General features: G+C 34.6%; 3 protein-coding genes and 1 pseudogene across 3 annotated transcripts; 2 read left to right on the top strand and 2 right to left on the bottom strand.

The window, feature by feature from the left end:
• The first annotated feature begins 12,736 nt into the window (after positions 1-12,736).
• On the top strand, positions 12,737-14,416 carry LOC146882500 (uncharacterized). The gene has a single exon (XM_085667958.1). It carries the CDS (start codon positions 12,737-12,739, stop codon positions 14,327-14,329), a length of 1,593 nt encoding a protein of 530 aa, XP_085524084.1. The 3' UTR covers positions 14,330-14,416.
• A 17,133-nt stretch (positions 14,417-31,549) lies between these two features.
• Positions 31,550-32,956, top strand: LOC146882499 (uncharacterized). The gene has a single exon (XM_085667433.1). It carries the CDS (start codon positions 31,550-31,552, stop codon positions 32,954-32,956), a length of 1,407 nt encoding a protein of 468 aa, XP_085523559.1.
• A 1,863-nt stretch (positions 32,957-34,819) lies between these two features.
• On the bottom strand, positions 34,820-36,331 carry LOC146882498 (uncharacterized; annotated as a pseudogene).
• Positions 36,332-58,768: 22,437 nt separating this feature from the next.
• LOC114166663 (uncharacterized) lies at positions 58,769-62,867 on the bottom strand. Its single transcript, XM_085667432.1, has one exon. It carries the CDS (start codon positions 59,492-59,494, stop codon positions 58,769-58,771), a length of 726 nt encoding a protein of 241 aa, XP_085523558.1. The 5' UTR covers positions 59,495-62,867.
• Positions 62,868-72,089: the final 9,222 nt, after the last annotated feature.

Raw genomic sequence — 72,089 nt, 5'->3', positions numbered from 1 at the left:
TTTGGAAAACCCTAAAAATAATATAAAGTCTGCGAAAACCAAATTTAGGGTCCGGGAGTCGGTTACGCGTAGGAAAGGTATTAGCACCCTACAACGCCCGCCCAAAGGCGATACCTTTAATTAAATTTACAAAAGAGATGTGTTTATTTTAAATATTTATTTTTCCCATAAATAAGAAAATATGAACAAAATTATTTTTTGATTAAAAAGGACCCGACAAGGATTGACCTTGGTCCTACGTATTCTCATTAAGAAAATGAGAAATCAGGGTTATGTAGTTCTTTACAAAATTGTTTGATTAAATAATTTAATTTTTGAAAGTTATCTTTTGACATATTTGAAAAGGAATGTCGTGTGACGCGAGCGGCCGATTAGACACCAAAACAATTTTTTATAATTTTTTTATTTTAAAAAGAAGTGTCATGTGATTCGAACGGTCAATTAGACACTAAAAGAGAAAAGAAAGAAAAAAATTTTACATTTTTGTTTATTCTTATTTTTATCATTTTTGAAAATTATTTTAATTTTTTATTTCAATTTAAAATATCTTTATTATTTTTGAAAACAATATGATTGAAATGTGAGATTTAATTAAAAAAGATAAATGAGAAAAAAAAACAAAAAAACATACACGAGTAAAGTAAACACATCTTATCCTAAGAAGAAAATAAAGGAGTGGGGTGTGTGCTTAGTGAAAACGCAGGTACGTAAAGTAAACTAAAACTTAATGTAAGGGGTGTGGGGTTATTACATTGGGGAGTGCATGTAGTAAATAAATAAACAAAATACAATATTAAAAGCAGGGGTGCGCAAACTGAAATATGGTGGTGCGTGAAGAAAAAAACTTAAACCTGCTAACCTTAATAAAAACATAGGTGGTGCGTGAATGAATTGTGGTGGTGCATGAAGCAAAAACTTAAACCTGCTAACCTTAATAAAAGAAGAAGGGGTGGTGCGTGAATAAACTGTGGTGGTGCATGAAGCAAAAACTTAAACAAACCCTAAAGCCATATAAAAAACGCAACATCCCAACTTCAACTCTTAATTCGTCTCCTACCTTCCGCAAACGGCCACCACCCAAACACCATGGTTGCCCTTGCTCGAGACCCACAAGCGGACAACCACGACGGCGAATGGCCAACAACGGCGGCGAACGGCCAACAACGGCGGAAACCCATAATTTCGTCAATGACGTTACCAACACCAACACCTTCTCACATCGCATCATCCCAGAATCCAACACTGGTTCACCCGTAGCTCACCATCTCTCTTGCCGCGACCACCACAACAACGCCGATGACCACCGCAAACTAACACACCAGCATTATACATTACCAAAGCCGACATCAGCATTATACACTTCCCGGAATGACAATGTTCACTATCGAATTCTTATTTTCCAGTGGCAAATCCACTCCTTTCTGTTTCTTTTCTATTTCATTGTTGATTGGTTTGCATTATAAAAAAAACAAAGAAGTGTTTTTGTGATATGAAATTTGTTTCAATTGTTTTTACCGACATATAATCAACAACCAAGAGCCTCAACTCAGAACATCATACAACATTAAAAAGGTTTGAAGATAGAAAAATGCATACCTATTTTTCAACTCTGTTTTTGATTCCAAATATTGTTGGTTTACCAATTGGTTCTCCTTTGTTGCAATTCCGAATTCAATGATTTGAATAAAAATTTGTTGCATAGCCGTGGTGCCCAAAGATGTAGAGGGTGTTTGATGATGGATTAACGTGTGATTGGTAACCTCCTAGTGTTTGTGCTAACTTAATTAGTAGATGGGGTGGGCAGCAGTTGGAGGAAGTTGAGATAGAAGAGAAAACGGTTCCCTCCAATCCTGTAGACAATTTTAATTTTCAATTTTAATTTTTAATTTTTAATTTCTGAATTTATTAATTAATTAAAAACAAAAATATATATTTTTAATTATATATAAAAAACCAAAAAGATTATTTTACTTAACGCTTAAAAAACATAAATTAAAAACTTTTATTAATTAATTTTTATTATTATTTTTTAACAATTTATTTTTTTATCTTTTTTTATGTAACACTTATTTTTGAGTATATATATATATATATATATATATATATATATATATATATATATAAAATTTAATTTTACTTTATTATTTTATTTTATTTATTTTATTTTTATTATTATTTTATTTTTCATTTTTCATTTGTTATATTTGTTATATTTTTTATATTTTTAAAACAATGTTATTTGCCCGGACGAAATTAGGTGTCGACACTAATTGAGTTGAGATCACTCCTCCCTCAATTGCCTTTGAGAGTCACTCTTTCTAGAGATTTCCTCTCTCTACCTCTAGCCACCTTCCTTAGGCTAGCATTGGTTAGGAAATCCTATCACCTCCTTCGCCTACCATAGCTTGCAAGTGCCTTCAAAACTTGCTTCTACTCATTCATCCAATTTCCGCTGCACCATGGAGTTCTTCACGCACCTTTGGAGCTCCTCTGTAATGGTATCAGAGCCAGGTTACGATCCTGGGACCAGTGGGTTATGGGCCCACATGAAAAGAGAAATTCAAAAATATTGTGCTAGTTGTTTGACTTGTTTACATGCTAAGTCTAATGCAATGCCTACTGGGATGTATACTCCTTTGCCTGTGGCTTCCACCCCTTGGGAGGATATAAGTATGGACTTTATCCTAAGGCTTTCAAGGACTTCTAGGGCTGTTGATTCCATTTTGGTGGTTATGGACCGTTTTTCTAAAATGGCACATTTTATACCATGCCACAAAGTAGATGATGCAAGCCACATTGCAAATTTGTTCTTTAGAGAAGTGGTTTGTCTCCATGATTTAGCCAAAACAATTATGTCTGATAGGGATAATAAGTTCCTTAGCCATTTTTGGAGGACCTTGTGGTCTAGGCTGGGAACTCAACTTTCTTTTTCTACTTTCTGTCACCCTCAAACTAATGGGCAAACATAGGTAGTTAATAGATTCTTCTCCACATTGCTTAGGGTTCTGCTTAAAGGGAACCATAAATCTTGGGATGAGTATCTTCCCCACATTGAGTTCGCATATAATAGAGTGGTCCATAACACCACCAAATTCTCACCTTTTGAGGTTGTTTATGGCTTTAATCCTCTCACCCCACTAGACTTATTGCCTATTCCAACTTCTTTTGACTTTGTTCATAAAGAAGGGGTTTCTAAGTCTCAATTTATCAAAGATTTTCATGAGAAGGTTAAAAGTCAAATTCAAGCCCAAGTGGAAAAGATTGCAAACTCTAAAAACAAGGGTAGGAGAGTTCGTTCATTCAATAAAGGTGACTTAGTTTGGCTTCATCTAAGGAAGGAAAGATTTCCTCACTTAAGAAAATCCAAACTTAGTCTTCGTGGTGATGGTCCATTCCAAATCATAAAGAAGATCAACAATAATGCTTATCAATTGGATCTTCTAGCTGAATATGGTGTGCATCCTACTTTTAATATCATTGACTTAGTTCCTTTTACAAGTACTTTAGCTTATGAGAATGACAACCAAGATTTGAGGGCAAATCCTCTTCAAGGGGAGGAGATGATGTGACCCCAACAAGCCAAAATACACCTTCAAGCCTCATTTCAAGTGCAAGCCCACTTAAAAGCCCAATTACAAGATCAATGATGATGAAGATTCAAAAGGGCCTCCCATTAGATGATCACAAATTCAATGGGCTTCTCACATTATTTAGATGGGCCAAAGAGATCACAAAGACTTGAAGAAGTGCATGTAAATCTAGTAGTGTAGATTTAAATTGGGCCATTGTTTGGGCTTTGCTTTCAATAATGCATAAGACATAAAAACATGTTAATTGTGAGATACACATTAGGCTCGGCCCAATTTTGGCTATGCTTGGTCGAGAGCATCACATGGTGCAAGGAAGGAGAGCTCATGGATTCATCACACCTTCATCCCAAGGCTAGGAGACTTGGCTTTCTTTTCAAGCTAGGATGTCACGACCAAGATCATGCCTTCTTCTCCAAGCTAGCATCAAAGGCCAAGATGTTTTCTCCTTCTCATCCAAGGGCCGAGATTCCTCATATGTAATGGCTTGAGTATAAAAGCCATAATTTTTCAGCATTGTATTCACTCTTGCAATTTTATGCAATAGATGCTAATTGAGTTGAGATCACTCCTCCCTCTATTGCCTTTGAGAGTCACTCTTTCTAGAGATTTCCTCTCTCTACCTCTAGCCACCTTCCTTAGGCTAGCATTGGTTAGGAAATCCTATCACCTCCTTCACCTACCATAGCTTGCAATTGCCTTCAAAACTTGCTTCCACTCATTCATCCAATTTTCGCTGCACCATGGAGTTCTTCACGCACCTTTGAAGCTCCACCACTAATCCAACCCAAACGTAATTGACTTCTATTTTCCCTAATTTTGATTCACTCATCAATTTTAACACAAACTCTTCAGGATCATATTTCCAATTTAACTTCCCCGCATCATAATGATAACCACACGATGTCATCACACAATTACACAGGCTTAGCAACTTCACTAGAGAGTCACAGCATCACAATAATTCACGAAACACGACAAAACAAAAACAATCACCGTATGCCGCCTGGCGAGACCACCTTAGTCGCTAGGCGGTTCATGGTAGAACCCAGAAAAACTGGGCAGAAAAGATGCATTGCTTGGCAACACATTCATGATCGCCAGGCGACTTCTAGGCAGAAACCCATAAACTACGAAAAACAACGTCAAATGGGTGGGATTTCATGCAATTGTACATGGCAAGGAATAATCATTCAAACACGAAATAAAAACACAAGAGACAGTTCCCCTTACCTGGAATCCTTGCTCCAATTTGGTCTTCCAAGCTTTTCTTTCAAGAGGTCTAAGAACCTTGCTTTCCTACTCCAAAATTCTTAGCTTTCACCCTTCCAACAACACTTTTGATAGCTCATGAAACCTCTCCCTTCAGCACCAGGAAAATACAGTCCTAATTTCTCCTCTAATTCTCTTCTCTCTCAAAGTTAATACCCTAATTAAGTGTGATTAACCCCAAAACTGAAAATGCCATTAAGTTTCATGTTAATGGTTTATCAAGAACCACTATTTGGTTGTCTCCAGCCTATTAGGCTGCCTCTCTTGGCAACTAGGGTTACTCTGCCTTTTCATCTCCATGCCAAAAGAAATTTTGGCAAAAAGAATGTTAAACTCATTCTTAGCAAGGTTTGAACCCACAACCATTCAATCACAAAGCAAGTGCACAACCAATTCAACCAATCACGTTTCATGATAATTCCTATAATTTTAAGATTACATTATCACTACTCATGTTCAAACACAATGTTTAAAATAATACACATTAAAATAACATACAATTGGCATACATAAGACTCGAACCCAAGTCCTCTCACACAATCAAGTACTCTCAACCACTTGAGCTTGTACTTTTCCATGTCATGACAATCTGCATTAAATTCCACTAAGGCTCGTACTACCCACATTTATTAAATAATTATTTATTTAATTATTTAAATTTCTCAGGTCTTACATTCGTAGCTGGATGGATCACTTGTGTTGGACTATGAGCGAGGAGGTCCATAGAGTTGGACAACGGATGAGGAGGTTCGTAGAGGTTGGACCATGGGTAAGTCCGTGGAAGCATGATATATCCTGGGTTCGTGGTCAAGTAATTGTGTTGAGTTCTTGTGTGAGTAGTTTCATTTGTATAATGAGACGATAATGTAGGGGCAGGGCATGTATGCTTTGGATGTGCGTGGTCTACAAGGCTTTGGGTGATACCTTAAGGATGGACTTTGCTAAAGCATTCCTTGAGTTATGACTCATAATGCTATCCCTTAAGTGCTGGCTTGGGATAGAGGGTAAACACGTGACATGCCTTGAGTTGTGGCTCAGAATGGAATCCCTTGAGTTATGGCTCGGGATGGAGGAGGAACACTAGACATTCCTTGAGTTGTGGCTCAGATTGGTGCTTGTTACCAATGTGAGTGTGTAAGTTGTGGCTCGTACAGAGGGTCTCCAGTTGATTGAGCAATCACAGGATGTGGTTGGTGATGTGTTAATCTTGTGTTGAGAGTATGAATTGTGGTTCGTATTGGGAACTCCACCTAGCGTTACGGAGTGTGGTCCGTAGCATGATTTCCTTCACGTGTTCTACAAGTTGTGGCTTGTAGGTGGAGGCAACAACAAATATCTTAAGGTTATCCTTTCAAAGATGTAGAACATGGATAAATATGGTGGTGGTCATGGTTTATGGAATCAGAGGATAGTGTTCTCTGATAAGTGTGTGTGTGTGTACATTGATTTCTAATTATATATATATATATATGTGTGTGTGTGTGTGTGTGTGTGTTTATATGTTAGCTCACCCTATCTGCTTGTGTTTGGCGATGATCATGTAATTCATTACACGGGAGCAGATGATGTTGTAGGTGGTGGTGGTGAGGCATAAAGCCGGAGAGGGACTATATTGGTAAAGCTTTTATTTGAGGATTTTCTTTTATGTGTTTTTGTAAACAGTATTTCAATTGGTTTATGAACTTGTAATGATTAATGGAAATTATGAATTTTTAAAAATACGACTTTAATAAATGTTTAATTTTTTCCTACGTTTTGGGAAAGGCAATTGAAATTAATACGATCTTATTATTTATTATATATTATTTCATTAAAATTAGTAATATCCGATCAGGATGTTACACAAACTAGCACACCAAGACACCTCTTCCAGACCTGGAAAACCACCAGGCACAACCTAAAAGCTTGAGAAAAAAAAACTTTAGTGGTAGCACAATCTTGCCTATCACAACCACCTTCTCCAAGCTTCAAACACCAAGCAAAATGCTATAAGAATGATCCAAGATCAATCTTCACCAGCTACACACTGTATGATAACGAAAGAGAGGAAGTTCCACTGATTCCAAAAAGATTTCACACTCAAAAAGGTCTTCACTACTCTCTTTTGAAAAATACAACTTTTATAGTCAAACTGTTATGAAATTCTACAAAATAAATCAACTAATTGAATATGTACCAATTAAGACTACTGCAACAAACCTTTTAATCTGTTAAAAATCCATTCAACGGATTAAAAGACATCATTTAACCCGTTGAAAAATATTCCAACAAATTAAAAGACACAACAAAGACCTTCTACATCTTATTAATGCAAATAATTCTACAACATGAATTACAATCTTCAAGCTTGTTTTGCCCATGATAAATCCAGATAGAGAGCACGTATACAATGCTTGATCAACACCTGAAACATAAAATTTCCACATCTTCATCGATGTAAGCATGATTCCAACATGTTCCAAGGCAATGACTCCAAGTTCCTACATCAAATCTTCAAGCACCAAATCATCCAGGCTATTTGTTCCAACACCCATAACTCTCCTTAATTTCACTTAAGTCCTTATGCCTGTGCCAAGATACAATGCATCTGTCTCAACTTTTCACCTTTCTAGTTGCATCAAGAATTTACTAAAAACAATATCCACAACTTCTCCCTTTTTGCTCTAGCCAAGATTCGACTACGCAACTCCAAACCATATCAACCATCACATTTTTCTCGTCAAATCACACGCACAACATTTCAATGTATCCACACATTCAATGCATTCAAGAAAGCAACTAAAAAATTCTAAACATGACAAATAAAATGCCAACTTATTAGAGGACATAAGTTACGTTCAAGCACACACAGGCACTGCTAAACGACACAATTATAAAATAACATGAAAAATAGAACTATTCCAAATGCACACTCAAGGATCAAACCTATGACCACCAATCCTATGACAAGGCTCTAATCAATTGTGCTACTCTTCACCTTTGTTTATGACCTTACGTATTAATTCAATTAATATTCCTCACCACCAAATATCTCTTAGAAATATAATTATTTTCCTTGGTCTTACTATGGTAATGGCAAAGTTCAATTCCCACTCTTAAAACAACCTGTTTCTCTATTACAACATCTCAATTTAGTAGTAACTTTGCAGATAGCAAGAATTACCAAAAAAACATTTGAGCATATAATGATGTTTACATTTACTTCCCATGGGGCCAAGCTTGATAACTAATTTAACAATGGAAAATGACTCCAAAATATAAGAATACAAGGACAATCATGTCATATAATATGGAGCTTATTACCACCACCTAGACAAGTGCCTAAGTTTGCTCAACTATACACATATGACACGGAGAATGAAATACATAACAAAATTAAATTTGTAAGGTAAACTACTCTTTTTAATTCTCTATTTATACTTCTAATCATTCCTTAATTTGTATATTACATGCTTAACATACAATGATAAACAAAATAAAAACATTAACATGATAATATTTCAATGAATGTTAACTATTTACTTATTTATGAATTCATATGTGTATTGGCAAGAACCTAAACTAGGTTGATGTTGAAATTGTGAAAAAGTTATCAAATATGTTGGATGCTCATAATGTACATATGAAATCATTTCGGGTGCCCAAAGATAATAGTGGAAAATAGAAGTGGCAAGCTTCAAAGAGTAAATGAGTTGCACCTGAATTACTTAGGATATCAATATCCCTTATTGTTTCCCTATGGGGAAGATGGCTACAGAGAATATATTGCTTATCATGATAACACAAAAAACAAATTAATCACTATAAGAAAATTGATCTGTTTTGAATTCAAACTAGACAATTAGAGGCAAACACTATGTTAAGATCCAGAAGGTTATTCTAAAAATTTGTGATAGATGGATATATAATGCTAGAATATGATAGACTATCATTTGTCATAAACAATTAGTCTAAGTTGAGGATCGATAAATAAAGTAATCTTTCACAACCAATAAGGAATTCATATAATGAAGAAGCAGGCAATGAATAAAAAGGTATTCTTCCATCATCTTATGTTGGTAGTAGAAAATTTATGGACCAATTTTATTTGATGGAATGAAAATTTGTTGGCGTGTTGGTTTGGAAATCTATTGCTAGCTTTTACTTACAATCCAAATTGACCAAGAATGACAAGATTGTTGAAGGAATTAAGCTTGACACCATCAGATTGTCCAAATATAATATCTAGAGTTTTCGAAATTAAGTTTGATGAACTATTGGAAGATTCAAGTAAGAAACACACAATAGGTTTCAATCTTGTATATTATTCAAAGTAAGTATTATAATGCATAACATTTCTAACTTGACCACGTAATCGATTAAATTACTTAGATATTGGTTTTCACTTTAAAATCCAAAATTCTGATTTCAAAAATAAGACAATTCATTTTTACAAAATTTGAGCAAGATTGAGTAATGCTTCTTGGAGCATTCCTAAAGTGTTTTTTTGGAAAATATCAAGATTAATCACGATCATGTTTATTTTAGTGCATCTTGACTTGGCTTAGGTTGAAACTGTAACACCAACACATATCAGGTGTAGTTGTTCTAATTTGTCTTTGCATAACTTCTTTTTTGGTGTATTCTTGTGACTGAGCAAAATTACATACTCTTCATCAATTGATCAAATGTTTTCTGAAAATTGGTTTTGAAACTGAAAACAATGAAAATTTTGAAAACATCCAATTCACCCTACATCCCCTCTTGGTTGTGAAAGATTGGACTACATCTATTTTAGCAGTTGGAAACCTATAGAAAAAGGAAAGAGCATAGGAAGACTTATTTGGGTACCATAAAGTATTCGATAGCTTTTTTATTCACAAAGGGTGTTAACAATTGTAAATGGACCTTTGTTTTATGATGACATTAAAATTGTTGTTAACATAACATATCCCACCCTAAAAAAATTTTGCTTTGCATCAGGATTTTCAGCAAATGATACATAATATATTGAAGTTATCAAATAAGCAAATGAATAAGGATCAAAACATTATCTCAAAAGTTGTTTGTAATTATATTGTTGTCTAATTGTGTCAATAATCCACAATTTTTCTGACAAAAGACTTTGGAATGGCTTTCAAATGTCATTCAATATAATCAAAGAAAAATAGCTAGACTACTAGGTATAAAAACTATTATACTTAATTTGTAATATCCAACAAGGAAGTCAGGTTTTTGAATTATTACAACAAGTTGAGTTAATTATATGGTATGAGGCACCGATGACACATAAATTTTATTTCAAAGCACTAGACGGAACATTGAATGATGTAATGAGGAAAAAAATAAATATAAGTTTGTATTTGGTGAAAAAATAATAGCTTTTAGAGGTGATTTTAGGGAAAATCTACCTATTATTCCTAGAGGAAGCAAATCAAATATTGTTCATGCGAAAATTAATGGCTCCTATCTTTGGGACAATGTAAGATATTAACACCAACAAAGAACATTTGCTTTTCAAAAATTTGATACTACACAAATTCATGAATTCTCTGAATGGATAGTCAAACTTGGAGATGGTAAATTATTTGAACCTAATGATGGTATAACAGACATACAAATCTCGTTAGAGTTGGTAATCACAAACTTTTATGATCCTATTGAAGTTATTGAAAGTACATATCCATGATTAATTGAAAACTCAAAGATATGAATTTCTTATAGTGCAGTGCAATATTGGCCAGCGATATTGAAACTGTTGATCAGATCAATGACCATGTTTTATTGTTAATACTCGATACTTCTACATAATATATCCCAAAATCTAATTTTATTTAATGTTATACACATTTATAAAATATTATTCCATATTCATAACTTTTATTGATTGTTTTTGCATGACAATAAAAATAGGATCTCAATTTTGATTGATTGAAAATCGATGCTTTTCTCAAATTACTTTATGGTTTTTAAATTGATTAACCACATCAGGTATTTCAAACCATAAACTCAAGTTAAAAACTGGACACCAATAATGATCTTGAGAAACTTGGATCAAACTCAAGGTCTATGCAATGGGAAGTAGATTGATAGTAACAAGGCTACCAAATCATGTGATTGGTGCAAAAAATATCATAAGAAGAAAAAATGGTGATGAAATATATATTCCATGAATGTCTATTTCTCCATCACAATCATTGTGGCCTTTTAAACTTATTAGGAGACAATTTCCTATAATGGTATCATACATTATGACAATAAATAAACCTAATACCAATTTCTAGCTTCAATAGGACAAGATTTACCAACACCAATTTTTAGCCAAGAACAATTGTATGTTTTTATGTTTAAGACTAAATTAAATCTGGACTAAACATTCTAATTCATGACAACCGCAAAAAGATCTTTGGATTCTACAACTATAATGTGGTTTTCAAAGAAGTTTTCCAAACTTTATAGCAAGTATAGACCAATAACTAAACTAATCTTGTGTATTCTACCATTCATCCCTTTTCTAACACTCATATAACTTGATTGACAAATTGTTTTTTACACACGAAACAACTCCACTATTTTTATATAAAGGATTATAAACAATTTCAACATTTACTAACATGCAATAAACACTAAATGGTGCTCTTCTATTCAAACTAGGGTTACATATCACATCTATATGCATAATCTCATTTAAATTTTTTTTTGTAATTGACATTTTGAAAAATATATAAAAAGTGAAATAATTATCATGTGAATTGATTGATTTGGAAAGTATATAAAAAGTGAGCACGATACTTATGTTGGAAAAAAGAAGGAAGTCAAGTGATTTTGAATGATGATCAAGCACTAATGAAGACAAAGTGTTCAATTATGCAAATGTTATCTTGTAAAATAAAATAAGTGTATTGTAGAATAGTTTAATTAAACTTAGAATCAGCAGCATGACATTCGTCTTTCTAGAAGCTTTCTTATTTTTAGAAAAACTACAGTGATAATCGATGATAATCGATTATCTGTGCAGAACTTGTATTTTTCGAAAACCTACTGGAATAATCGATTATATCCTGAAATAATCGATTATCCTGTTCAAAATTTGCCTTTCAGGAAACCTACTGGAATAATCGATTATCTTTAGTGATAATCGATTATCCTTGGTAGTTGGAACATAAAGATTCAGTTTTTTAACTTAAATTTCGAAAACCTACTGGAATAATCGATTATCCTTAGTGATAATCGATTATCCTTGGCAGTTGGAACATAACGGCTCAATTCTTAACCTAATTTTCGAAAACTCTATTTAAGGAACTGCAGTTCAACTTCAAAGATACCTTTTTAAGATTCAGAGTTCTTTGGCTGTGACTGCAAAGTGTGGCTCTGTGAGATTCTTAAAGAAAGCTTGAAAAACCTAGTGTGAGTGAGCGATAACTTTTTCTAAGTGAGTTCTTAGAAGATTGAGTGCTGTGTTGTTGCTAGGAAAACTGGTCATTCTCTGTGAGATTCAGGGGGAGTTTTGTTCATCTCTTGTGGTTGTTCAAGAGAGATGTTTTCTAATCTTTTCTCTCATATAATCTGTTGTAATTTTGATTATTATAGTGATTGAGTTAATCTCCTTGTTTAAGAGATTAACAACTGGACGTAGGGTCTTTTGATCCGAACCAGTATAAATATCAGTGTGCATCTTCTTTCCTTAAACTCCTTATTTATCTGCACTTGCATTTAAAGTAACTATTACTTTAAGTTAATTAATTAAATTTTGAGAAAAATTTTAAAACCTGTTAAGAATTTTAAAAATCCAATTCACCCCCCCTCTTGATTTTTGACCTTTGTTTAGTCATTCTGCTGCGCGATACCAACAATTGGTATCAGAGCTTGCTTTGATAGTCATTCAAATTTTTTCGAAAATGGTAGGGTCAAATCAAACTTTTGCTGAAGGTGCGTCTATCAACAGACCTCCACTTTTCACGGGTGAAAACTATCCTTTTTGGAAAGTCAGAATGCAAATATTTTTAGAATCAGTTGATAGGGGTATTTGGGATGCTGTTTTGAATGGACCATTTTTTCCTGTTAACGTTGTTAATGAAGTGCAGGAACCAAAGCCTTTTGCTCAATGGACTGCTGATGAAAACAGGCAAGCTCAATATGACGTTAAAGCCAGAAACATTATATCATCTGCTCTAACTCTTGATGAGTTCTACAAAATTTCTGTTTGCACCAGTGCACGCGAGATGTGGGAAATCCTTCGAGTGACTCATGAAGGAACTAACGATGTTAAACGAGCTAGAAAGAACTCCTTGATACAAGAATATGAGATGTTTCGAATGCAGCAGGGAGAAACCATCTATGATGTGCAGAAGCGGTTCACACACATTGTCAACCATCTCAATGGGTTAGGTAAAACATTTGATACTGATGAACTTAACATAAAAATTCTTAAATCTTTGAATAGGGCTTGGCAGCCAAAGGTGACGGCTATCACAGAGTCACAGAATCTTGCAACAATGACCATGGCTGCTCTGTTTGGAAAACTGAGAGAGCACGAGCTTGAGCTGGGAAGACTGAATGATGAAGAAGATCAAGGAAGAAAGAAAAATATTGCATTCAAAACCGAGGTTGTCAAAGACAAAAAACAAAAAGAGGAAGAAGATTCTGATGATGATGAGAATCTCAGTCTTATGATAAAGAAGTTCACAAAGTTCATGAAGTCCAAAGGAAGAAATCAATTCAAGAGTAATAAGAAGGAGAATCAAGGAAGCTCCTCAAACTTTAAATGCTATGGATGTGGAGAAACTGGTCATGTAAAAGCAGACTGCCCAAATTCAAAAAGGAGTGATGAAAAGAAAAGCAAGAAATATTATAAGAAAAAGGCATACATAGCGTGGGAAGATAATGCCTCAAGTTCATCCAACTCTGAAGGATCCGATAAGGAAGAAGCAAACTTTTGCTTAATGGCCAATAGTGATCACTCTGACAGTGAGGTAAGCTCCTCTGACAATGAAAATGATTATGATTCTCTTTATGATGCTTTTCAAGAATTGCTTGCTAAATCCAATAAATTAGATATTGCTCACAAAAAATTAAAAAAGGATTTTAAAGAATTACAAGACAATCTTGAAAAATCTCTAGAAGAAGAAAATGTTTTGAAAAATAAAATCTTAAGTTTAGAAAATAGAGAAATTGAGGCTGTTGAATGTGAATCTTGCAAAAACTATATGTTTGAGTTAATGATTTTAGAAAAACAACTTAAAGATGCTTTAGAAAATAAATCTTTTGAAAAACATGCTTTTGAGAAGAAGAGTCCAAGAAGAAATAAATATGTTCCTAAAAATAAAAGGACTCGCAGAGTGTGGGTAGAAAAAGGAACTGCTCACTATAGAAATACTTGTTTAGCTACTTGTTTTTATTGCATGAAAAAGGGGCATACATCAAATAAATGCAATATTAAACACTATGATGTTCCAAATGGGAAGTATACTTGGATGCCTATTGCCAGATAATTCTTATATCTCTCTAACCTCAAGGACCCAATAAAGTTAATGGGGACCTAAAAGAAATTATTTTTTTTCTATTTTGTAGTTAACTTCCAAAGCTAGAAAATCATTATGGTACCTTGACAGTGGATGCTCAAGACACATGACGAGTGATAAAAGGAAGATCAAGAATCTCAAAAGAAAGGATCAAGGATTTGTTACATATGGAGATAACAACAAAGAGAAAATAATTGGAATTGGAGATGTTGGTGGAGGAGATACCTTGGAAATCAAGGATGTGCTACTTGTAGAAGGACTGAAGCACAATCTTCTCAGTATTAGTCAACTATGCGACAAAGGTCTCAAAGTTATCTTTGAAAGTGATTACTGCACTATCCACCAAAAGGATTCTAATGAAATTGCTTTGAAAGGTATGAGACACAATAATATCTATTTAATTGATCTTGATTGTGCATCATCTAGTAATATAACGTGTCTAGTTGCAAAAGAAGAAAATCCTTGGTTGTGGCATAAAAGGGCTGCTCATATTCACATGAAACAGTTGAATAAGTTGATGTCTAAAGAATTAGTGATCGGTTTACCAAAAATAAAATTTGAAAAAGATAAAATATGTGCTGCTTGTCAAAAAGGGAAACAAGTAAGATCATCTTTTCATTCAAAAAATATTTTATCTACTTCAAAGCCTTTAGAGCTGTTGCATATGAATTTATTTGGTCCCTCTAGGATTAAGAGTTATGGAGGAAATTATTATGCTCTTATTATTGTGGATGACTACTCTAGGTTTACTTGGACCTTCTTTCTTACCTTAAAAAGTGAAGCCTTTAAAGCATTTAAAAAAATTAGTTCAAAATGAAAAAGATTTGAAAATTAAGATTATAAGAAGTGATCATGGTGGAGAATTTCAAAATGAGTCATTTGAAAAATTTTGTGATAAAAATGGAATTTTGCATAATTTCTCTGCACCTAGGACACCTCAACAGAATGGAGTTGTAGAGAGGAAAAATAGATCCTTAGAGGAACTAGCTAGAACAATGCTAAATGAATATAATGTTCCTAAATATTTTTGGGCTGATGCTGTGAGTACTGCATGTTATGTTTTAAATAGAATGCTTATTAGGCCTATTTTAAAAGTTACTCCTTATGAATTATTTAAAGGTAGAAAGCCAAATATTGCTCATCTTAAAATTTTTGGATGCACGTGTTTTGTTTTAAATAATGGAAAAGAAAATTTAGGAAAATTTGATTCTAAAGCTGATGAAGCAATATTTCTAGGATATTCTCTTACTAGTAAAGCATATAGAGTCTTTAATCGAAGAACTTTGAATGTTGAAGAATCCATGCATGTTGTTTTTGATGAAGTTGTAGACCTTGAGGTAAACCCTCTTGAGTCAAATAAGCAAATTACAGGTGATGAAGAATATATTCAGGAGGCCCTTGATGAGATGTATTTAAATGAGAATCCACCTTATCAATCTGAAGATCTTGAAAAATGCTGGAAGTCACCAAGAGGACTATCTCTAGACAACATCATTGGTGATATTACAAAAGGGGTAATCACTAGAAATATGAACAATTTTTGTATGAATGTTGCTTTTGTCTCGTAGATTGAACCAAAGAATGTTCAAGAAGCTCTTCAAGATGATCAATGGTGCATTGCAATGCAAGAAGAGCTCAATCAATTTGAAAGAAATAAAGTATGGGAGTTGATTCCAAGAGATGAATCACTTCAAGTGATTGGAACAAGATGGGTTTTCAGAAATAAGATGGATGAAGATGGAAATATTACTAAGAACAAAGCTAGGCTTGTGGCAAAGGGATATCGACAAGAAGAAGGTATAGACTATGATGAAACATACGCCCCTATTGCAAGGTTAGAAGCTATACGCTTACTTCTTGCTTATGCCTCTATTATGAAATTTAAATTATATCAAATGGATGTCAAAAGTGCTTTCCTAAATGGTTTTATCAAAGAAGATGTGTACGTTGAACAACCACCTGGTTTTGAGGATTACAAATTTCCAAATCATATTTATAAATTGAAAAAGGCACTTTACAGTTTGAAACAAGCACCTAGATCTTGGTATGAACGCTTAAGCACATTTTTGCTCGAAAATGATTTTGAAAGAGGTAAAATAGACTCAACTTTGTTTATTAAAAGACTAGATAAACACATTTTACTGGTTCAAGTGTATGTTGACGATATAATTTTTGGATCAACTGATAAATCTCTATATGAAGGTTTTGCAAGCATAATGCAGGGTGAGTTTGAAATGTCAATGATGGGAGAATTAAACTTCTTCCTTGGTTTGCAAATTAAACAAATGGATGAAGGGACATTCATATCTCAATCTAAATATTGTAAGGAAATACTTAAAAAATTTGAAATGGATAGTGCTAAAGCAGCAAGTACTCCTATGGCAACTTCCTGCTATTTGGATAAAGATGAATCAGGTATTGAGGTAAATCAAACCATGTTTAGAGGTATGATAGGATCTCTTTTATATCTTACTGCAAGTAGACTTGATATTATGTAATCTGTATGCGTTTGTGCTAGATATCAAGCTAATCCTAAGGAATCACATCTTATAGCAGTGAAAAGAATCTTAAAATATCTTAAAGGAACTATATCTTTTGGACTTTGGTATCCTTTTGGGGCATCACTTAGTTTAATAGGATACTCTGATGCTGATTATGGTGGCTGTAAAATAGATAGAAAAAGTACCAGTGGTACTTGTCATCTCTTAGGAAGCTCATTAGTTTCTTGGCACTCCAAAAAACAAGCCTGTGTGGCTTTGTCAACTACAGAGGCTGAATACATTGCTGCTGGCAATTGTTGTGCTCAAATCCTATGGATGAAGCAACAATTAGAGGATTACAGTATCTATCTAAATCATATATCTCTAAAATGCGACAATACTAGTGCCATAAACTTAACTAAGAATCCCATAATGCATTCTAGGACAAAACACATAGAAATTAGACACCACTTCTTAAGGGATCACATAAGTAAAGGAAATTGTGTGATAAACTATGTAGACACCAAGCATCAATTGGCAGACATCTTCACAAAGCTTTTAGCCAAAGACAGATTTTATGAGCTTAGGAGAGATTTAGGAATATTAGAAGTCTCTTGAAAGAGCAATAATCTTCATTTTTCATATTTTCATAAATCAACGCTCAATAATCGATTATCACTCATGATAATCGATTATCTTCTCCCAAAATAAGTTCTAAATTCCTGGAATAATCGATTATCAAGCAGAATAATCGATTATCATGACCCTGATCAAAATACTTAAAATTGTTCTGGAATAATCGATTATTACTTACAATAATCGATTATCTGCTCATACCAATCATTTCTGGAATTCATATTATGAAACAATAATCGATTATCACTCAGGATAATCGATTATTGCACGACGTTATGTAAAAATTTTCGAAAAAATAGCCGTTGTAACGGCTAGATTTGCTTTGATTTTCGCATTTTAGCCGTTGGGAGCCTACTCTTTATAAATTCCGAGTCCAAATTTCAACTATTCACGCAGAAACGAACTCCTCTCATCATTTGCCCCCTTTTTCTTTTCAAACAAAACCCTAAACGTGGCATCCTTTGCTCTTGCAATCAGCACCATGGCAGAATCATCTCGCAGAAAGATCCCAACACGTAGACGAACTGCTCCACGTCCAACTCAACCTTCCATCAGATCAGCATCCATTGAAGGTTGGATCTCTGATGAAGATCGAAGAGATGAATTCGTTCAGATTTGGAAAAACAAAGCACTCATCTCTCCCAAGTACATTACTCTTCGAAAATTCACAGCTGCAGGTTTTGAGTTTCCTGCTCTCTTTAATTTTCAAGGCATCAGACCATTTGTGGAAATGCATGGAAACTACTATCCTGATCTTGTACGAGTGTTCTACTATAATCTCAAGATAAGAGATGAAGTTGCCTTATCAAAGGTGAAGGGAGTGGACATTATCATCGACAATGATATTTGGGAAAATGTGGCTAAATTTCCCATCAATGATGCTGCAAAATCAATTCTCCATGGGATTGATGGCTTTAATCGAATCCTGGCCTATCAATCTTTCTTACGCAACCCAGCACAGGATGTTGGGAGACAATTATTGGCTGGAGGACTAAAAATGGATGAAAGACTCATTCATTACTTAATTGTCTGGATTTTGTGTCCTAGAGGAACCAATCATGCTCAGTGCTCAGAGGCTGACCTTCTCATCATGTATGCGATTCTAAATCGTGTTCCGATAAAATGGTCTAGTTTAATCCTAGACACTATGCTCAAAGCAAAGAGGTACCCACAATATCCTCTCCCATATTCCCTCTTAATTTCAAGGATTTGCGAATACAAAGGAGTTGATACCACCGGGGAGCTTTGTCAAAGTACCTTACGTGCAAATGAAATTGCTGAAAGTTCTCTCAAACAGCTAAAACTTGTTCCTCTTGGTGATACTTATGTCCATCGAGATGATATGCCCAACTATGACGCTGAAGATGAAGAACTTCCTCCTACTGATCCCATACCTCCTGCTACACAAAATGTTGGCTCTTCAAGTGGTGTTGGCTCATCTTTCTCTATAGAAGACAACATAGCCAACATGAACAAACGACTAGAAGAATTATTTCTTCTGTCTAATTCTCGTCATGAAGAAGTTGTCGGACTCATTAGGGGGATTGATACTAAAATTTCCAACTTAGAACATAGGTTTGATGAGGAATTCACTCATGATGATGACATGAGTGCAGAATTTTAGGGGGAGAATTTCTAACATATGTTTTACCAGTGCTTGTAGTCTCTTTTCATTTCTGAATCAATAAATGATTAAGTATTTTATCTCCTGCTGTGTGCCCTCAAGCATTATTTCATTTAGGGGGAGCTCTACCCTTTTCTCATATGATCAAAAAAGGGGGAGAATAAGTTTAAATAATAAAGACACATTATTTTATTTTAACCATTCTCTTTGCAAGTCTCTAAATTGCAGGTAGCAACAAGTCCTTAAACATATTTTTGATCATCATCAAAAAGGGGGAGATTGTTGGCAAAAAGAAGGAAGTCAAGTGATTTTGAATGATGATCAAGCACTAATGAAGACAAAGTGTTCAATTATGCAAATGTTATCTTGTAAAATAAAATAAGTGTATTGTAGAATAGTTTAATTAAACTTAGAATCAGCAGCATGGCATTCGTCTTTCTAGAAGGTTTCTTATTTTTAGAAAAACTACAGTGATAATCGATGATAATCGATTATCTGTGCAGAACTTGTATTTTTCGAAAACCTACTGGAATAATCGATTATATCCTGTTCAAAATTTGCCTTTCAGGAAACCTACTGGAATAATCGATTATCTTTAGTGATAATCGATTATCCTTGGCAGTTGGAACATAAAGATTCAGTTTTTTAACTTAAATTTCGAAAACCTACTGGAATAATCGATTATCCTTAGTGATAATCGATTATCCTTGGCAGTTGGAACATAACGGCTCAATTCTTAACCTAATTTTCGAAAACTCTATTTAAGGAACTGCAGTTCAACTTCAAAGATACCTTTTTAAGATTCAGAGTTCTTTGGCTGTGACTGCAAAGTGTGGCTCTGTGAGATTCTTAAAGAAAGCTTGAAAAACCTAGTGTGAGTGAGCGATAACTTTTTCTAAGTGAGTTCTTAGAAGATTGAGTGTTGTGCTGTTGCTAGGAAAGCTGGTCATCCTCTGTGAGATTCATGGGGAGTTTTGTTCATCTCTTGTGGTTGTTCAAGAGAGGTGTTTTCTAATCTTTTCTCTCATATAATCTGTTGTACTTTTGATTATTATATTGATTGAGTTAATCTCCTTGTTTAAGAGATTAACAACTAGACATAGGGTCTTTTGATCCGAACCAGTATAAATATCAGTGTGCATCTTCTTCCCTTAAACTCCTTATTTATCTGCACTTGCATTTAAAGTAACTATTACTTTAAGTTAATTAATTAAATTTTGAGAAAAATTTTAAAACCTGTCAAGAATTTTAAAAATCCAATTCACCTCCCCTCTTGATTTTTGACCTTTGTTTAGTCATTCCGCTGCGCGATACCAACAACTTATATTTAACTAACTAACTAACTAATAAAATACTATCCATCCAATTGAATCAGATTTTGTTGAGGACTTTACCGAAAAAAATTGTAGTAGAAAATTACTACCAGTGTACGAGCCAAACACTTTTCTTATGAAATTTCAGTTTCCACTAAAATGGACTCATTCAGACTAACCACAAAATTCTCAATAACAATATGAATCCAAAAGTAGTAACAAATCTAACGAAATTGAAAGTATGCGATTTAGAAAATATGACGAAAATTTGAAAAATGAAAAATTGAAAAGAGCATGAGCCTGATGCAATAAGGGAATCGAAGTTGTAATTTGAAATTAATAGTCATTATCGGTACTTCGGTGAAGCCGTAGAGAGATAAGGTTGGTGATATTTTCAACCCCATACGAGAGGATAAACAAAGACAAAAATAACAAAGCACAACCTCTCTTTATTTTTATTTGCAATTATGACTATCTTCACCGTTATTTCACTTTATTACATTATTATACATTTTATACAACAATTATAATAATGTTGTAAGAATATTAAACATTAATTTATTCTCGCACAATTTATTTTTATTTTAATCTAAAATTATCTTTTTTTTATCAAATATTCTTAACAACATTCATTTCAATTATTTCAATCATTTCAATTATTTTTTATCATTTTTTATCAAATATTCTTAACAACAGTCTTAACAACGAAGTGTAGCATATAATTGTTTTGGAAATTTATTTATATTTATTATTTTTTAAATTACAAAAAGATCTTTATATGTATTTAGCATAAGTTTTTGAAATAGTTCTCAAAACTTTATACGAAATACTCCAAATCGAAATTTCTTTGAGATTCATACTAATTTGTTTCTAACATTGAAGAATAAATACTCTTATTCCTACCTAAGGTTGTGTTCTCTTGAGAAGATAGGTTTGGGGGAGTGTGTGAAGATGAATTTGTGTAGATTTGAGTAGTTGAATATGTGTGTTTCTTTGAGTGGATTTAGAGAATAAAGTGAGTGGATTTGGAAATGAAATTTATGAAAGTTAGTGAGTGATTTGAGTGATGAGATAGATTAAAAAAATTGTTTTAATAGATAGAATTTGAAGATTACCAAAATACCCTTGATAGTAAAAAAATGAAATGATTATTGGATAAATTAAAAATATTAAAATTTAATAATTTCAATTTAATAAATTGTAATAAAAATTTAAATTTAAATTAAAAATATTAAAATTTAAAAATTTCAATTTAAACACTGGTTACATAACTGGTGCACACACTATTTCACACATACACACAATACTAGTTATGTAATCGGTGCACACACTATTTCACACACACACAACACCGGTTATGTAACCGATGAACACACTATTTTACACACGCACAACACTGGTTACATAACTAGTGCATACACACACACACACACTATTTCACACACACGTACAAGGATAAAAGCGTAAAATTTCACCCCATACTCTCAAATCTTCGCATCCTACCCATGATTTGAGAATTCATGGATCCCGCTTTTCACGCTTTCATATCATCACAAATCAACCCATAAGAACACATTTCCTTTTCACCATCTGTCTTCGTAAACTCTTTTAAATAGTTAAATCGCATCAAGTGATCTAAATCAAACTGAAATCCTAACTTATAGGTAACTTAAATTGAAAATATGATTTAATACATTTTTCAAAGGCTCGATATATTAGATATTTCCAAAGTAAGAATTGAGAATGAAGAACAAAAAGGTACATGAAAAATTTCAATTAAAACTCATTCAATTATTAAATTTTTTTTTTTATGTCTTATATGTTCCTGAGATTACCCAAAATCTGTTAAGTGTTGCTCAAATGTTAGAGAAAAGTTATAAGATATCATTTGAAAACAAACTTTGTATGATGAAAGCGCTAACAACATAAAAGTATTCAAAGTTTATATGAAAGACAACAAATTTGTTTTGGATTTGATGGAGGAATTGGCTACAAACGAGGAAAATATAAAAGAAGTGATGGCAAACCCTTAGCCAAAGGACCAATGATAAGAAGCATGACCAAGCACATTCAAGAAGAGCTGGAGTCATATGTGAAAGGTGAAACCAAGCTCTTATTCTCTTGGGCCATTTTGAAGCATATCTAGTAGAGTAGGAATGATTTGGGCCTTGTAGTATAGAATTTTCTTTCTAGGCCTTGTATCATGGGCCGAGTAGTGTAGGGTTTTGGTCAACATGGGTCAACATAAGTCAACTCTCTAAGTCAACCCATAGGTGGCACCTTTTATGGTTGACTTTTAGTCAACATCCACTTAGACCATCTTGGGAAGCAAGAAAAGGGCATGATTGGCTCTCCCTTTTGAGATAGTAGTGGCCATGCATTCTCCTCCTAATGGAGAGGCTTCTGTCTTAGTATTTGTCATGTGTCCTTCTACTAGTAGAGAGGATTTTTCCATAGTTGTGGTCACATGTCCTCTTCCTAATGGAGAGCATTTTAGCCTTGTTACCCAAGTTAGAAAAGTTGAGGTTTTTAGGGTTTTGCATCTACTTTTGTGAGACACCTCACTACAACAAAAATTACTTTAGACAACAACATAAAATTGTGATCTAAATTATAAAAACCATAGTCTAAAGATTAAACCACGGTTTTTTAGGTGTGGTATAGGTTAGTGTAGCTATAGGTAATAGGCGACGGTTTTTAGTACAACAATACTTTTAAAATTGTTGCTTAAAATCCTCACAATAAACAACAGTTTTTCATATTGATTTTAGACCTCACCTATATTTTTAGACCACATTTTTACTGGTTTTGCCCACATATTTTAAAGCAACAGTTATATAATCATGGGCTTTTATGATATTTATACAACATTTATAAAAATGATGTTTATTATATGTTTAGGCCACATTTATTTAGCCGTTGTCTAATTTAGTGTGGTCTAAACTACAAAATGTTGTAGTGCCTCTAGGATTAGTTGGTTATAAATAGAGGTTCTCACCCCATGTAAAAATCACTTTGAGGTTAGTAATGAAATGTTGCCAAAAATTTGAGTCATTCTTCTAGTCTCCAAAGTCATGGCTAAAGCATCCTATGTGGTCTCCTCTAGCCCACCTTCCTCTAGAGTTGGTCTAACCTCTCATGAGAGCATTAAACATCAACTTTTCCACCACTTACACACCTAAACCAAGAGTTATCTCCACCCATTCTTCCATTGCTTTTGCGCACCACACCACCTTGAACTTATCTTCATGCTTTTGATCTTCCTAGCTTGGGGAGGAGACCACCAAGAAGGATAAAAAGAAAAAAAAAATATGAATATCTCTTGAAGAAGTATGATGTTCAAGTGAAGAAAGTTTGTGGAGACCCACATTCTAATATTCATCAAAGGTCAAATGTCACTATCATAAAATTCATAATCGACAAAATAAAAGATGGTGATAGAAGAAAAAATAAAATGAAGAATGTTAAATTGAATGAGGATATGGTCCATAGAAGAAAAGAGAAAAGAAAAAAAGAAGGGAAAATCAAGAACCAGATTTGAAATTGAAGTAAACAAATACTAAGCGAGAAAAAATGTTTAAAGAAATGTTTTGTAAATATTTCAGTTTTAAAAATATTTTTCAATTTAAAAATTAATTATTATTTAGATTTAAAAGATAAATATTTAGATTTTGTAAATATTTAATATTTGATATTATGTTAAATTTTAATATATATATATATATATATATATATATATATATATATATATATATATATATATAATATTACATAAATAAAATAATAAGTTTCTTTGTACAATATATGTCTTTTATATCTCTCGTATCCCTTGTATCTTAAAACCACTAAAAAATTTCCCAAAAGACCCAACCTTGCACCCTTGATTCAGTGATTTCTATATTTTCATTTTTAAAGGAATTTTACACACATTCCACGATGTTATTACCATGAAGAGATGAGAAAAAGTTGTTTTCTAATTACCTATCTATAATTTTATCACAATTTAGCTCAAATTAACCAATAATACGTAAATACGATCAAATAATTTAAAATAATCTATTTATAATACAATTGAAAGGATCACAAAAAGCAAATTTCTACACGTGGCATCTTCTCAATCAATCTTCCATTTGAAAATTCAAAAAAAAATTTACTTCTTTAAGTATTTCTTACACGTGTCTTTTCCTCAGCTTGCCACGTATGCATATTCACTTTCCATCTCTTTGTCACTTTCCACCTCTCTCACTTTTTTCTAAAAGTCTCTTCACTTTCCATCTCTCAAACCCTACCATCTCTTTCTCACTCTCCACCTCTCTGTCGCCTCAAACCTTACCATTTCTTTATCATTTCTTCTTCGAATCCTACTCTCTATTTTCATCTCTTCACTTTTCATCTCTCAAATACCCAACTCAAACCTTTTTCAATTTTAAACCCTAAATGTTTTTTTTTTCTATCATTTCAGTGATTGTTATCACAATATGTTTTCACCATTGGCTTATTCGACCACTACTTGGTAAGGTTATGGTAAGGTTATAGTTTTTTTTATGTAGTGATTATTTTTATGTAATTTCCAACTTCGTTTTTGTTTATTTTTCAGTTCTTCGACCACTACTTCGTAAGGTTTTGATTTTTTTGTGTAGATGATTACTTTTATGTATTTTCCAACTTCATTTTTGTTTATTTTTTGGTTATTCTAACACTACTTGGTCAGGTTTTGGTTTTTTTTGTTTCTGTATTTTTTTTGTAGATTGTTTTTTTTTTGGGCTTATGTCTTCACTAACAAAGAAGACCGGAGAAGTCTTTAAGTCCAAAGATCAGGTTTTGGTTATGCCTTCACCAATTATTGCTTTTATGTTTTTTTTGTTCTTGATTTACGTTGTTTGTTTTTGGTGCCTGGATACCTTCACCGAACATCACGCTATCAAACAGAGTGACGAAGATCTATCAAAGAGCTTTGAAGTCCAAAATCAAGACTGAAAAAGATAAATATCTTTAAAAGGTTTGATTTTTAAAAAGTTTGAGGTTTAAAACAGAAAGATGAAGATCATTTCTCTATTTTTTCAAAAGGTTTAATTTTTATTATTCTCTGTCTTCTCCTTCCTCTCTTTTCTCTTTCATTTTCTTTTCCTTTTTTATTGCATAATATGTCTTTGTTTTTTTTTTTTGAATATTTTCATTTTCATTTAATTCATTGTGATTTGTTCCGGATGTATGTGACTTTTTTTTCAGGACATCTTAGGATACATGTGATTTTTAATTTTAGAACATCTTAACTTTACTTTTGTTTTTGGGATTCGGAAAATTTTCAGGAAGGAGAAAATCAAAGAGCTCTTGCAGTCCAAAATCAACACTGAAAAAGATAAATATCTCTAAAAGGTTTGATTTTTAGAAAGTTTAACGCTTAAAACAGAAAGATGAAGATCACTTCTCTATTTTTTTAAAAGTTTTAATTTTTATTATTCTCGTGTTTTGTTTTTTTTTGTACGTGAGTGTTTCTTCTATCTTCTTATTATAATGAAATGAAAAAGATAAGAAGAAGAAAGTAGGCTGTGGGAAGAAAAGGCCTTCTCCACTTTAGATTTTTGTTTGGTTATTGATGAAAGGTTAATGGAATGAGGTAAAACCAAATTATTATTACAATAATTCTCCTCTTTTTTTCTCACTTCTTTTGTTAGTTTCACTTGAATTCAATGATTTTAATGTATTGTTGGCTTTGTGTAGTGCAGATAGAAAAAAACAAATCTGAATTGAATTGAGGTACAAGAAATCTTTGAAAAAAAGTAGGAGAAGTATGAAGAGGCCAAAGGTCTCTGTTAATCAGAAGCATTTTAAAAGGTTTGATATTTAACATTGATTACTTTCTTCTTAAAGCTTCTACCACTTTATTACCTTCAATAGTTTCAGAATGCATCCTACCATTCCAAATGTTCACGGTTACACCTTTTAAGCCAAGTCAACCTTTTATCAAAAATCTTTTTTTTAATCTCTTCATGCATTTGCAAAGTTTGCATTTAGTAGCATTTGTTGCAATTCTTTGTTGGCCTCATTTCTAACACTGGTATTTTGATTTCTTTTTTTCTCTTCCTTTTTTATTGTCTTCAATTGGTTTTGCTGAGAAAATATCTCGGTATCACCTTGATTTGTAACCTAAGGTCTTTATTTTCCCTTTTCAAGTTTTATTTTGGTTTTTCATTTCTGATTTCTAATCTTTAGAATCTCTATTTTCATATGGTTGTTTTTTGGTTTTTGGCATGCATTTGTTGTATAATTTGACTACATTGTTTTCTATTCTTTATGGTAGTGGTTGATTTTGTTATGCCTATGTTTGGCTTCACATTTATGTGATTTTGTTGTCTTTTCATTTTATCCGCACAACATTAATACCTATAGAATCTATGTTTTCATATGGTTGTTTTTTGGTTTTTGGCATACATTTGTTCTATAATTTGAGTACATTGTTTTCTATTCTTTATGGCAGAGGTTGATTTTGTTATGCCTATGTTTGGCTTCCCATTTTATGTGATTTTGTTGCCTTTTCATTTTATCCGCATAACATTCATACCTATGTTGCCAACTACACCAATGCCATTAAAATTACAAATATTTTGCCTATTATTCTTCCTTTAACATATTTAATGTGGTTTTAGTTTTAGTGTCATTAAGTTTTACAAATATGAATGATATTGATTGATGAAATACAATAATAAAAGGGAACATATTAGGTAACAACAATATTTTATTTTATGTTACTTATCATTTATTTGGTGGTGTTAGTTTATTTAATGTTTTTTGTGGTGAAAGTTGTTAAGTTCAATCGACTTCATATAAGTTTACTATTAGGAAAGAGGAGAAATCAACTTTCTAAAGAAAGCCTATGAGTTATTTATTCTTTGCGATGTTGAGGTTTAATAAGAAATAAATAAAATCTCTATTATTTTTTGTTGAAATATTAATATCAACTTTCCTACTTTGCATTGATGTATTAATCCAAAATATGTTGCAGCTTTGAGCAGGAGTGATGTACATTATTGATGTACTAATACAAATAAAACAACAGATGTAGTTGTTATTCTATTAACAACATACCCATTCTAAAATTGCAAAAATGTTAGGTACAAAAATTGTAATTAATCCATTCAATATCAAAATTAAAGCTTTTTCAATACAATAAATATATACAATAAGTTAAGTTATTATACACAGATTTCATTTGTCATAATGAATAAAAAAGACGTGTTGGAAGGACATGGTTTTTTCATTACTTTGCTTATAATTATGGTTGTGAACTCTGATGATAAAAGATTCTTGAAAGATGGAAAAGTTTCTTCATCTTTGAAGAGGTAATTGTTGGAAAAAGCATCAAAAAGTATCTTGCAGTAATTTTGGAAGACCTCTTATAGTAGTGTTAAGAAATTGAAAATTTGTTTTTTTTTTTCTTTCTTTTGACAACACCATTTGAATGCATAATATTAAACAAAAAAAAATATAAAACATCAAATTTCCGAAAATTTTATCTACAACCAATATAATTATGAATACTATTATAATTTTAGTCCACATTTATAATTGTCCAAACCTTTTTTCTCTAATTATTAATTTTATTAAATATTTAATATTTAATTAAGATTAATAAAATTATTAATTAGTATTATTAATACCATCCATTAATAATATTATTTATTGTTAATATCATTCTTTATTATTGATAATTAAAAGTAAATATTGCTACTATTAATAATATTATTATCTTTTTTAATATTATTATTTACATAAAAAATTATTTAATTATATTTTGTTAAAACTTTTACTACTACTTTTTAAATAGGCTAAGTTATGTACTTACATGCGAAATTGAATTTATTTCTCTCTCAAAGTTCATATAAATTTTCTCCAAAACCTACTGACTACACATCCATATATTTCCCATATATTTCTTGTTGTTTGTATTTGAATTCAACCGGCTATAACGAGGCAATGATGTTTTCTACAATTACATCATATATGAGTGAAGAGTTATGTCCTGGATAGTTGACTTCGTATTTGTGTGAATGAGCCATGTGTCAATAAAATTTTATTGCTCATAAGCTTTTTCATTTGTGGCCTAAAGTTATTCATCAGATATTGATCACATATAGTAAGATCTTAAATATATAATTCATATTCTTAAAGTTTAAACTTCTATCCAATTAATTTAATTAAAATGAGATACAAATTGAAAACTTTATTTGGATTTTAAAGAATTCAAAACTGTGTTCATTATGAGTAGTTTATTCAAAAGATTTATTTATGTTCATTTCGATTTACATTATTTTTATGCAAAGTATCTATTTGGTTTGGGAATTGACATTTTATTGTTCAATTTTTACTTTTGAATGAGATGTCGATGAAATTTTATAAAGTCAAATAATATCAAATAAATAAATAACAATGAAATACCAATTATTATGATTATTCTAATACAAATTGATAGAGTGTGGAAGGACTTTGTTTTTAAGAACATATTGGTCGAAGGTGACCAGTATTCTTTGAAGTAGACATGACAACAGAATCAACAATATGTTTACCTTATATGTGAAATGTTTACCAAATTGTGGTCATCCTACCTTAGACAACATTGTAATATTTTGGAAGACCAAATATGGGAAGATTATGTTTGACAATTGATATGAAACAATTATGATGATATTTACTTTATATAATTATGTATGTATTGTGTTAGGTTACATATTTTATATTGTTTTATCTATTCAAATATAACACGTTTGTTTGAAAATTTGATTTTGACATCTTATTGAATATTCAGTGATAAATAATTTTATGTTTATAATTCTTTATAAAAGTTATCCTATTGAATTGATTTTGACATCTATTGAATATATCATTTACTTTGATAACTCTTAAACTTTTTAAAACATTGACTTTTATTTAATTCTGAAATATAAAAGTGATCTTTAAAAATATATATTAAGGTATTTTTATTTAATTGAAATATAAAAATGACTTTTGAAAATATATATTAAGATATTTATATGATAAGATTAACCGAAATCAAGTTTAGTTAACTATCATTCAACATCAATTTTAATTTATACTAATTCATTTGAATTAAAGATACTATATTTAATTTTTTGTTATAACTAATGTATTAGTTAATGTTGTTTAAAATTTGTTCATTTATTGTGGTTGAAAAATAACTAAAATTCATATATGAAATGGAAAAAAGTTCCTTATATATAATGTGAGGTTGTTGTAGCCATATTTTGTAAATTTTTCATATACAATATATGGTCAATTTTTTCATCAAAAATATTGTCTGTCAAATAGTTTTAAAATAGTTCATTCTTTTCATGTGCTTTTTGAACGAAATTGTACAATGTATAATATATTGAACAGAAAAGTGGGAATTGTAGTCTTTTACATCAAAGAAACCACTCATTTACATGCAAAACAACAAATGGAAATATGACTTTCCATTTGGGTATATATTATGAAAAATGATGGTGTTCATTATTTATGATTCTACATTTTAGTGCAATAAGGTTCAAATTTAATAAAAAACAATTAAATATTCATATCATAAATATTTGAAAATAAGGATACATAATTGTTCTTTAAAAAAAATGAAAATGTCATACAAACAAATACTACTGGAAAATGTACACAAAAGTAAATTCTTCCAATTTTCTACTCAGAAAACATTATTTTATATCTTTGATATTGACATTCTATCAAGCGTCATTATGTTATGGATGAAAGTAATCGTGAAAAAGCAAAAATTACCAGAATGATGATTCCTACTAAAAAGTTAGACAATAAGAGTAACAATTATCTATCTCAATGTTATTTGTTGTATCTCATCATGTATACTTTTATAACATTGTGATATTTGTTCTTCAAAACAAAACAAAAAACACAAATATGAATAAAAACAATACAGAAACAAATATAGTTCTAAATCAACTTCCTCAAAAGCTTCAAACTAGAGGTATAATCATGTTTACTTTGTTGATTCATTCTGAATGTTCTCAAAATTAAAATGCATATGTCTTTGAATAGAATGGAAAAAATGAATCAAAAGATGGAGGAAGAAGAAGAAGCCGGTTGATTCTCCACAAATTTGTTCCCAAAGTATTAATACACCAGGTTCTTCAAATATTACAAATATGTTTAATAAATCATTGAAATCTTTATTTTTAACAAAGTTCTAAATTTTTTCACCAAGTCTAAATGTAAAAGAAGAGATTAAAACATAATCTGATATAGTTCCACTTAGTTGGACATTTGAAATATAATTTAATCTAACATGATCCTTGGTTTTTTAAATTATTTATACACTATTCATGTTCTTTGTGAATGATGAATGATCAATGTTTGATATTTATGCAAGAGTCTTTATTTTTTATGGAACTGATTTGATTATGTAATCTATATAACTAATTTTACCCATGGGATAAGGTTTTATTATTAGTGTTATCCTTTCCGGGTTTTGGTGTGCATAATCAACCCAAATGTTATGATTCTGTTAGAATATATGATGCATATATTCTATATTTATGTATATCTTCTCTTTTGTAACGTAGCCATTTATGATGCATATATGGTGCATATTTCTGTGCAGATTTTCTGCTAAGTGCAGATTCTGTATTAATTAGTTTCCTTCTTTATACTCTTGAATATTGTATATATTCTCACGTTTCTAATAAAACAGCACGGATTCAAATCCTTTCATGGTATCAGATTAGTTTTGATCCTAAATCCTTAACAACCACCTCTCCACCCCACTTTTCTTTTTCCGCTGCATTTTTTTCTAATGGCCAATCAACCCAAATTTCATCCTGCTTTGACTATCACCAGTGTTAAGTCCCTCATTCCCATAACATTGGATGCGGAGCATGGCATGTATCACTCTTGGGAGGCTTTATTCACGGTCCTTGTTAGGGTTCATGATTTACATCATCACATCATCTCTCCTACGGAAGCCAACGAGGTAGCCTCCTATGCCGCAAACCCTACTTTATGGAAGCGTCTCGATGCTGCGGTGCTTCGATGGATCTATGGGACTATCTCCATTGATCTCCTTCACGCTATATTGCTCAAAGACGACACGGCTCAAGGGGCATAGGCTCGTCTCGAATCTATGTTTCAGGACAACAAGGTTTCTTGGGCCACTCATCTTGAAGAGGAACTTGCGGACCTTAATTTCGAGAATTTTTCGTCGATTGATACCTACTGTAATCACATCAAGTCGTTGGCTGATCGACTTGCCGATGTTGATGCCCCTCTCACCAACAGCAGATTGGGTCTTAAACTCACGGTAGGGCTGCCTGAAGCCTATGCCCGGACAGTGGATATCATCCAAAATCAAGAACCATTACCTTCGTTTGCGAGTTGCCGATCTCGACTCAAGCTAGCGGAGCGGACCATTAAAAACTGCTTGGCAAAGGAAGGAAACTCCAACAACCGCTCTCAAGCCGCTCTCCTCACGAACACTGACAGCCACCACAATATAGACACCAACATTGTTGCCTTCTCTGCCTCATCTCATCAGATTTCCAAAGGAAATAAGCACAAAAAGTCCACCTCCAAGGTTTCTAGGAAAAGCCACAATAACAATGGGCAAGGGACCCTACCACAATCTGAACCCGGGCCATTTAATTGGCAGCAACAGCCATGGGCCGCCTGGGCTCCTTGGTTGGCTCAGTGGCCAAACCCGCCTCCATGCCCATATCCTGCTTCCTCCTGGGCACCGAAAAATATTGCTGCCACTACTACTGGGCCACGCCAATCTAGTCCAGGGGTCTTGGGTTCGTGTCCCCAGGTGTACAATGTAGTAGCACCATCCACTAGATACACACCCACGGACATTGAAGCAGTAATGCATGCTCTATCTTTCTCTCAACCGGATGGGAATTTCTATATGGACACCAACGCTACATCTCACATGTCTGCGGACCAAGGTATTTTTTCTTCTTATTTCAATTCGAGCATTAAACATCATAACATTGTTGTGGGTAGTGGACATTTGGTTCCAATTGTTGGTCACTCCAGTACTATGTTACCATCCCCTTACCCTCCCTTTCACTTGAACAATGTCTTACAAGCTCCTAAATTGATTAAAAATTTGATATTTGTCTGTAAATTCACCACTGATAATTCGGTTTCCGTTGCTTTTGATCCCCTTGGTTTTTCTGTGAATGACTTACAGACGGGAGCCAAACTAATGCGATGTGACAGTACCGGTGACCTTTACCCTCTCGTTTCAAACACTCCAGCCACTCCTCCAGTCAATAATTCAGCCTTTGCTACTGTTTCATCCGATCTTTGGCATACTCACCTAGGCCATCCTGGTGATGCTGTTCTTAGATCCCTTAGTAGCAAAAATTTTATTGATTGTAATAAGGCTTGTAAAACTTTTTGTTCCTCATGTCCTCTCGAGAAACATTCAAAGTTACCATTTTATGCTTCTATGTCGCACACTACCTCAACATTCTTCGAACCAAGGTCTCAGTTTTATGTCTCCTACTCAAATTTTATATCAATGTGACCCCATCTACTCGGACTTACACGTCTTCAATTGCCTATGTTTTCCTCTCTTCCCGTCCACTTCTATTCACAAATTGCAAGAAAGATCCATTCCTTGTGTCTATCTTGGTCCCGCCCCAAATCACAGAGGTTCAAAATGCTATGCCATGTCAAGTGAAAAAATTATTATTTGTCGTCCTGTGAAATTTGTTGAAACGGTTTTCCCTTTCTCTAAGATTCCCTCCCCTCACAAAGATGACTATAATTTTCTGGATTTTAATCCCATTTTTCATCAGTTGCACCACCAAAGCATTACTCCTCCCAATTTGGCGCACCAAGCTGACCCACCTTCCCCTCCTAGACTTGTGGCATCAACCGAACCCCCTCAGACCCCCCTCTCATTTATTGGGCCACCTTCCTCCGGCCCACCTCCGCCTCCTCACTCTACAGCTGGGCCACCTTCATCAAGCCCACTTCCTACACTCGGTACTATCACATTGCCTGCTCCTGACCATCACCCTGGTTCGCCCCCTTCTTTCCCTATGCCCACTAGGCTTATCCACCAACAAGACCATCAATCCTCCCCAAACTGGCCTACACCCATTCCCACACCGTTGCTAGGACCTACCCCTCATCCAATGACCACTAGAGCTTAAAATGGAATCTACAAAGCAAATTGAAAATATTTTTCTAATTTTTCTGCCATGACTACCACTACTATATCTCACTCACCCAAAGGTCCCGCTAGTGCTATTCGTGACCCGAATTGGAAAATTGCAATGTTAGATGAATTTAATGCTCTTATTGCTAATAAAACATGGGAATTGGTACCTAGGCCACCGGATGTGAATGTAATCAGGTCAATGTGGATTTTTAGACATAAACGCAACTCTGATGGTTCTTTTGAGCGCAATAAAGCCTGTCTTGTAGGTGATGGGAAAACACAGCAGCCAGGTGTTGATTGTGATGAGACTTTTAGTCTGATTGTCAAACCGGCTACTATTCGCACTGTCCTTAGCATTGCTATTTCCCAGGATCATTCACTTGTTAGATGTCAAGAATGCTTTCTTACATGGTTATCTTAACGAGACAGTTTATATGCATCAGCCCATGGGTTTCCGCGACAAAAGTCGCCCTGATCATGTGTGTTTACTAAAGAAATCTCTCTATGGACTTAAACAGGCCCCGCGAGCCTGGTATCAGCGATTTGCAGATTTTGTTACCACCATTGGTTTTTCTCACAGTAAATCTGATCACTCATTATTTATTTACAATCACGGCTTGGATATTGATACGATCCTATCCAGGAAAGAGTATGATCGTTTCTGAATTTGAATCCTCAAGAGGCACGACACGAATAAATCAGAGAAAAACGCGGAATAAGATAGAGATGGAGGACGCCACTATCTAGCAGATTGATAAGTCAAGTGAAGATTCGCCACAAAGATGTTAATCTTTGATAAGAACCAGAGGCCTAAGCCAAGAACAAAGAGAACCCTCTCTTTAATGAAAATCAAATTCAATATATGACTCAAAGTGTCTACATCAGTTTTTAGTACCTTTATTTATAGGCACATAGGTTTAAGCAAACCTGCAAACCCTACAAGAAGGCCCAAGCGCAAAACATAAAAGCATAAACTAATTATAAAAGAAAGCTCAAAACCCAAAAACATAAAACATAACTAATTTCTAAAAGAAAACCCAAAAGTTCATCTTCAAGTTCTTCTTGTATGGAATCTTGGGATAGTCATCTATCATTCCCTCCTTCTTGAAGAGAATTTGTCCTCAAATTCGTACCACTTGAAGTTTAGGAAATAGACTTCTATCGTACCCTCTGTCTTAAAGAGAATTTGTCCTCAAATTCGTCTCACTTGAAGATTCTTTATCAATCTCCCATATTTGGAGAGAATTCGACCCGAATTCTGAAAGGTCCTCCCGGGTCAAATACGCAACTTATAATGATATATTTGATGGCCCTGCAAGTATTGCACATCGACCCCAATCTATCTTTCATAGGTACCAGAATGACTAGAATAGCACAGGGACTCAAACTTTCCTGAATCGATCCTTTGTCCATAAGTTGCGCCTCATGCTTCTGTATCTCTTTAGTTTCTTCTGTGTTACTCCTATAGGTTAGCCTATTAGGAAGGGATGCACCCTGAATGAGATCCATATTATACTCAGTACCCATTTTAGGAGGTAAACCATGAGGGATGTCTTTAGGAAAGACATCATCATACTTTTTGAGAAGTTGCGTCATACTTAAAGACAAATAAGCTTGCACAGAAGAGAGACAAATATTGTTAGGCATAAGCAAATATAAGAGTTGTTTCTTAACCAACACTTTGTTTATTTCTTTTTCTCTCAATAAAAGGCTTTTATCACTCCTTATTTTTTTACCTTCCTTTTTCTTGCCTTTTTCTGGAATTTTCTCTCTTCCTTCTTTTCTCTCTTGCTCTCTTCTCACTCTCATCTTAATTTGATCCTCACAAACTTCTCTAAGAGATAAAGGTGTTAGGGACACCTTCTGCCCCTTAAACAGGAAAGAATACTTATTGGTTAGACCATCATGGGTTACCTTTCTATCATATTGCCAAGGCCTCCCCAACAATAAGTGACTCGCCTCCATAGGTACCACATCACATACTACCTCATCGACATATTTACCGATAGAGAAAGCAATGTTTACCTACTTATCTACCACCAATTCTCCATCCTCACTCAACCATTGCAAAGTATAAGGACTAGGGTGCATAGATGTCACCAAACCAAGCTTTTCCACTAGCCGTTTACTAGCTACATTTGTACAACTTCCTCCATCAATGATGAGTGAACACACCTTTCCTTTAACCATACATCTAGAATGGAAAATATTTCTTCTTTGGGTCTCATCTTCCTCTTTATTCATACTACCCAACAACCGCCTAACCATCAAGAGATCTCCATCCACAGGGGGGACTTCACACTCCTTTTCCTCCTCATCACTACTAGATGATTCAGATGATTCACCCGCGGAATGCTCACTAATGTACTCACCATTCGCCAACAACATCATAGTTCTTCTGTTGGGACATTCTGCTGCGATATGTCCTCTACCCAAACATTTAAAACATTTTATTGCACTAGAACGTGAAGAATCATTATTACTAGCTTGAGAAGTTACTTTACCATTTGAGGACTCCTTCTCCTAAGATTTAGGAATGGTAGAAGTAGCTTCCTCCTTCTTATATTTCTCCGTATCTCTCCATGAGGTGGATGACTTCCTATAGGCGCTTCGTCTCTTGAGCTGTTGTTCCACTCTGGTGGCTTGGTGAATAAGATCTTCCAAGGTCTCATAATGGTGCATTTCCACCACATCTTGAATCTCCCTATTTAATCCATTCAAGAATCTAGCCATTGTAGCCATATGTGTTTCTTCCACTTCAGCTTTCATCAAGGTGACCTCCATCTCTTGAACATACTCTTCAACACTCTTATTTCCCTATGTAACTCTTTGTAATTTGTTGAAGATCTCTTTTTTATAATAAGGAAGCACAAATCTTTCCTTCATAGCTACCTTTAATTGCTCCCATGTAGAAATTGGCAATCGCCTTCTTCTAGCTATGTCCACGGTGATTTGATTCCACCAATTCATAGCATAGCCGTCAAACTCCAAGGAAGCCATAAGCACCTTATCATCATCTTCATAATCGTAAGAGTTGAAGATTTGGTCAAGATTCATTTCCCATGCCAGGTAGGCTTCCGGGTCATTAGCTCCATTAAATTTAGGAATTATAATCTTCCTCCACATCTTATCTCTTCGAGGTGTGTGGTTCTCGAACTCCTCTCGTCTTTGGCCTTGCCTTGGCCTAAAACCATGCTCCTCCTCATCATTATCCCTCCTAAGCATGTGGTTCCCAAATACCTCTCGTCTTTGGCCTCTCCGTGGCCTAACAACATGTTTTGCTTCATCATTATGAGAAGAATGGTCTGAATCATCATGTCTCCTTCTTCTTCTCTCTGCCCCCTCTAATCTCACGCTCACATCTTCATTAGACTTTTGGAGCCTTTTGAACTGTTGTTGATTGTGTTGTTGCATTTGATTCATTTGTAATGTGAGCTTATCAAGTGCAACCATGATTGTTGCAGTCTTAGGTGAGACAGGATCACTATTCTAGGAAGAAGTCATATCCTGCAAGAAAATGTTAGCAATAATATTTTTTTTTTGACCTCACCACTGTACTAAGTGTTTCACTCAATTTTCCACTCATGTATCACACATATAGGCTTTTTCTTGAATGTACTCTCTTGCCTTTTACCACTCAAATTCCCTTTAGTGCTTGGCAAAGAACTCCAGTAGCTTAAGGAAAGAGTGAACAAACAATGTGAAGAAAGTTGCGAGATCTAAATCTTGACTTAAGAGGACAAAGAAGATTCAAAACACTAGACAAAACTTCAAGGAATTGTAAAGACACAAAACAAGAAAATTAAAATTAGAAAATAATAGGACTACCAAAGATATTTAAATGAGACAACACGGAGACTCTAAGAGAAAGACTGATTGCAAGTAAATATCAATAAACCAGAAATAAAATTGCAATAAAAGTTGTGTTGAACTCCTCATTTTTTTTTGGATCCTCTTTTTTTTTCAATATATATTTGTTTCCTTCTGACTTGATCCACAATATTTTTCTTTTTGCAGTTTAAAAAAAGAAAAAAAACAAACTTAAACAATTGATCCTTCAAATCCTCATACTCATGTAAATCAAAAGTAAGTGTACTTGCACATCCCAAACACAAAAATAAATAATTTCCACGAATCAAATGTAGAAATACACAATTTAAATAAAGAACAGAAAAGAAAAAAAAATTCAACCAAATTGGAAACAACCTTAAGGGTTTTACTCCTTACAAACGAAACAAACAAAATCTAAAACAAAACACAGAACAAGCAGACATTGACAAATTGTAGTTTTTTTTTCATATGACAAAAAAATAACATAGAAGAGGAAATTCAAACCAGAACCTTGCTCTAGATACTAGATGATACGATCCTTTCCAGGAAAGAGTATGATCGTTTCTGAATTTGAATCCTCAAGAGGCACGACACGAATAAATCAAAGAAGAACACGAAATAAGACAGAGATGGAGGACGCCACAATCTAGCAGATTGATAAGTCAAGTGAAGATTCGCCACAAAGATGTTAATCTTTGATAAGACCAGAGGCCTAAGCCAAGAACAAAGAGAACCCTCTCTTTATTGAAAATCAAATTCAATATATGACTCAAAGTGTCTACATCAGTTTTTAGTACCTTTATTTATAGGCACATAAGTTTAAGCAAACCTGCAAACCCTACAAGAAGGCCCAAGCCCAAAACATAAAAGCATAAACTAATTATAAAAGAAAGCTCAAAACCCAAAAACATAAAACATAACTAATTTCTAAAAGAAAACCCAAAAGTTCATCTTCAAGTTCTTCTTGTATGGAATTTTGGGATAGTCCTCTATCATTCCCTCCTTCTTGAAGAGAATTTGTCCTCAAATTCGTACCATTTGAAGTTTAGGAAATAGACTTCTATCGTACGCTCTGTCTTAAAGAGAATTTGTCCTCAAATTCGTCTCACTTGAAGATTCTTTATCAGATATGGCCTATATTTTGTTATATGTTGATGATATTATTCTTACAGCTTCCTCTGATCGCTTGAGATTGCATTTTATGGCTCTATTGGGTGCTGAGTTTGCTATGAAGGATCTAGGTCCTCTAAGCTTCTTTTTGGGGATTTTTGTGTCCCGCGATGCTAATGGTATGTTTTTATCTCAGACATAGTACGCCACAGAGATCATTGAGAGAGCTGGTATGACTAATTGTAGCTCGTGTCCCACTCTTGTTGACACCAAACCTAAACTTAGTGCATCGAAGGATTCACCTTATGAGGATCCTACGAAGTACCATCGTTTGGCTGGTGCCTTACAATATCTTACTTTTACTAGACCTGACATCTCTTATGCAGTTCAACAAATTTGTCTTCACATGCATGATCCAAGGAACGAGCATATGACTGCTCTTAAGCGTATTTTGCGCTATTTGCAGGGTACTTTGTCTTATGGTTTACACTTGTATAAATCATCTTTCAACAAGCTCATTTCTTATACTGATGCTGACTGGGGAGGATGCCCAGATACTCGACGTTCTACTTCCGGCTATTATGTTTTTCTAGGTGACAACTTGATCTCTTGGTCATCCAAAAGACAACCAATTGTGTCACGATCCAGTACTGAGGCTGAATATCGAGGAGTAGCTAATGTTGTTTCTGATTCTTGTTGGATCCGAAATTTATTACTTGAGCTACATTGTCCTATTCATATAGCCACTCTGGTTTATTGTGACAATGTGAGTGCCATTTATTTATCAGGAAATCCGGTACAACATCAGCGTACCAAGCATATTGAGATGGACATTCATTTTTTCCGGGAAAAGGTTGCTAAAGGCGACATATGCGTTCTACATGTTCCTTCCCGTCATCAGATCACCGATATTTTTACGAAGGGCCTACCTCGTCTTTTATTTGAAGATTTTCGAGCCAGTCTCAGCGTTCGTGAACCTCCTGGTTCGACTGCGAGGGTGTGTTAGAATATATGATGCATATATTCTATATTTATGTATATCTTCTCTTTTGTAACGTAGCCATTTATGATGCATATATGGTGCATATTTCTGTGCAGATTTTCTGCTAAGTGCAGATTCTGTATTAATTAGTTTCCTTCTTTATACTCTTGAATATTGTATATATTCTCACGTTTCTAATAAAACAGCACGGATTCAAATCCTTTCCAAATATTCAAGAGTATAAAGAAGGAAACTAATTAATACAGAATCTGCACTTAGCAGAAAATCTGCACAGAAATATGCACCATATATGCATCATAAATGGCTACGTTACAAAAGAGAAGATATACATAAATATAGAATATATGCATCATATATTCTAACAGATTCCTCAATTCATAACATTCATATATATATTCAAGGCAACAGATTTTCAGATAATTCAACCAACAGATTATCACAATTGATCTTACATTAATCATTATTGAATTCATCTCTACTATTATACCCCAGTTATAATTGTTTCTTAACATTTCTGATCCAACAAATGGTATGGACTTGCTATAATCCAGTCTTAGATTGAACAATTTCAACTGAATGGTTCAACATAGTTTTTATAACACTGATCCCATAATTCAATTTTTCATAATTTTTTTCTATATTAATTTGGAAAAAAAATATAAATAATAAAGGAAGAATCTATCAATTAAACATGTTTTGTGATAACGACTACCCTTATAACCCCCAATTGTTCAATTTCATTCTTCAAATGTAATCTTTTATATGTTTTTACTATATAAATACATTGTGAAGTGCTTGGTAGGATGATTCAATTGTTTTACTATGCTTTCTACTTCAAATTTTTAGCAACTTGAAATCTCTTATACTATAGATCTAATCAAGTTAAGTTCCTGAAAGTTCCAAATCATGTGAATCAATCTAATGGGTGAAAGTAAATATTATTATTAAATTCATAAATGAAGAAACATAGTAAAGAGATTTCAGGACAGACAAGCATGGGTCTGACTTTTTCTTTTACCATGTTTGAGCCATTTTGAATATTCACATTGAATTTAGCATATTGTATCATATGAAAATGTAGCATTTGGTATCTTTAGAGGACATATACAGTGGTTTAAAATTTTATTTAGATAAGTAGGTTATTTTTTTTAATTGTAATTGTTTTAATTCTTAATAATTATAAAAATTCATTCACTTTTTTAGTTCCATTGATTTTGTCAGTGAACGAGGAAGTTCTCTTTCTCATGCTTTTTAGACTATATGCTTTAGAAACCGGATATAAGTGTACTTTGTAGATTTGAGGAATCATATTTTGTCAATTGATCTTTGTTAATTTGATTTAATTTTTTTGTTATTATTACAATTTAGATTTTCATTTTTTATTTTAGTTCATTTAATCGTTATTTTTTCTTATTTTATCTTATTTATTGGAAGAAGACATTCATATAATTATAGGTATTGATAAAAAATATAGAGAGTAACATTTGTTATTATTTTTGTAATAAAATTGAGAAAGCAATAAAAATAAATTGTGGAAGAGTAATTATATTTTGTTATATGTAAAAATAACAATTTATCATTACTATCAAATGTATTATTTTAATATAATAATATGTCTAAGAATGTATAAAATTATATGAAGATTTATTTTCACTTAATTTTATGCATTAAAAATATTATCTTACAATAGTTTAAAAAAAATTTCTCTCTTTTTCTTTTACAGTAAAATGTACAGAAATGAACTCTCACTTTTTTTCACACAAAAATATTGGATAAAAATATATAAAACTAAAATTAGATTTAATAAAATTCATAAATACAATATTTTTATTGTCATTTATTACATAATTAAAATCATTAATTTTCAATAAAATTTTATATGAATACAATATATAGATAAATAATATATTTAAAATTTAATTAATAAAATAGTCAATTAAATTAAAATCACAATATATTGTTTATATTTATAGTAGTATTTTTTATTGCTATTACCTAACATATATCTTTTTTTCAATGTTAATTTAAAATGTAGAATGTTACCAATTTTGTATGCAATGTCTTTATGTCTTTATTTTTATTTATTTTGATACAATGGAAATCTATCCTAATAAAATTATTTAATTTTTAATAAAATATAATTATATTTTATCTTCTTCCTCCGATATTTATACATGTATAATGTATATACCTTTATCAAGAACGAATACAAAGAAATATCAAGGATACTCATTTTAAATGATGATAAAAATATCATGAGTACAATTACAAATCATGAGAAATCTCTGCCTGACAATGTCTAACTGAAAAACACCTCATAATTGTTTCGTTTTTTTATTTATTTTTAACATAATCAAAATAATTAAAATAAATACACTAATATTTTTACATATGTCATGGTCTGTCTTTGTGCTTCAAATAAAGTTATTTACATTTCGGTCTAACAGAGAAAATAAATCTTTATAAAATTTAGAATTCTTATCTTATTTCTGTTTCTTTCCTGAAAAACTTCTTTTTTCTTATATTAAGGTTTGTAAAAATAATTAGTTCAATTGAAATTAATTTTTTTTCAAACTTTAGTTCAATTTAGTCCTCCAACTTTATATGTATGTCAATTTAGTCCTTTTAACAAAATTTTGTTAAGTTTATTTTACGTTTGAAACGAATTTTATAATATTTTTTTAGTTAACATTGAAATAGAAATATGTCAAACGGTGTTAACAACTCAAATGCTATCAAGAAAAACATTTGAAAATGTTAAATAAATTTAACAAAATTTGGTTAAAAGGTAAATTCAAACATTTCTAAAATTTGAGAACTTTTAAGCTAAAGTTTTGAAAATGAACTAATTCTAATTTTTACCGAAAGTTAAAGAAAAAAAAATATTTAACCAACAAAAAATTCAAATATGTTGCCTTTTGGACATAACTAAAATCTTTAAGTAATAGATTATTGTTTTAAAAATCTTATTGTTTATGATATTCTTTTAGAAATTCAATTCGAGCTTCTACATTGGTTTATTTATTCCTTTAATATTTTATCAGTTATATTTATTTGTATTCATGTTTTATTTTTTTTGTTATATTTAAATTTTACTGTTATTACATTTTAAAAAACAAGTTCGTCTAGGAAAATTCCCAATATATTTATCCATAACATACATGTGGACCAATCAAATGTAAAAGTTTGGTTATAAATTCTGAAACAAAAAATAACAAGCTCGAAGGTGGATAGAAAAACTTTAGTATTTCTAATTACTTCAAAAAAAATTATCAAATAATATTTAAATATAATAATATTAAATATAATCAATTGTATATCTTCAAATATTATGTTATTACATAATTTTCTTACCTTTTAGTATTATTGCTATTTATAATAACAAAAAAATATATTATGTTATTACACAATTTTCTTACCTTTTAGTATTATTGTTATTTATAATAACAAAAGATATACATTTTAAATAGTCCCGTTTGCACGGGTACAAAACCTAGTATAAAACATTTGTAGCTATATCTTCCTGCACCTCGTTTTGTTCTTTTCGTACCCCATAAAATCTAATTACTTTATTTTACCCCTCATTAAAATTATATCAAAAAGGAAAAAGTTATTCGTGCACCTTTTTTAATACATTCAGAAGGTATTTTCATATACGAAAACATATTCCGAAATATATATTTTGAAGTGTATTAAAAAAAATCCATACCATATTTAAAATGTTGCATTTTGAAAATAGTTTTGAATCTAGAAATATATTTTGAAATCTAAATTTATTAAAAAATATATTTTAGAATTTATGTAACGTCCCATTTAATTTATAAACGCAATTAAAGGAAACGTCACACATAAGATAGCATAACAACGCAGTCTTGGGGTTCCCAACATCACCCCTACAAAACTAGGCACACCATGATGCCAACAAAAGTATGATAGCTGTTTAACTAAAAGTTACAATCTAAAAACCACGAATACAGGGGCCATAGCCCTAAAGAAAACACGAAAGAAAGAAGTGTGAGATCCAGCCTAGATGGCTAAGTAGCGGAGTCGCCATTCCCTTGTTGCCCATGAGAACCTCGCCCATCTGCTCCCATCAATCAAGTTGATGATCATCGCAAGAGAGAACAACCACATACATCACAACCATGCAATAAAACGGGTAAGCTAGAGCCAACAACATTTTCATCATGCAGTCAAATATATTTTCCTCGTCTCATATCCACATAGCAACCAAACATGTTATGACTCTTCATTCAATACACTACGACTCGACTCGATTCATCCGGATACGTATAACTTGGTCGGATTCAGCGGACGCTCGCACTTGTGGTGAATACCCCTGCTCAACTCTAAGCTGCTCATCTCCGAGCTATGTGTTACAAGTGTTACGATGAATCAAATCTCTCTCACCACAAGGTTAGCCCTTAATGAATTTCAGGCCTCCTGCTACTCTCACCACAGGAGTCAGTCTGCTCTAAGTGAGACTAACTGGCCCCTTAGAGTGTCAGGATGCAGTCCTTACCTTGAATCCTTACCTAGTTATACAGATGGGGCACCACCATGGGCACCCACTAACAGGGGCCATGGAATTACGTCCCGACCACTGAAGCGCAACCCCAGAGGTCTCACCTAGAGACCTCAAGGAATTTACACGCTGACACGGACTAACAGTCATAAATCAACAATAAGAGAATATTAACACCACATTTACATTTTCATACCAATCCCCTGGGATAAATTCCTCATACGCGTCAGATTTTGAATCCATACCTCGGATCATCACCACCCCATGAATCTGGGGTCTCATCTCATATTAATGCCATGTTCCTTTAATTTCAAACCACACATTCATTTCACATGCTAAGTCTCATACCAACCCATTCATCCACAATTCATGAATCATGCCAAAAATATACTCCACGCTCCATTATATACATGTTCATCATCACACAATCATACTCAACCAACATGGATCACCCTGGAAACATCAAACATCCAAATCACAGCACTGTCTCGCCCAGCATCTCGCTCAGGCTGAGGGGTCTCGCTCAGGCGAGACATGCTCGCTCAGGCGAGACATGCTCGCTCAGGCGAGCCTCCCCCTCGCCTAGGCGAGAGCACAAAAGCAAGGCAAGAGCAACGCGGGATCTCGCTTAAGCGAGATCCCTCTCGCCTGGGCGAGTTGCCTGCTCGCTCAAAAGTTGAGCGAGCCGCCTGGGCGACTTTTCGCGCAGGAGCTCTAGGCGAGCCCCCTGTTTCATCTCGCTTAGGCGAGACTGACTCGCCTGGGCGAGATTAACAGGTCTCGCCACTGTTCTTCACTGCACAACCATGTTTTTCAACCCAAATCAAGCATACAAAGTGTTCTCACGCATCAAAAAGAAAGATTAAACCATACAAGCAGTAACCAATGCAAACACTGACCAAAACGACTGGAAACTAAGGGTTCTAACTTCCCGTACCTGGAAAAGAGCTAACGGAACTTCGACGCGGGACCTTGGGCACAGTAACTCGAGTGATGGACCTAAGAACTGGCGGAACAGCGGTGGACACGATTATTTTCGGATTTTAATCGGTGGAAAACGAATGTAAAGCTTTAGGAGGTAAGTACAATAGGTTTAGAGTTACTTACGTGGAGTTGAAATCCCTTAAGCTTACGTGACAGTCGAACGGAACCTTAGCAGAGGGGGGTGGCGGCTGCAGCTCAAGGCAAGGCAAGGTTTTTCTGAAAATGGTAGAATACATTAGGTTTAGGGCAGACCTAAGGTCTTATACTTTGGGCCGGCCTTTAGGCCCAATACTGTAGGGCAACCCACTAACTTTTAGGGCTGAGAAAAGAAATGGGCCTTACATTCTCCCCAACAAGAAAATTTTCGACCTCGAAAATAAAGACTTACCATGTAAACAGATGTGGATGTGATTTTCTCATGTCCTCCTCTAACTCCCACGTCGAGTCACCCGTCCTCCGATCCCAGATAACCTTAACAAGACTAACGGTCTTCCCACGACGTTCCTCAACCTTGCTATCCTCAAGAGCGATGGGTGGTACTTCCACTGTGAGATCTTCCCTGATCTGTATATCCTCAGCTTCCAACACATGAGCCGGGTCAAAAACATACTTCCTCAGCTGTGACACATGAAACACTGGATGAAGGTTCGCCAACTGCGGGGGTAAAGCTATCTCGTAGGCCACCGGTCCGATCCTCCTTGTGATCTGATATGGGCCAAGGAACTTAGGCGAAAGCTTCCTTGAGCGGAGAGCCCTTCCCACGCCCGTGGTTCGGGTCACCCTCAAGAATACATGATCTCCTGCTGCAAACTCCAAAGGTCTCCTCCTACGATCAGCATAGGCCTTCTGCCTACTCTGAGAAGCCCACATCCTATCTCTCACCATCCTCACCTTCTCGGTGGTCTGCTCTAACAACTCTGGTCCAACTAATACTGCCTCCCCATCCTGATACCAACAGAGAGGAGTCCTACACCTCCTGCCATAAAGAGCCTCGTATGGCGCCATGCCAATGCTCGCATGAAAGCTGTTGTTGTAGGTGAACTCTATCAAAGGCAATACTTCATCCCAAGCACCCAGATGGTCCAGTATACATGTCCTCAACAAGTCCTCCAACGACTGGATCGTCCTCTCAGACTGACCATCGGTCTGAGGGTGATAAGCTGAACTCATGGTGAGCTTGCTACCCATAGCACTCTGTAGCGTCTGCCAAAACCGGGATGTGAACCGTGGGTCTCTGTCGGAAACTATGCTCGAGGGAACTCCATGAAGTCTTACTATCTCCTTAATGTACAACTGGGCCAGCTTGGCCATGGACATCCTCAAGTTCATCGCCAAAAAGTGTGCGCTCTTGGTCAACCGATCCACTATCACCCAGATGGTGTCATGTCCCCTAAAAGTCCGCGGAAGATGAGTCACGAAGTCCATGGAGATGCTGTCCCATTTCCATACCGGTACCTCCAACGACTGTAGAACGCCACCGGGTCTCTGATGCTCCACCTTCGCCTTCTGACACGTCAGACAGGCAGACACAAACTGAGCCACATCCTTCTTCATCCCCTGCCACCAGAAAGTCTCCTTGAGGTCCTGGTACATCTTAGTCATGCCAGGATGCAAGCTAAGACGACTCTTGTGTCCCTCCTCAAGGATCAACTTCCTCACCTCAGCGTCATCTGGTACACATACTCTGCCTCGAAACCTCAGTATGCCATCATCACTCACGGCAAAGTCTCTGGCTTCCTCTGATCCAAGCTGTTCTCTAACCCTGTTCAGACCGGCATCCAACAACTGCCTCTCTCTGATCGAGTCTAAGAAGTCACTAGATATAGTAAGGGTACTACACCTAATGGACTCAGACCCCAACTCCACCTGTATCCTCATATCTCTGAACTTCTCTAGCAGTTCTACCTCTTTTATCATGAGATGTGCCGTATGTACCGTCTTTCTGCTCAAAGCATCTGCTACCACATTTGCCTTCCCCGGGTGATATAGAAGTTCGAAGTCATAGTCCTTCAGGAATTCCATCCACCTCCTCTGCCTCATGTTCAATTCCTTCTGATCAAACAAGTACTTTAAGCTCTTGTGGTCGCTGAACACCCGAAACTGAGCACCATACAGATAGTGCCTCCAGATCTTCAAGGCGAAAACTATAGCCGCCAACTCCAAGTCATGAGTGGGATAGTTACGCTCATGTATCTTAAGCTGCCTCGAAGCATATGCCACTGCCTTCTTTTCCTGCATCAAAACACAACCAAGTTCAAGATGAGAGGCGTCACAGTAGACCTCAAACGGTTTCCCCACATCCGGAATTACCAATATAGGAGCACTCGTCAATCTCCTCTTTAACTCTTGAAAGCTCTCCTCACACTTGTCCGTCCAAGTGAAAGGTTGGTCCTTCCGTGTAAGCAAAGTCAGAGGCGCCACTATCTTGGAGAATCCCTCTATGAATCTCCTATAGTAGCCCGCTAACCCCACAAAGCTTCTGATCTCTGTGGCCGACTTGGGACTTTCCCACTTTACCACTGCCTCGACCTTCGCCGGGTCCACTGCAATCCCCTGGGCTGATATCACATGCCCCAAAAACTGAACCTCATCCATCCAGAACTCGCACTTGGACAGCTTGGCATACAACTGCTTCTCCCTCAAAACACCAAGCACCAACCTAAGGTGTTCTGCATGTTCCTCCTGCGTCTGGGAGTAGATAAGGATGTCGTCTATGAAGACTACGACAAATTTATCTAGGAAGGGTCGGAAGATCCTGTTCATGTAGTCCATGAACACCGCTGGGGCGTTAGTCACGCCAAAAGGCATAACCACATACTCGTAGTGGCCATACCTGGATCTGAAGGCCGTCTTCTGCACATCATCAGCTTTTACCAAAATCTGATGATAACCCGATCGCAGATCTATCTTCGAGAACACTGATGACCCATGTAACTGATCCATCAAGTCGTCAATCCTCGGGAGCGGATACTTGTTCTTGATGGTCATCTTGTTCAGCTGCCTGTAGTCCACACACAGACGCGAACTCCCGTCCTTCTTCTTTACCAGCAACACTGGTGCTCCCCAAGGCGAAGTACTGGGCCGTATGAACTGTTTCTCCATCAAGTCTTCTATCTGTTTCTTGAGCTCTACCAACTCTGCCGGAGCCATGCGATATGGGGCCATCGAGATCGGGCCTGTTCCTGGGACTAGATCAATAGAGAACTCCACTTCTCTACTGGGAGGCAATCCCGGTACCTCCTCCGGAAACACATCCACAAACTCCTGAACAACCGGTATCACTGACGTTGTCTCTTCTCTCTCCACCTCCATATGCGTGAAGATCATGTAACACTGCGCACCGTCCTGTAGTTCCCTCATGACACCCTAGGAAGACATCAACTCAGGCTCCTCTGAGTCGGGAAACAACAGCTTCTTCTCCCGACAATCTATCAGAATGCGATTGGCAGAGAGCCAATCCATCCCTAAGATCACCTCCAACTCCTGTAGAGGTAGGCAGATTAAGTTCACCCTGTATCTGCGTCCCTCTACCTCCACTGGAAGCCTAGCACACAAGGACGACGTCTTGACCAAACCCGACGCCGGAGTAGACACCGCAAGCTCACACTGTAGCTCGCGCACCGGCAAACCCAACCGTTCCACACAAGCATTTGACACAAAAGAGTGTGTCGCTCCAGAATCATATAACACACGGCAAGAAGAACCAGCTATCATGCAACAACCCATAACCAAGTTACCTGAGCCTGATGCCTCAGCTCCTGACATCGCGTACACTCTGCCCGTCGCCTGAGGCCTGTTGCCTCTGTCTCTCCGCTGATGCTGGTGAGGAGTCTGAACTGGAGGGCGTGCTGCTGCCCTAGCAAGGGTGGGACAATCCTTCCCAAAGTGGCCCTCCTTGCCACAGTTGTTGCATCTGCGGTAGCCCTCCATACGCGGACAAGCGTACCTCGGGTGGGGTCCTCCACAAGTGTAACACTGCACTCGACCCTGCTGAGGAGGAAGACCCCTAGACCCTTGAGACTGGTGGTGGGGCCTATCATACGGTCTCCTCCGCTCCTCATGCCTGGGCTTGGACCCAGATGGTCCACCGATCCTCTGAGGCGGCTGTGGCTGCTGCGGGCGCTGGCCTTCCACCTCGCGCTTCATCTTCTCCATCACCCTGGCCTTCTCTACCAGAGCGGCAAAGTCCTTGATGGACAAAGGAGCCACCATCAAGCGGATGTCACCGCGGAGCCCGTTCTCAAACTTCCTGCATCGCCACTCCTCATCGAGTGGCAGGGTGTAGAAACGGCTGAGGTGTTTGAATCTCTCAGCATACTCTGTAACAGTCTTCCCTCCCTGGGTCAACTGGAGGAACTCCACCTCTTTGGCGTACCGGATGCTGTCAGGAAAGTACTCCGATAGGAATCTCTCTCTGAAAGCCTCCCACGTCACTGGCTCATCCCTCTCCCCCAGGATGGATCTGGTGCTGCTCCACCAATGCTCCGCCTCTCCCGTGAGCATATAAACTGAGAACGCCAACCTGTTCTCCGCAGGACACATCTTGGCGTCATAGATGTGCTCCAGGTCCTTCAGCCATTGGTCTGCGGCGTCAGGACTAGTCTTCCCGTCAAACTTCGCCGGGTGGTGTTTTAGAAAGTCCTCCAGGCTCCACTCCCTGACTGCAGGTCGTGGTTCAGGACCAAACACAGGGGTAGCCGCCCTGTTCTCCTCCAACTAGCGGAGGGCCTCCATATGCTGCCTATGAGCATCCTCAGCAGCTACCCTCGCAGCCTCCATCTGCTGCATCACAGCCTGCTGCTGCTCAAACGACGCTGCTTGTCGCTGCATGGATGCCTCATGCTACTGCATCATCGCAACACTCTGCTGCGTCATAGCTGCTACCATCGCCTCTATGGCTCTGGCGATATCTGATGTGTCCCCCTGGGATGACTGAGAAGCTCGGCGAGGAGGTGCCATAATCCACTGATACACAGAAAATCACTTGGTTAGGCTCGATAAAGGCAAGAATTTAACTAAGAACACTCAGAAGATACACAGAGAAAGCTAAGCGGACATCCAAGTCCACAGACCTAAGGAATGACCGCTCTGATACCATAAATGTAACGTCCCATTTAATTTAATACGTAAAATTAAAGGAAACGTCACGTGATAAAAGCATAACAACGCAGTCCTGGGGTCCTTAACATTACCCCTACGAAACTAGGCACACCACGATGCCGATAAAGGAAAGCTGAATACGAACACAACGTAGAATGTAGCGTAGAAATACGGAAAGAAATACATGGGCCACGACCCTAAATAAAACACGAGGAAAACTCCAGCCCAGATGGCTAAGCAGCGGTATCACCATTCGCTTGTTGACCCTGAGAACCTCGTCCGACTGCTCCCATCAACCAAGTTGATGATCATCGCAAGGAAAAACGGCCACATACAACACAAACATACAACAAAACGGGTAAGCTAGGGCCAAACAACATATTCCACGTGCAATCCAATATATATATTCATCATCTCATCCATATAGCAACCAAACATGTTAAGACTCTTCATTCAATACACTACGACTCGACTCGACTCATCCGGATACGTATAACTTGGTCGGATTCAGCGGATGCTTGCACTTGTGTGGGTACCCCTGCTCAAACCTGAGCTACTCGATCCTGAGCCATGTATTACCAGTGTTGCAATGAATCAAATCTCTCCCACCACAAGGTTAGCCCTTAGTGAGTTTCAGGCCTCCTGCTACTCCCACCACAAGAGTCAGTCCGCTCTAAGTGAGACTAACTGGCTCCTCGGAGTGTCAGGATGCAACCTTACCTTGAATCCTTACCTAGTTATACAGATGGGGCACCACCATGAACACCCACTAGCAGGGGCCATGGAATTACGTCCCGACCACTGAAGCGCGACCCCGGAGGTCTCACCTAGAGACCCCAAGGAATTACACGCTGACACGGACCAACGTTCATAAATCAACAATTAAGAGAATATTAAGTTATATTTTACAATTCCATATCAACCCTTGAAGTTTAATCCTCATGTCAATCACATCTCAAATCCATACCTCTGATCATCACCACCCCAATGAGTCTGGGGTCTCATCTCATATTAATCACGTATTCCTTTAGTTCCAACCCATTCATTCATTTCACATGCCAATATCATACCCAACCCGTCATACGCAATTCATGCATCATGCCAAACATACCTCATGCTCCATTATATACATATCACTCATCATACAATCATACTCAACCAAAATAGATCACTCGGGAACCATCAAACATCCAAAACATAGCACCGTCTTGCCCAGCACCTCGCTCAGGCTGAGGGGTCTCGCTCAGGCGAGACGTGCTCGCTCAGGCGAGCCTCCCTCTCGCCTAGGCGAGAGTACAAAAAAAACAAGGGCATGGCAACACGGGATCTCGCTTAAGCGAGATCCCTCTCGCTTGGGCGAGTTGCCTGCTCGCTCAAAAATTGAGCGAGCCGCCCGGGCGACTTTTCGCGCAAAAAACTTAGGCGAGCTCCCTGTTTCATCTCGCCTAGGTGAGATGGACTCGCTTGGGCGAGATTAACAGGTCTCGCCACTGTTCTTCGCTGTACCGCCATGTTTTCCGGCCAAACAACTCATGCAAAGCACTCTCACACATCCAAACGACAGATCCAACCGTACAAACAACAAATAACTCATAAACAGTTCAAAAAGGGACTCAAAACTAGAACCCTAACTTCCCGTACCTGGGATAAGAGCCAACGGAACTTCGACGCGGGACCTTGGAGCACAGTAGTTCGAGTAATGGACCTAAGAAGTGGCGGAACAGCGGTGGACACGATTATTTTCGGATTCAAACGGTGAAAAACGAATGTAAAGCTTTAGGAGGTAAGTACAATGGGTTTAGAGTTACTTACGTGGAGTGCGTGACAGACGAACGGAAACCCTAGCGGAGGGGTGGCGGCTGCAGCTCTAGACAAGGGCAAAGTGCCTCTGAAAGTGTAGGGTACCCTAGGTTTAGGGCAGACCTAGAGCTTATATACACTGGGCCAACCCTCAGGCCCACTTAGGGGCAGCCCATTAACCTTTAGGGCAGCAGAGGAAAAAAAAAAGGTTCTTACATAAACAATTAAATTTTAAACAAAATTTATATAAAGTTAAAAAAAAGTAAAAAAAAGTAAAAAAAATAAAAAATAAAAAGCATCGACACCGGTGTCGTAACCGGTGTCACTCCTTTATAAACCAAGGCACCGGTTACCGGTTACGTAACCGGTGCCATTCTCCTTTCAAAACACCACAACATTGCAGTATCGATGCATATAACCACCAACCACACCACTACCCACCACCTCAACAAAGCACGACCACCCTTCATGGCACTCCTCGACCACCACACCCCAAATCACCTCATCTTCTTCCCCTCCATGCACATGATTTTGGAAACGGGAAACAAAACTAAAGGGGAGTTTCGTAATGTATACAAAACATATGTAGTATACTCGCGTATCCTCGCACTTTTGAGGGGATGGAATAATCCATCCATCCCCCAAATCGCCTCTCGCATATCCCTTCAATTCATGTAAAACGAACGCACTCACGTACCAAAATCCGCTCTCCCAATTTTACTTAAACAATGCAATACCCTCAAACGAACACTGCGTAAAAGAGACTTGAAAACGCCAGCTTAACACACCCTACCAAAATGCTTACTTTGCTGCCCCTTCATCTTATAGTTGTATTCTTGACACATGCAAGCCTTTCTCCATAATCATGTTCAATTCAATAATGCCATCAAAATTAATCGGATTATCTGTGAGCACTATAACCTAGAGAATTCAAGAATGTCATTTTGATTAAATATACAATGTAAATTGAAAAATAAAAACAATTAAAATTGATCCCATCAATCAAATATATGCTAGACAATGAACATCTTCATCAAGGGAATGAGAACCAAATTCAAAATTAAGGGCAATGAGTGCAGCAATGAAAACTACATGTATGCTTTGAGAAAATGAATCAATAATAGGTATCGTGTTGCCTATTCTGGGAGAGTTATCACCTATATAATCTCTTGCATTTACGCAATCTGAAAAACCACTTTCTTAATGAAAAAATAACTTATGAAATGTGCGATTTGGAAGTCACTTCAGATGAGTCTAGAATATAATTTTAAAGTAACTTTCCAAGTTTAAAATATTTTAAAATTGTATAATTTATAAGTCTTTCTTTTATATAAAAAAGAGTTTCCAAATTATGTAATTCAAATTACAATTTTGTCTTTCAATATTTTCAAATTACGGATCTAGATTATGTAATCTGATATACGGTTTTAAATTCCATGTTATGGGATTACAGAACAAAATTATCGGGTGCAAAAAGAAAGTTCTTTATCCCTTTTATGATTTTATTTGGGCTCAGCTCAAAGTCTTTTTCATTTTCCTTTTGTTTGGAGCCAACTTAACATTTTCTTTCTTGAATTTAATTTCGCTTAACTTTTTGCTATTAATGTACTTTACTAATTTCTTTATATTTATATTAATTTCTTAAATTGGAATTTTTTTATGATAATGACCTTAGTTTTTCTTAGTGTAAGCAGACCTAAACCCATATCATCTTTAAATAAAAATGAATCAACTCCAGATTCAGACTTAATTAGTTCTATGCTTTCAAGAATGTTCACTATGACAGCTTGGTTAACCCCTAGTGTTTCCATTTAAAAGGTTATATATATATATATATATATATATATATATATATATATATATATATATATATATATATATATATATATATATATATATATATATATATATATATACATTCAAGTGTTTTTGAGAATACGAAAGTATATTAGATCTTAAAAATCTCAAATTAAAAAATTAAGCTCTTCTTTTTAACAACAAAATAGAAATCGCTCCATTAATACTTTGTTCCAAGAAAATGGTGGTTAAGATACAATAATATTTCATTTCAAGAAAAAAAAAATATATTCATCTTTCCTGAAATTGTTTTAATAACAGGTGTCTTCTAAATTTTAAAGAAATACTCGCTTCTTATCTATTTCTGTAAGTGGAAACATTTATATTGTGTTAAGAAGAAGCAAATGATTAAAAGAGTAGTAAAAGAAAGCGCAAAGCAAATGATTAAGTGTTACTTTCTTCTCATCCTAATTACTTGGTCTGATATCATTTTGCAGTGGTGGGAAACATGGAGAATGTAAATTTGTGTATTTATTTAGCCAAATAACTAAAAACCACCATTCTCTCGTGGAGATTTCAACACTTCATACCTACATGTGTCAGCGGGAAGGATAGAGTATGGGTAATAGCTTTTTTATATCATATCTGCTAGATAAATATATGTCCAGTATCCGTTCTCATATTCGTACCAGTATTCGTTATGCGAGTATCCATATATGTTTTTAATATCCAAGGATATCCACATGTATTTACAAAAAAATAAAATGAAATACTTAATAACATATTTTAACCATAAATTCAATTCAAATATAATATATAACATTCATAAATTTCAAACAAAGTCCAAATAATTCATTTAAATAGTGTTGGATGATAGTTTAGAAAAGAAATGAAGATTTTTTAAAAACTAATTGATAAAAAATAACTCATTCAAAAGCATAACATTAATATTTTAATCATATTTTTTTATTAATTTAAATTATAGTATAACGAGTACGAGTATCTACGGATACAGATACTATGATATCCGTACCCGTTCCATCAACATGCGGGGATAATAAATACTTGTGTCTGTTATCCATAGATATCTATTTACGATATCTATGTTCTATCCTTTGCGAATCTTATTTTATATCCCTATTGGTAGCAACACTTTTTTAACTCGAAATTTCCATGCATCTTTTATTTTTTTTTCAGCTTATTATGCCTTTTAATTACACAAATAGCACAATTTATTCTGTAAGCTCAGAATTTGATTTTGGGAAGTTGAATTATAAAGTGTAATTGAGAGGAGGTTGATCGGAAAATTAACTAGGATTTAATCTTTGAAAAATTGAATTCGGAGTTGAAATTTAATTTTTTTCCTTTTTGTTTAAAATAAAAAGGAGGAAACACAGTTCAGAATTTAGTTTTTCGACGATTAAATTCTTGAATAGTGAATCATATATATTATCTGTGTAAATAAAACAATGTGTTATTAAAAAGAAAATAGTGCTATTTGGACGAAATTTTCAATATAGCTCAATCGTACGTTTAACCATTAAACTTCATAAGTGATGGTAATTCAGCCATCAGTCAAATCTAAGTGATCTTCTTTTAAGTTCATGTAAAATATGCCAAGCCAAAGTACATGATGTGAAATCTTAAAAGGGTGAAAAATATTAATAATATGTGCTTTATTGAAGAGATATCGGTGAGTGGCTATTAACTTTTTATTGATTTAGACATATACAATGCGTTTTTAGTTTGTTCTTTAAAAGATATTATTAAATGATTAATTGTTGTATAGGCAAAGCTTTATGGGTTGGTTACCATCATAAAAAAACGTAATCTTAGATTGTTAGAGAGAGATAAAATTGAGAAATATGGTAGTATTTTTGTATTGCAGATGTTGTGTTTACATAAACACAATACAGTACAATCATACTTTCTATAATAAAGTTATCATTGAATACAATAAACTAAACAATATAGGTAATAATTGATGGCTACACACATGAGAAATAATACATAGGCATAATATCAGGAATATTGAGATAATATTATTGACATAATATCTCTGGTATTGATTCTAATAATTAGAATCGCTACTTTCTCTAACTCACTCTCTTAAAGTCATCCCAAGTTTGTCTCTCAAAATGTTGAACCTTGTGTGTGTGTGTGTGACGTTTGGTTAAACAATCTACAATTTGATCTGTTGTGGACATTTAGGCTATTGTGACTTGATTCTGAAGCACTTGATCACAAATGTAGTAAACATTTATCTCAATATGTTTAGACCGAGCATGCATCACTAGATTGGATGCTAGTGCCTTAGCACTTAAGTTATCACACCACAAAACCGGGTTTCTAGGCATAGAAAATTTCAGCTCATCTAGAAGTAATCTAATCCAAGTTACTTCTGCTGCTAGGTCAGCTAAAGCTCTGTATTCTAACTCAGTACTTGACCATGACACCACTTTTTGTTTTCTTGAGGCCCATGAGATCAATGTATCTCCAAGGAAAACACATTGCCCTGCTATGGATTTCCTATCATCTATGCTAGTGGCCCAATCTGCATCGGAGAATCCAACTATATCAAGATCGGTTGAGGGTTTGATATGAAGACAAAAAATTTGTTGTGCCATGGAGATATATCAGTATTCTTTTTATTCCTTTCCAATTATCTATAGTTGGGAAACTCATATATTGGTTGAGTTTATTGATAGAAAATGTTATGCTTGGTCGAGTGTTGGTCAGATATTGTAATGCACCTATAGCTTATCTGTATAGTGTAGGGTTCACAATAAGTTCTCCTTTAGCAGTGAATTGTATCCCTATTACCATTGGTGTAGTAGGGCAAGATGAAGCTTTTTCCATATTAAACTTCTAGAGTAGATCTCTAATGTACTTTGTTTGTTTAAGGTACATTTCACCAGCATCTCTATGTACTTCAATTCCCAAGAAGTAGTGTAGAAGGCCAAGGTCTTTGAGAGAGAAAACAATGTTTCTAAAGTCTCTAAAGACTTATTGTTTCTCCCTGTAATTATTATGTCATCAACATATATGAGAAGGAGTATGATATGATCATTTTCTCTAAGAACAAACAGTGATGAATCATTCTTGGTGTTTTGAAAGCTCCATCTCAATAAAGTGTCTTTCAACTTGTCATACCACACCCTTGGGGCTTGCTTTAGTCTGTAAATTGCCTTGTTTAATTTGCATATGTGGCCAAACTTGGTTGTATCCTTCAGGTTGATGCATGAACACATTTTCTTTGAGATTTCCATTCAAGAATGCATTATTTATGTCTAATTGCCTAACCTCCAATTTAAATGTACTGCAATGGATAGGAAAATTCTTACCATGCTGGACTTGACCATTGGACTGAAGGTTTCATCATAGTCGAGACCCATAGTTTGTTGAAAACCTTTGGCAACCAATCTTGTTTTCCTTTGTTCAATTGAGCCATCTACCTTGTATTTAGTTTTAAAAACCCACTTGGAGTCTATGATGTTATTCTGCCCTTGAAATGGTACCAAAGTCCAAGTATGATTAGCTGTTAGAGCTTTAATTTCTGCATCCATGTATGCTTTCCATTTTGGACTGAGTAGAGCTTCATTAACATTTTTTGGTTCCTTGTCTTCTTTGTCTGTTTTTGACAACCCTATATAGGGAAGTTTTGGATTGTAGATCCCTGTCTTGCTTCTGGTTTGCATCTAGTGTGTGTTGTCCTATTGAGTCTGTTGGTTATTTTCTTCTGGTGTGTCATTTACATGTGAGGTTGCCTCATCTGCATGAATATAGATATCATTGAGCCTTGGTTGATCATCATTGACAGCTAAGTCACCGAGAGTTGGTTGCTCTTCGTTGGAAACTAAGTCACCTTCTTGATGATTCACCTCCCTGTGAGTTGAGTTAACTTTGTGGCTTGTGGTGGTACGTGTAAGACAAGAAGGAAGAACAATAGGGATTGTTCTAGTCAGTGTTTTTAATGAATTTCTTGTGTCAAGAAAGCCATCATGGAAAGGAAAGTGATTCTCATTAAAGACAACATGTCTTGATATGAAAATTCTACCATGAGAGTTGAGACACTTATAACCCTTGTGAGATTTGTTGTATCCCAAGAATACACACTATGTAGTATGGAATTGAAGTTTGTGTTGATTATATGGTTTAAGGCAAGGATAACAAGCACAACCAAACGAATTTAGAGCATTATAATCAGGTTTCTTTCCAAATAACAATGAAAAAGGACTTTTATTTGGGTTAACTGATGAAGGCAATCTGTTGATGAGATAAAATGAGGTAGAGAAAGCTTCCCACCAGTAGTGTAAAGACATTTTAGCCTGTGCCAAAAGTGTGAGCCCTAGTTCAGTCACATGTTTATGCTTCCTTTCAGCTTTACCATTTTGCTGAGAGGTATATGGGCAAGACATTCTAAATTGAATTCCCGATTCAATGGCTATTTTCTGGATAGGTTTAAACTCACCTCCACCGTCACATTGAAGAGCTTTTATCTTGTTAAATTGGTTTTCAACCAGGCTTTTGAATTGAGTGAAAGCATGTATTGTTTATGGTTTTATTTTCAAAGGAAAAATCCAAGTGAACTTGTTGTAATCATCAATGATAAGAACATAGTACTTAAATTAGAGGGAGATAAATTTGGGGCAAGTCCCATACATCATTGTGAATCATTTCTAAAGGTTCTTTAGCATGATAGGAAGAGGATTTAAATGCTAGCAAGTGAAGTTTTCCAAATTGACAAGTTTCACAAAATGAAAATTGATCATGTGATGATGTCTTAACATTGCAAATCTTCAGCACCTTTTCTAAGACTTTATTGTTGGGTGTGCAAGCTTTTTATGCCAATTCTCCTTTAGTGACATGTATACACATGGATCTTTTTTTACTTAAGAGTTGACACTTGAAAGTTGGTATAATCCATCTCTAAGTTTCCCTCTTAGTATTTTTCTTTTCAATTTGTCCTTCACATAAGAGTAGTTTGCATCAAATTTAACAAGGGTATTATTGTCGACAATTAGCTTAGATACACTAAACAAATTTTTGTTATTTCTGAAACATATAGAACATTATGCAAGTTGAGGTTATTCAATTTGGTTGTGCCCAAGGTCAATATTTTCAATCTTTCACCATTTCCAACTAATAGAGAAGAACTTGTATCATTGTTTTCATTGAGATTTTGAAGTTTCTCATCTTGATGGGTCGCATGATTGCTAGTTCCACTATCAAAGTACCATTCATAGCCCTGATTGTGGTAGGGGGAGACTATGAAAGCATTGTGATTTTCTCTCTTGTTATTTTCAGCATTATGATTTGAACATGTGTATGACTTATCATAACGATAAAAACAATTCACTACTATGTGTCCAATCTTGTTACATACTTGACATATTGGTTTAGATCTATCTCTTCCTCTAAAGTTAGAGCCCTTCCAATCACCCTGTGTCCCTAGTTTGTTGCTACTGCAATCAGTTTTAGTTGCAAGGTTTGTTGAAGTATTCATTGAAAGATTATTAAAATTGTTTAGCTGTTCTATTCTGTTTTCAAAAGGCAATAGTTGGGCTTGTAAATCAACCCAACTAAGGTTGATTTGATCAGATAATTTGACCACCACCGGATTGTAATCAACATCTAATCTATTCAATGTTTGAATAATCAAATATGAGTTGAAGATTGGTGATCTTGCCAACTTTAATTTACCAATAAGGTTCTTCATTTTGAGAAGATATTGATCCATCTTCATTTCTCCTTTGCGAGTGTTGTGAAATTCTAACTTGAGGTAGATTGTGCTTAATTTTGTGTGTGCACCTACTAGGCTTTGGACTTCATCCCAAAGTTCCTTGGAGGTTTCACAATGCAACAACTATGTTGCAATATCAATGACCCTTGAATTTCTTAGCCACCCTAGGAGAGTTTGATCTTGTGCAATCCACTCTTCATAGTCAGGATTGGTTTTCCGAGTTTTGTCACTTGTAGTGACAAACAGTTCTGGGCATTCTTTTATTCCTAGTATGTAGCCATCAAGTTTGCAACCTCTTATCAATGGAAGAACTAGTGACTTTCATATGGGATATTTATCTTTGTCCAACCTGACAAAAATAGTTGTGGGTAGGTCATTTTTGTGGTTTGTGTTGGCTGCGGAAGACATGATTCGATCAAGAGCCTACAAGTTTAAGAGCTTTGAAACCAAGAAAGATAAAATGGAGAAATATTGTAGTGCTTTTGTATTGCAGATGTTGTGTTTATATAAACACAATACAATACAATCATAATCTCTATAATAAAGTCATCATTGAATATAATAAACAATATAGATAATAATTGATAATGATGGTTGCTGCACACATGAGAAATAATACACTGGTATAATATCAGAGATATTGGAATAATATTATTGACATAACATCTCTGGTATTGATTCTAATATTTAGAATTGTAACTTTCTCTGACCGTTTGTACGATAAAATGTAATCTTAGATGGTATCTTTTTTTAATTACTAGAGGATGAATACAACCACAGATAAACATAAATTGTTATTGAGATTTTTAAGGAGAATATTTGTATATAATTTTTTTTATAAAACGATTGATAGGTTTTTTTAAATTTTTTTTTCTTCAACTTATTTTCTAAAGCAACTTAGTTACTTATCAAAAGAAACAGTTTTATGATTTTTTTATTACTATTAAATAAGAGGGCATGTTATTTGAAGATAGTACTATACAAGAGTTTGGTGTGGTTTTTCTTTAAAAAGATTTTTTTTTTCTATGTTTTCGAAATAATTCAATTAAAATAACTCATCCTCGATTTTTTCTAAGAAATTAGGCAACTTTGAATTATATTCATAAATACTAGAAGCAAAAGTCACCCTTATAGAGTACTAGCACACATTTTATTTTTTTTTATTTTTACAAAAAATGCAACAAAATAAAGTTACATTCGTTTTGTAGATTCAATAAAGTATAACCAATTTTAGAAAGGAAGAACGCAAGTGTTAAGCACTTTTTCTTTTCTCTTTTTTATGTAATTGAATTCGAAACCTTAAATTGATTTCAAAGACTTTTGTTAAAAATGGATTTTTCAGAGTATTAGTTTGGTGAAGACTTTTTCATTTATTAATATCGTTTTTGAATATTTCTTTTTAATTTATGGTTCTATAATTCTTTTTCTACAATTATTACCTAGACACCAGCATAACGGAAAAGCCTAAAAAAAAAAATTGAAATCTACATTCGAGGGTCTCTCCCTAAAATCGAAACACATTATTCATCTTTAATAATATTAAGACCAAATTAATTACCACGCAATAACGTTCAAGATTAAAAACAATTAACCAAGCCAAGAGCGATTAAAGGTAAGAATTAATGACATTTGTTTTTTTGTAACATTCTGAGTGTAATTAATTGAGGGTACGAACTTTTGAACTACATAATTTTTTTCCCAATGTCAAAACATTAATTGCCATGTGATATCAAAATCAAGGGCCAGATGAATATTTTATTCTTTACTATAAAGTACTATAAATTCACATGTGGTCCCCTCAAATAACTCGAGTCTATCAATTTGTGAGACATAAATTGCAATTGCATGAATACCATCTCTAATAACTTGTTCCCTACCACTTTTTCATTTTCCCACCTTCTTCTTCTTCTTTCTCTCTCTTCTTCTAAAACTTCTCTTTTTGTGCACCTTCTAAAGCTTATATATGAACCTCCTCTAATAAACAATAGATACATCATACATACCTTAACTCTTTCAAATTCCAATGACAAGAATCGAATAAAAAGTGTTTGTGTTTGTGTGTGTGGTGTGGCTTTTGTTCTCGATAGTTGACAACATATGTTTCTCTAAGTTTGATTATTATACGTGAATCCCAAATTACACATGTGCAATGTCTACTCTAGAACCCACTTCAATCCAAAAGGGAAACTATACATCACAAGACTAAGTAGTGGGGGCAGACAAATAGAATTGCACAAACCTTAGCTTTAACGTTGGGCAATCCAAATCATAGGAATTTGAACTTAGACCGTAACTCACACGAAGTTGGGACTAGTCAACATCTCTACTCTACCACTCCACGTGATAGTGCCTAGGTTTCGCTAACAATATTTTAACTATTTTTCATCTTTTTTTTTTGTAGACAATCTTCCTTCTATCCTTCCGATGTTTGAGGATGATGTTCAAGAGCCACCAACAATTCACCAAGCAATAATACTCCTCTTAACTCAAAAATGGAAGTGAGAAGTCACAAATCTCTTTTCTTGTTATAATATTCAAACCAACCCCTTTTTATTTTTAGCATCAAAACAACAAACTAAGGGCAAAAAGGTTTACGCTTGATCATTGGGTCATATACGTGACTTATTTACTTTTTATGGTGAAGAACAAACAAATCCATACATTTATATCATGGTAGAAAGGTGAAGCAAGGTAGAAAATAGTTAAAGGTTTGTTTAGATAACTAAGCAACCATTCATATTTGATCTTGCGAGTTTATTGTTACTTACTTGAACTTATATTTGTGTGACTCATATGATATGACGGTGTTAGACATTAACATATACCAAATTCTGACTAGTCAACTTTTAAAACTTAAAAAACCATTTTCAAAGGAGAAAACTTTAACACGACCCAAAAGACTTGAACACCTTCATATTGTTCCACTGACTTCGTCATCCTTGTGGCAGTGAAAACAAAATTCAAGAAACAAAGAAACAAACAAAAGAAAAGAAAAGGGGTTAGTGATTAACGTTGTGATAAGCGAAAAAATGAAAGAAGAAAGAAGTAGAAGTATAGTGGTGGTGAAAGAACCTTGGGTGGTGGTGGTGGTGCATGGTGATGAATGAAGAAGTGGAAGAAGAAAAAGCAAAGGGAGAAGAAGGTTCCATTGTGTGTGGAGAGAAGCCATGAAACTCAGGATGGATAGCGCAAGAGAAGATCAAAGGGGAGAAAGAGAGAAAAAGAGAGATGAGGAATGACCATCCATGGCGCTATCCCTCCTGAGCTTTACAGATTCTTCCACACTAAAAAACAAGAGCACAACAGCACAAGGTGCAGCTAATAACCCTTATAAAAAAGCTAGCTTGCTAGCTAGCTACCATTATGTGACATTAAATGCTTCTGATGCATTGTGGGGAGGGACGTAGCAGAGGTATTTATAGAAGCAGAGAAGGGGACGTGGGAAAATTCAGACACCAAAACAAAAATTAAAATTAAAATTTTAAACAATTTCTAAGGAGTTTCAAAATAAAGAAAAAGAAAAAGAAAAAGAAAAACCCAAATGCATTCTCTCATGCATAGTGTTCACTATTCACTATATACTTAAATTAAAAAAATGATGTTTGCTGTTGTTGTTTTAGGAGACATAATAATTCATAATGTTTCTTTATTTATTTATTTTTAAATAATTATGCTTGGTATAAAATATCGCGACATTGGGAGAGTAAAAGTAAATTTAAAAAACAATATAAATATCATTATAAACTACATTAATAATTTTTTATTTGACAAATTGAGGAAGCGGAGATGTTATTGTTAAAACTAGAGGAAGTGCTTTTTCTAGTACTCATCGTAATTTCTCGAATAAAAAAAGTATTGTTCATTGTACAGTTGAACACTTAAATGTTGGAGACTTTTATGGAGTACTTGGATCTTATTCTTCACGTCATAGGATACTAATTTTGATTAGTTTAGTTTGAATTAGATTTATCTAAATTTATTTAAAAAAACAAGGTTTATTTTCATACTTTAAAATATTTGTGTCCAACTAACCTGGTCTTTACATTAAATTATCATAATAACTTGGTCAACTTTGTAACATTTGATGAAGGGTGAGAAGTAACTCGTTCTATCACCTTAACTGAGAGTATTTATAAAGAATTAAATTAACCTAATAAATACGAGACAATAGCATGTGTTCATTTGGTTATGATTGATGTAAATTTAAATAAAAGAAACAACAAGATTTATTATCACTTAAGAGATTATATATATATATATATATATATATATATATATATATATATATATATATATATATATATATATATATATATATATATATATATATATATATATATATATATATATATCTTTACATATGTTAATAATTTGATCTCTGTGTAGACAATTTAAAATTATATTGGATAAAATTTCTGACAAATCTACGTTAAATTTTATAGTACCACACATAAAATTAGGATTGACCGTGTAAATTTTTGGTGTTCTTTAGATAAAAATAATTGATTTTTGTTTACAAGTAAAACTTGAAATACAAATAAATATCAATTATAATAATTTTGTTTTACTACCTAAAACACAAATTATGACAATGTGCAAAAATAGAGAGAATCACAATAGAAACATTCACACATTCCTACTTAAAAATTAGTATGGAGATATAAAATACATACCTCAATAATAAACTTGACTTACAAAAACTTTAATGCAATTTAAGCAACCATTTTGAAACACATCCACAACTATCACAAAAAACTCACAAGCAACAAAATGAGACATTATTGAGTTCTCTAAATATAATCACGATTTCAGTGTAAACAAGGTAGATGTTTAGACAACTAACTTCAATATAAAACATAAATATAATCGGATAAAATTGCTCCATATGAGAAATCATCACAAAAGATGAAGAAATGAGCTATTTTGGTTACTAATGGAGCCTCCATATATCTAGGATTGAGAGAAGAGAAAAGTCGCACACAAAAATTTTAGAGAAATGAGTGATAAAGAAGTTTCACATAACATTTTAAAAAGTCATTTACGTTGGACCTCTTGGGATCAAACTTGTGTCTAAGTGTGAATCCTTCACATGTTTTTTAATAGACATACTAGAAGAGTAGATACTTCACTACAGAGATTTGTATATAAAATATAAGAGATTTATAATTACTTTTAATCAAAATCCTTAAAACAAAAAGTTTATGGATATTTTTTTATATTGTTCATCTAATTAATCTCTATCCAATTCGAGTCTCAACTCTACACTTTAAACTCTCCAACACGTTTAATTTTTTTTTTCTTTCTTCTATATTTGACTATATGGAGTTCAAAGAGATAAGACCATCATATATTGCCTGGGTGTCATAGTCAAATAAGTAATGTTGAAGTAAAATTATCCCAACTCCAATTAAAGTGAAAGCAACACATTTACTTTTCCTTCAAATAGAATGACTCTTTTAAAACTTAAATGCTAGTTTTACTCAAATTCATTTTAACCACGCTGCAGTTGAGTAGCAAAAGTCAAAAAAACAAAAACAAAAACAGAGGACATAATTCTAATCGAAAGAAAATGTCATGAAACATTTACAACTGCAGAATACTTAAAAAACACACATGTTAGTCTTATTTAATCCCTCACATAATTTAAAGTTATTTAACTATTTAGAAAACACAGAAATGAGTTGCATTTATAGGACATGTAAAAAGGTCCACAATTCAGAAGCACTAAGCAATGGCAAGTTAAAATATTTTGATAAGGTGGTTACTTAGTAGTTTAAATTATCTCTATCTTCAAAATATACTGATTTTATTATATTAAATTTTTTAATAAATTTTAGAATATTAAAATCCAGAAAAAAAAAATTGTAAATTGGATTACCTGGTTGCGTAGATGGGTGGGTGTAAGTTATTTCCAATTTCACACTGTGTCTTGCTTTTGTCCTTTGAATACCCCTGCCGACTCAAATACAGTTCATACTTTCCTTCCCATTCAACCATACGTACGGCTTTTCAACTTTGAATTTAATTACAATTATGAACTTTTTTCATCTCCCAAATTCATTGCGATCATTCATCACTTGCATTCTCAATTTTGGGTAACCCAACATGCTTTCTACCGATTCCCCCTCTTCTTGTCCTTCCCTTGCTCCCTCTTTTTCATGAATCAAAACCCTATCATCATATGTCTATTTTTTTTTCACCACTCTACTTTTCAGACACATAACTCAACATTATTATATTCTCCATTGACCCCCTTTATGTGTGGAACGTTTTCCTTCTTTTTCTTGCATTGATTATAAACCTCTTCCAATTAAACGTGTGCCCTTTTGTGACTACATAGTGCCAAGTATTTTATTTGTGCGACTAATTTAGGGTTTAGGATGATCTATTGGATCATCTTTAATATAATTTTTTTTTTTGGCTCTTCTTAAGTTTTGTCTTTATTTAACTATGAAAATCAACATTATGAAACATAATATCATTAAAGTTGTAAAAATGAACTTAGTGGATAGGTGATAAAAAGAAAATCTGTAGAACAATTAGATCGGATAAAAAAAATTATAGTCTACATTAAGTTAAATAATTTTTTATCGAAGGTTTTATAAAATAGTATCACCATACACTACAAGAATGTCTATATATAATAATCAATTTTAGTAACAAAAACTGTAGTGAACAATTTAGATTTCAATTTATAAAATAAAAAATTATTGGTAATTAAAATAGTCACTATTATAAATAAAAAATTATAATTGGTTTGTAAATTTGTAAGACCCACTTTTTCTGTCCTAAATGTTTAAGGCCCCAAAACCCTTTCCAACCCTAACCCTCTCATTCTGCCTCCATTTCACAAGACAACTCCTTTCCTCACTCTCTCTTCTCTCTTTTCAGAGCTCTGTTAGGGTTTGAGCTAGTTCCTCCGTTGGGTAATCAAACTCTACTTCCAAGTAAGTAGAACTCTAGACCCTTATTCCTTTTATGTTTCCCCTTCTGTTTGGAAGCTCTAGTTCTGCTTTAACATCAGATATGATCTCAGTTTCGTTCTCCTTGGTTGCTTTTCCAGTTCCGCAAGCTGCCACGTTCTGTGGTGCTCTTCTTTGAGTGTTTGTGTAGATTTGCTAGCGTATTCCAGGTAAGGGAAGCTAGAGTTTTTCGTGTTCCTTCATATCTACCAATTTTTTAGTTTTTTTTCGTGTGTATGATGCATGTGTACTGTTGTGGTTGCCTGGAATATTGATAAATGTAGTGTGGTTTCGAATGCTTGGTTGTTGCACGCGTGAACAGTGGTGAGAACTGATATTTTTGCCCAAGCGAGCATGTCTCGCCTAGGTGAGACTAGCAGAAGCTCACCCAAGTTTTCTGCTGGAACTGTTGCTCAAGCGACGAGCCTTTGTTTTAAGCGAGGAGTAATCTCTTTGAGGCAAGGAGGTCTCGCCTAAGCGAGAAATCGCAGAAGCCACTGTTCCACTGCTTGAGCTCTCGCCTAGGCGAAAAGGGCTCGCTTAAGCGAGAGAACCTCTCTCACTTGAGCGAGGACTTCTAGCCTAAGTGAGACTAGGGTAGGTTTCATGCTCTAGTTCTGATTTGTTCTCTTATGTGGTTGCTTGCCTTCCTGATAGAGTGTTTTACCGAAAACGCACGATGTATGATGCCATGTAGGTTGTATGAGATTAAATGAGAATGAGATTTTGTTATGTTGAGTATGAAATGGAAAACATGAATTGTTGGTTGATTGGTTGGATATTGGCATGAGATTGTTATGCTTGATAAATCTATGGTTAGTTGGTGAGACATGGCTATGGTATGAGATTGACGTAATTCCATGAAACTCTTGTTGAGATTTCATGGTGGTGTTGGATGTGATGGACGTAATTCCATAAACCTCTTGGTGAGATCTCATGATGGTGTCGTATGTGATGGACGTAATCCCATGAACCTCTTAGTAAGGTTTCATGGTGGTGTCGTAGTGTATATAATTAGGTAAGGATTCAAGTAAGGATTGATTTCTGAAACTCTAAAGAGTCAGTTAGTCTCACGTAGAGTGGATTGACTCAAGTGGTGAGAGTAGTAGGAGGCCCTAGTCTTTGACAGGATAATAGCCTTAGATGTTCGAAGGCTAACCTTGTGCGTGGTAGGGTGAAACCCATTGGCAATGGCTCTACAGAGCAGTAGAGGTCACCATAAGTCAAGCATCCAGTGAATCTGACCGATTATATGTTTCCGTATAAATTGAGTCTTAGAGTCTCGTTGTTTGCTATCACATGCTTGGTTGATTGATGTGTTCTTGACTTTTAAATTGCATGCTTAATTGTATGATAAAAACCATTTTACTCTAGCTTACCCTTCTTGCTTGTATCTGTCTTCTTGTGTGGTTTTTTCTTTTTTCAATGATCACCAATTTCTTGGTGTGAGCAGATATGCACTAGTGCAGAATTTCCTTTTTACCTCGCCTTATATGCTTCGGTTGGCCAGGAACCGAAGCATATAATGGCGCGGTGACATTTTTGCAATTCTAGCCAAGTTTTATGCCTCAGTTCAGCTAACACCCGAAGCCAAAGATAGCTATAGGCCTCGATTCACGCAAAACCGGTGCCAAAGAGTGCTATAGGCCTCGGTCCAACAAGACCCGGTGCCAAAAAGGGGTATATGGCTTTGATTGTTAGAGGAACCGAAGCCATAGGGTTTATTTAGGGTTTCAATTTCGCAAACCCTTCAACTTCCCCGCGCTGCGAATATGCAACTCTTTCCTCTCTCTCTCTCTCTCTTTCTCTCTCTTTCTCTCTGCTGCAACCTCTGCCACCAAAGTCTCCGACCACCTCAGACCACCTCAGACCACTGCAACCACGCAAAGGCGAACAAAAACGCGAACCCTCTCTGTGTCTCATCTCCCGTCACCGTCGTGTCGCTCTTTCGTCTCTCTCCCTGCCACCGTCGCTACCACCACCCTCCTCCGTCGCTGCCACCACGATCCTGCAGCCACCGTCGCGGCGTCGCCTCTGCTGGTGCTGCACCTCACTGCACAGAGCGCTCTCCCGCATTCACACAACGCCATCAGTGGTTGTGCAAACCAGATCTGCAATTACGAAACCTGTAAATCAAAAAATCAGATCTGCGATTGCAAAACCTGCAAATCAAAAAACCAGATCTGTAAACATTGTCGCGGCCTTTGCAGATTCACAAACCACCACTGACAATCGTTGTTGCGCGCGAGCCACGAGCACCGCCACGAACACGTTACCACGATGAGAACGCCTCCATTGCGGAGGCGCCTGAGCCACCGTTGTAGCTCTATGGCTTCGGTTCACACTAGAAACGAGGTAGAAGAGTAGCTCTATGGCTTCGGTTCACACCCGAGGCCAAAAGCCATCCCCTTTTGGCCTCGCGCTAATATGCCTCGATTCTGGAACCGAGGCAGAATATCAAAAACAACTGGGGCCAAAAGCTCTTACTACACTGGTGATGGGAGCCCACGATGATCCCATTGACGATGGGAATGCTGCAGCGTAGTTGGTTATGGGTTGGAGTTATGGTGTTCTGTAACCTATTGCTCTTTGGGTAAGCTTTTGGGCCACAATTGAACTTTTATTTTTGTTTTGGCATTAGTGCCTCTGTTTCCTAGTTGGTATATTTGGATGACTATAAATCTTTTATACTATAAGCCTCGTACTCTTTGGATATAATTAAGTATGTGACATTTTATTTAATTAGATTTATCTATTAAATGAGATGTTACAAAATTGGTCTCTAATTAGTTACTAAGGTTTTGACTACCGAAAGAATTAGTTTTTAAATTGGTCACTAATTAATTAGAGACCAATTTCTTTGGTAAAAAAAAACTTTGGTAGCTAATTTTAAAGGCCAATTACAAACCAATTATAACTTTTTATTCATTTTTTTATTGGCAAAGAAATATATTGACTATGGAGCATTTGGAGGTGCTCTAACTCTTTTACAAAGAATACATACTTGGTTTTTCACTACATACCCAAACATAGTCAAACAATATTACCTACCAAAATCCTACTAATCTTCTTATAAATTTTCACAAAAAACTCTACTGAATGTTCTATGAATATAACTAGGATGAATTCATGAGGTTAATGAACCGTAGTATATTTAGGCATAGTAAATATGGGTGGGTTATGGACAATAGTTGAAAATCGTAGCCTATAGTACATAATAGGATACTGTTCCTGGAAAAACCGTAGTTTTATTCATGACTATATGCTATGACTCATAAAAAAATCATAGCCTATTTGTGACTATAGGCTATAATTTTTTCATGAACCATAACTTATAATCATTACAAAAAAGGTGTAAATTGTGGTAGTTGTTTTTGTATAATGTGGCAATTTTAACCACCGTAATTTACATTTGTGATGATTTCGAGAACCGCCATAATTTGCATCACCACAAAGCAAAATTTGGCGGTTTAAATAGTTGTGGAAACCACCATATTTTGCAATGTATAAAGTGATGGTTTTGTGATGTAAAATATGACGGTTAAAACCATCATAATTTAATTAATAGAAAAATATTTCAATGTAAATAACGACGATTTTAACTATCATTAATCACACTATATTATGGCATTTTTAACGATTGTAATTCAACTTTTATATCATCTATGATCCATATTTACTATTTATAATCCACCTGCATTTATAATTTCTTAATTAATCTCTCAATTTAATAAAACATTCCTTTTTATAATATTCAACCTGCAATTATAATATTCAACCTACATTTAACCTACATTTAATAAAATACTCGACCTTCATTTATAATATTTTTTTATAATGATAAATAAAAGACACAAAAAATTATAGCACTATAAAAAATAAAATTAATCAAAACTTATAAATTCATTTATAAGTACCAATATTACAAGATACATTTGATCTCGATTACAATGCAAATATCAAGCAAAGTATAAAAGATTTGATAGTTTTAGATATTATATCTAAATTTATAAAAAAAGAAAGAAATATACACGATTAATCTATCATATTTTCTTCGCATGATCCTCTTGTATCATTTGGAGATGGAGGTGGCACACCACTTTCAACATCAGGTGCCTGTAATAAATAAAGAATATAAGTAATATTATTACTTTAGATTATGGAATAGATTATGATTTTTTTCATCTAACTGTAGCATATCATGGAATTTTTTTATAAATATTTTCATTTCAGTAACTATACACTCTATTAAACAACCTGAAAATTAAACCAAGATTTAACAACAACAAATACATTGTTGAACCAAAAACAAGAAACATAAAAATTCACCTTTTACCACTAGTACTGATTTTAAAAAATCCATTGAAAAAAGGTAGTAACTATACACTCTATTAAACAACCTGAAAAATTAAACCAAGATTTAACAACAATAGATACATTGTTTAACCAAAAACAAGAAACATAAAAATTCATTTTTTACCACTAGTACTGATTTTGAAAAATCCACCAAAAAAAGGTTGAAATTGATTTTTGAGTCAATTCTTTTTCTATTATTGTACATTTGTTTGTAGAGTGTATACATAGCATATATTTCTCACACGTGTTGAACAACAAAGTTCATAGAAAATGTCACTTTTCAAATTTTTAGTGTATTTGCCTAAGTTTTCTACATCTTATACATTTATTTGACTTGCCTATACTCTTTAGAAAATTCTAAATTTTTTTCTGGTGTTTTCTAACATATAAATAGATATTTTTCATGCCTTTAGATTTTACGTTTATCATAGTTACATTTGGGGTTCAGGATTCTTTTAAATTTTATGTTTGTTATACAAATTTTAAAGCTATAAGGGGAGTAAGGTGAGAGACAAAACCTAAGAGTGTGCTTTGAAAACGAGAGAAAGGCACACTAGTGTGTGAACAAGACAAAAAAGAAAACAAACTTGTGAATGCACACAAGATACTCAAACAAGGTGGATATACTTAGATGAGGAAGAAAAAGAGGGAGACGAAATAGAAAACATTGAAGGAAGAAGATAATGAAGAAAACAAGAAAGACGAATCTGAGCGCACCCTAGAGGAAGAAAACGAGAGAGAAAATCCTATTCAAAAGTTCACACTAGTAAGAGGCAATATATGTGTGAGCCAAGTTAAAATGTAGAAGTTAACCCTATTATAAAAGGGGGTTACAATTCTCTATAAAATCGTAGCCTATACTCTAGTAGTCAAAGTATAAACTACGATTTTGTTTGAATAATAGCCTATACCATGCTAGAAATTAAAAATAAATGCCCCAACATTTTTATAGGCTACATTTTTCTTAAAATCATAGCTTATATGTCATAGTTAAATGCAATATTTGCACTAGTTAGCTAGTATTTGAGAACTAGATGCCATGATGCTCAAACTTGTCCCATTAACAAACATGTAATTATAATACATGTACCCATTTCCATGGGTATGTATTAAAGATATTCATTTGGTATTTATTATGAATCATTTGCAAGTACACTATTTTTCCATCCTTAGTAGGGGTAAGGTTGAAGTTAAGGCATTAGCAAGGGCAAGATAACATGAATTGGAATTGTAGGTATTTCTTCCTTTGTCTCTATTAAAAATGTGATTTATGTTGATGC

The sequence above is a fragment of the Vigna unguiculata genome, chromosome 10 (genome assembly GCF_037176805.1).
Source record: "Vigna unguiculata cultivar grain cowpea cultivar isolate G323 ecotype 2 chromosome 10, ASM3717680v1, whole genome shotgun sequence".
In the NCBI taxonomy this organism is placed as follows: Eukaryota; Viridiplantae; Streptophyta; class Magnoliopsida; order Fabales; family Fabaceae; genus Vigna; species Vigna unguiculata.
Note: the sequence above shows the minus strand (reverse complement) of the source record. Positions and strands in the feature narration are given on the sequence as shown.

Coding starts and splice junctions, on each gene's coding strand:
- LOC146882500 (XM_085667958.1), top strand. CDS start 12,737: ATGGTAGGGTCAAATCAAACTTTTGCTGAAGGTGCGTCTATCAACAGA.
- LOC146882499 (XM_085667433.1), top strand. CDS start 31,550: ATGTTTCAGGACAACAAGGTTTCTTGGGCCACTCATCTTGAAGAGGAA.
- LOC114166663 (XM_085667432.1), bottom strand. CDS start 59,494: ATGAAGATGGATCAATATCTTCTCAAAATGAAGAACCTTATTGGTAAA.